The following is a 70813-nucleotide window of genomic DNA, read 5'->3' as shown; positions in this document are numbered from 1 at the left end:
ATATTGCTTTTAACATCTCCTCGTTTGAGGAGAGGTCTACTCTGATTCTATCATGAGCAATCATTTCCCTCTTCCATTCGAGGGGAATGTAGTTTAGGAACCTGGTGTTGAAGGACACCTGGTCTGGCGGCATCACCATCTGGGATGCTGCTTTTGTTCTAAGTAGAACTGTTTTAGGCCTTTTTCCGCTTCGTATTTGACGTTGCGGTATTTCTTTGTCGCATTCAACATGGCGGAGGCTTTGATGAAGGTTCTCATCAATATGTTGAGAACTTCGAGGAACATGCCCTCATCTCCTCTGAGGAGAGTTTCGTCTCGGAGTCTAATTCCGAGGTCAAACGTGGGCCCCCCTAATCCACGAATCAAGCAGTCCAGGTGGACTTCGTCAAATTGGGGACCTTTGCATCCTCACGAGGCGAGGAATCCCAGTAGTTCTGTGAACCACTGCTAGAATGATTCCATGTCGTTCTCCCCTGACCATTTCTTGTCAGGGAATGCTGGCCCATTCTTTAGGGCTTCTGGTTTCACTCCTTCTGGGTAGGGAGTGAGTATTCTCACTTCGGCCATTCTTATGGCCTTTTCGTACCATTTCTCCAGGTACTCTTCTTGCTCCCCTGCCTTCACGGGGTCGCTATCCAATGGAGATCTCTCCTTTGGGGGGGTTTTTGCTGGGGGAAATCTTCCTCACGGCGTTTCTTTGGTTTCAGGCGAATTCGCTTGAAGTTGTATTTGTATTCTCTCATTGTTTTAAGAGGGTGTGAATGAGTTACCTCTCTGTTCGAGAGGTCCATCATAAGTGGACGTTTGGCCGAACCTTTGGTACGTGCCAATTCTCCTCCTAATCTCTGAACGATGCCTTCTTTCGGCATCGTCTTCTCCTATCCTTGGGAGAAGGATCTCCTTAGCGTCTCTGTCGAGTCACTGATGATATTCCAGTGTGCTTTCACTGGTGGTTCTTTTCGTGAATTTTTCACAAGTTCTATTTATGTCCTGGACCGTGGTCCAGGGGTGTTTATTTGTTTCCTCACTTTTTTGTGAGAAATTTATTTCCTTCAGCAAGTCTGTTTGTTTGCTGATTTTTTCAGTCAACGTGTCTATTGCGTTGGCCATTCTTTCTAGAGTTATCTCTAGACGAGCCATACTATAATGGTTCGTTTTCTCGATCTTTTTTGGATTGAGTTTATCGCGTTTATTATGTGCGATTCCTGGTTTTCCAGGAGGGAGTTTGGTTGGGCGAGCAGAGACTCTCCCCAGTTGACATTTCCACTTCTGGGGGTTCCAGAATGGGTTCTTGGAGTGAACACTCCACGCTCGCTTTGTTTAGGCAAGGCCGTTGCGGAGGGTGCTTCCCTTTCACAGAGGGGTCTGTTCGCTGGTTTTTCCTTACTTTTACGTAAGGCTTCCTCAGCGAACTCCCTCATTTCAGTTCGCCTCCTCTTCATTATCTTGGAGACCTCCTCCAAGGTTGGCGACCTTGCCTTGTCTGGCATGGTGTGTGGGAGTGTAAACTGCAGAAGTTCTTTGGAGCTTCCGCGCTCTGGGAGATCCTGCTCTCAGGGCATATCTTCACACCTTCTCGGGCTTTTAGCCTGAGAAGAAGTTGGTCTTCACTTTCCATCCTCCATTCAGACGGAACCTGGAACAAGTCCAGTAGTTTTTCAGATAGCCAACGCGGGGGCTCTTCCCTTTGTTTCCCTTTGTCTGCCTTTGGGGCTTGACTTGGGGACGTGAGGGGGGACTCCAGGGGATAGTGGGGCCCTGGAGTTTCCTGCAACTCTATCTGATCAGCTTTTTGGGCTGATTGTTCGGCGCTTACGCATTTTTCGTGCAAGTCGATCACCTCGTGAGGAGGTGAGGGATCTTCCCCAGCTTGGGTTAGATCGGTATGTTGTGGAGTTCTGGGGGTATTTTGCCCCGCACTTACTCCACGTAAGTTTCTAAAACCTTGAGGGACCAGCCCTGAGGTGGTTGCTAATGCCGGATCATGTTGATCCTCGTCGTCGTCTGACGACGGCTTTTGGTTTGAATCTCCCATGATGGGAGATTGCGGTTTCTTTATAAACCGCTTGTTTCTTTTTAGTGTCGCTGCAGATGCGACCTTGCCCTTGCAGGCGTGTTTAGGCGCCATAGGCACTTCCGAGTCAGATGTTAAGATTGTAGAGTTGTGGGTTGTGTTGTAAAACACACCTCATGCACTTAAAAAAGTGTGAGGTCTTAGGGTGGCTCAGCACACAAGGCCGTAAGTGATACAAGATAGTGTATTTTACAGTGGTGTGTAAGCAGTTACCCAGAGGTTCCCGCTTGCCCACGTGACTATATGTATCTAATTTACATGTGACTCGGGGTTCGGGGCTATTGCCCTGACAAATACTCATCTCGGACCGAACATCACCCCTTCCATCACCTCCTCCTTGCTGACTTGCAAGAGGTTACCCCACCTCCGGCTCCAAACACCACCTTCAGTCCGACTCCGGAACATTCCGGGTCCGACCTCATCCTCGACACCTTCCAGATGAGCACGCAATACCTATGCTCCCAGCTCCGGACCTCCGCTCCGGAATCCCGTTCACGTCTCTGTCTCTGGAACCTCCGGTCTTAGTTCGACCTCGGACTTTGACCCCACCTCCGCTTATACCCATTGTATTGGTTAGCTCATCCCATTTAATTATGTTTGCCAATATTCCGGAGTTTAACTTCCAAGTTCAGACTTTCCGGACTTATGTCGGACCTTGCAACTATTGCATTGCTCCATTCAATTCCGCTATACTCCCTCATTCCTATTTGGGCTGCTGCTTCCTTTCTATTCAGTCAGCTAGCCATTCCGCACTCCCAACCTCCTTCCTTCCTCCTTGGGCCTTGGCCCTTCACTCCTCCTTTGGGAAACACCATTGAGTCAAACCCTTGACCCTCGGTGTTGTTCCTCTTTCCATCTCCCTTTGTCTCCTTTCGTCCTACCCTCGCTCCTTTTGATTCCGGACCCCTCCTTATATACAATGTACATAGTAACTTGTAACCTCAGTCCGAAATCGACTTGAATTCCCCCAAGAGACTTTCCCTCTGCTAGATCCGAAATTAGGGACCCCCAGGACAACCAGCAATGGCACAGCGCTCCGCCTGAGTCGCTGAGGCCGAGGTCCTTCCATGCTAAGTCTCCGATTCCACTCCGGAGTCGTCCGAATCCCCGCATTCTAACACCAACAGAGAGAGGTGCTCCCCAACAGACATGAAGTTCTAGCAGACGCTACCAGCACCCTGAGCGGCAAATACGAAGCCAAAGAGGCTCAAGACATAGTGCAGGGACAGAGTTCCCATCAGTTTGATTATCAGTGAGATTTACGAGTTTATCATTTTTTATCACATCGCACCCAGACCATTTCTCCTCCCCCCTCCTCATCATCTGAACCTCCCCTGAGCACTACCAACTCTGTGGCCCCCTCTCTTTCTCGTTAGGGTGGTAGATCCCCTGCCCCCTTACAGCATCCATTTCGGCTCCACTGTCAAATAGCATGTAGGCTTTTATGCCTGCTATTTTTATATGAGCTGTCAGCATTCTCTTTGTGGAGAGCAGTCTGTTTTCAGGGTATTTTCCTGCATCTTTTGAGATGCGGAATTTCGCATCAAACAGGGGGGTCTGGGTTTCGATGGACTTTTGGTCCTTCTTCCCTTTCTCCTTATTTTCCTTGGGTACTTTGGTGTATTTCCCCAAGGCATCTTTTCTTGGTGCTTCCACCAAGGCTTTGGTGACTTTCTTGTCTGCCGTGTTTTCTAACTGGCATGCTACAGCCAGTTTGATTTTATAATTTATGTCGTTGTGATTGACAACTGACATTGGGCCCATCCTTATGGTCCCGACATTGACTTCCTCACCCTCTGAGTCGGGTGAGTATTGAGGTCCTTCGTATGGGTCCTCTACTTTGAAGCTTGATGCTCTGGAGTTACCAGAGTTGTTCTCTGGTTTTTCGTCTGATGAGTCTTCCGACTCTTCTTCTGATGCGTTTGTGATCTCCATGGCAGCTATGTGCCTTGGTTTTTCATTGCTCGTTGCATTGTGTTTCAGGCAATCTTTTGTTTGCCCTATTTTGCCGCATTTGCCACAAATTGGAACTGACTTTTGGTTAGTTTTCCTCGAGTTTTTCGAGGATGTATCCTCTTTCCATCTGGATTTCGGCTCTTCAGCCTTCTTTCCTGGTGGGAGAGCTCTACCATGGCTCGTGGTTGCTGTGGTGGTTGGTCAGGTATAATATCCCGATTTGTAGGCTGAAGACATCTTCAGCCCATCGATTATCTCATCTACACAATATATTGCTTTCAACATCTCCTCATTTGAGGAGAAGTCTGCTCTGATGCTGTCATGAGCGATCATTTCCCTCTTCAATTCGAGGGGAATGCTGTTTAGGAACCTGGCGTTGAAGGATGCCTGGTCTGGTGGCATCTCCATCTGGGATGCTGCTTTAGACAGTTCTAAGTAGAACTGTTCTGTTTTAGGCCTTTTTCCACTTCGTACTTAACGTTGCGGTATTTCTTTGTCACGTTCAACACAGCAGAGGCTTTAATGAATGTTCTCATCAAGATGTTGAGAACTTCGAGGAACATACCCTTGTCTCCTCTGAGGAGAGTTTCGTCTCGGAGTCTTATTCCAAGGTCGAATATGGGTCCCCCTAATCCGCAAATCAAGCAGTCCAGATGGACTTCGTCCAATTGGGGACCTTTGCATCCTCATGAGGTGAGGAATCCCAGTAGTTCTGTGAACCACTGCCAGAACGATTCCATGTCATTCTCCCCTGACCATTTCTTGTCAGGAAAAGCTAGCCCATTTTTTAGAGCTTCATGCTTCACCCCCTCTGGGTAGGGAGTGAGTATTCTCACTTCGGCCATTCTTATGGCCTTTTCGTACCATTTCTCCAGGTACTCCTCTTGCTCCCCTGCCTTCACGGGGTCGCTATCCAATGGAGATCTCTCCTTTGGGGGGGTTTTTGCTGGGGGGAATCTTCCTTGCAGCGTTTCTTTGGTTTCAGGTGAATTCGCCTGAAGTTGTATTTGGATTCTCTCATTGTTTTGAGAGAGTGTGGTTGTGTTACCTCTCTGTTCGAGAGGTTTGTTGAAGGTGGATGTTTGGCCGAACCTTTGGTACATGCCGATTCTCCTCCTAATTTCTGAACGGTGCCTTCTTTCGGCATCGTCTTCTCCTATCCTTGGGAGAAGGATCTCTTTAGCATCTCTGTCGGGTTGCTGATGATACTCCAGTGTACTTTCACTGGTGGTTCTTTTCGTGAATTTTTCACGAGTTCTGGTTTTGTCCTGGCCCGTGGCCCAGGTGTATTTTTTTGTTTCCTCACTATTTTGTGAGAAGTTTATCTCCTTTAGCAAGTCCGTCTGCTTGCTGATTTTGTCAGTCAACGCGTCGATTGCGTTGGCCATTCTTTCTAGAGTTATCTCTAGACGAGCCATGCTATTGTGGTTCGTTTCCTCAATCTTTTTTTGGATTGAGTTTATCACGTTCATTATGTGCGATCCCTGGTTTTCCAGGAGGAAGTTTGGTTGGGGGTAAGTGGGAACTTCTGAAAACCGCTTACACACACCATAGAATGCATACCATTGTATCACTTACAGCCTTGTGTGCTGAGCAACCCCACTGAGACCTCACACTTCTTAAGTGTATGAGGTGTGTTTTACAAAAACACAACCCACACAACCCACACAACTTTATTGCAACGTTTCAACAATCTCACTTGGTAGCACCAATGGCACCAAAACACGCCTGCAAGGGCAAGGTTGCTTCTGCAGCGATGATAAAGAAGAATGAGCGGTTTATAAAGAAACCACAATCTCCCATTATGGGAGATTCAAAACAACAGCTGTCATCAGATGATGACAAGGATCAACATGATCCAGAAAAAACGGCCACTTCAGGGCTGGTCCCTGAGTGTCAGGGCAATAGCCCCGAACCCCGAGCCACATGTAAATTAAATACATATAGTCACATGGGTAAGTGGGAACCTCCAGGTAACTGCTTACACACCACCGTAAAATACACATACTTGTATCACTTACGGCCTTGTGTGCTGAGCTACCCAAAGACCTCACACTGAGGGTTTTAAAACCTTATGTGGAGTAAGTGCAGGCCCCAATACCCCTAGAATTCCGCATCATGTTGATCTCACCCAAGTTGGGGAGGATCTCTCACCTCCAGAGGAGGTGATCGGAGGTGATCGACTTGCACAATAAATGTGTAAGCACCAAACAATCAGCCCAAAGAGCTGATTGGATACAGTCACAGGGAACTCCGGTGCCCCACTATCCCCTGGAGTCTTCCCCTGTTTCCCCAAGTCAAGCCCCAAAGGCAGACAAAGGGAAACAGAGGGAAGAACCTCCGCATCAGCTATCCGACAAATTACTGGACTTGTTCCAGGTTCTGTCTGAATGGAGGATGGGAAATGAACAACTTCTTCTCAGGCTAAATGTCATATCCATACATACCCGATCCCAAACCGATTCCCAGCCCCCCTCCTCGTCACCTCCGGAGTCCTACCCTATCTCCGTCCATTCCGATACTCACCTCGGACCGAACATCACTCCTCTCACCACCCTCCTCCTCTTACTCCTCCTCTTTGTTAGAACGGGCAGATTTGGACGACTCCGGAGTGGAATCGGAGACTTAGCATGGAAGGACCTCGGCCTCAGCGACTCAGGCGGAGCGCTGTGCCATTGCTGGTTGTCCTGGGGGTCCCTAATTTCGGATCTAGCAGAGGGAAAGTCTCTTGGGGGAATTCAAGTCGATTTCGGACTGAGGTTACAAGTTACTAGGTACATTGTATATAAGGAGGGGTCCGGAATCAAAAGGAACAAGGGTAGGACAAAAGGAGACAAAGGGAGATGGAAAGAGGAACAACACCGAGGGTCAAGTGTTTGACTCAATGGTGTTTCCCAAAGGAGGAATGAAGGGCCAAGGCCCAAGAAGGAAGGAAGGAGGATGGGAGTCGGGAATGGCTAGCTGACTGAATAGAAGGAAGCAGCAGCCCAAATAGGAATGAGGGAGAATAGCGGAATTGAAATGGACAATGCAATAGTTGCAAGGTCCGGAGTAAGTCCGGAAAGTCCGAACTCGGAGGTTAAACTCCGGAATATTGGCAAACATAATTAAATGGAATGAGCTAACCAATACAATGGGTATAAGCGGAGGTGGGGTCAAAGTCCGAGGTCGGAGCTAAGACCGGAGGTTCCGGAGATGGAGATGCGAACAGGATTCCGGAGCAGAGGTCCGGAGTCGGGAGCATAGGTTTTGCGTACTCGTCTGGAAGGTGTTGAGGTTGGGGTCGGACCTGGAATGTTCTGGAGTCGGACCGAAGGTGGTGTCCGAGCCGGAGGTGGGATAACCTCTTGGGAGTCGGCAAGGAGAAAGTGACGGAAGGGAAGTAGGGCTCCAGAAGTCGGAGTTCGGAGTTCCAGGAGCCCGGAGCGGAGGTCGGGATTGTATGGATATGACAGTTGGGGGAGTCCTTGTTTTGTAAATACAGGAAAGAGGGTAACTATAAATATGAAAGAAATACGTGGAAATCCGAATGATCCGACGGGTTTAGGACGGAAACAGATCCACAAGGAACACTTAAGAAAAAAGCAATATCAAAGAAATATTGATGTTGTTACGGAAATAAAGAACCATGGCGATCGCCTCAACCGCTGAACCAAATCCGTCGCTCGTAGCATCGTTCGACTCGTGTTGACCCGGGCTTTCCAACGATATTAAATTCATCCGGATCGGTGGAGAATTGATGGAGATATGGAGGAAGCGGTGGAATATGCAGGTGACAGTTGCCCAATTTGGAAACTGATGGTTGTCCGTGGTCAGGAATGGTTTGAAAAAATCGGAAAGAAATATGGGAAATGTGGAAGGAATATGTGGGACAGTGGTAGATGTGTTTCGGGAGTGGGGTACTTGACGTGGGTGGTAGAATCGTGATAATCGGCTCATTTGCATGGTACCGGTTGTGCCTGCGTACAACGCTATATCGCTGGACTTCGTCCATGCATCCTCCAACTGGAGGACCCAGTCGTCCTTCAAATGGGGACAAAAGGAACAAGACCACAGATCCTGTTTGGAACAAATGTGGACATTGAGATCAACAGCCATGTAGAAAAACACTACTTCTATGTGATTAACATCGATAGATATGATGCCATATTTGGTGCCCCCTGGTTAAACGAAAACCAGGTAAGTTTAGACTTCCGGTCCCACAAAGTGAGAACGGTGAACAAGGGCAACATAGATACCCTTGGAGTCAGTGAAGACCGTCTGACAAGATCACATGGATGGAAAACTCGAGCAAGAGCTCGAGAACAACCAACAAAGAAGCCCCCCTGACAAGGAGGTGGGATTAAAACACACCTCAGGGTAATCGAAAGAAAGTACCCTGAAGGTTGGCCCAATCCTAGTCTGGAAGGTCTCTCCATGAACAACCCCGAGTTCAAAATACTCAGGGAGTGGTGGAGAGGGAAATTCGAAACTGTAATGGCACCAGTGCCATTAGAAATGCCTCCCTTGAGGGAGGTGAACCATTGAATCCCGTTAAAGGATCCGAACAAGAAATTTTGGGAAAACACCCCAAGATGTCCTGCAGCACTGCAGGAAGCACTAGCAACCAAAATAGATCACTATGTAAAAGCAGGATGGTGGTATCCCGCAAACAGCAAACGATATGCCTGCTACTGTGTATCTGCAAAGCAGATGGATCTGTGCGTGTTAGAACCGGGCAGGAACAGACGACTCCGGAGTGGAATCGGAGACTTAGCGTGGAGGGACCTTGGCCTCAGCGACTCAAGCGGAGCGCTGTGCCATTGCTGTTTGTCCATTTGGTCCTTAATTTCACAGTAGGTGAGCAGGAAGTCTCTAGGGGGCATTTCAGGTCGATTTCGGACTAAACCAAAACGAGTATGTACAAGCGCCGATATATATAATGGAAGGGGCAAAAGCACAAGGAAAACAAAGGGTAACCGAATCGGAACGAAGACGTCTGAACGGGAACAAAGGGTAGAAGGAGCGGATAGGTACCGAAGGTCATAAGGCAGGACCTGTGATACATCCGAAAGGAGGTAGGGAGGGCGAGGCCCAGAGGGACAGGAGGATGAGGGGAAGTGGGGATGATGACTAACTGGCTAGAATAGAAAGAAGCAGTAGTCCAAATAGGGATGAAGGGAAAACGCGAGAAATACATTACAGGCGGCGAGAGTGCCGAAGGCGGTCTGCGAAGCTCGGGGGTTGCAGAGCTTACGGGGGTTACGGAGGCGGGGTTGAAAGTCCGAGGAATATTGGCAATGGTGTTTACGTAGTATGAGGTCACCAATGCAATGGACTAAGACCGAGGTGGAGTCAAAGTCCGAGGTAGGGACTATGACGGAGGCTCGGAGTAAGGTACGAGCGGTGTCTGAGTGCGAAGTACGGAACAGCGGTGGAAGGTCGTAACTTGGCAGAAGGGTGGTGGAGGAGTAATAGAGGGAGGAGAGAGGGGACAGGTGAGGGGAGAAGGAGTGGCAGAAAGGAGAGTAGTCAGGTCCGAAGGTGAGTATCGGAGCGGACAGGGGAAGTGTAGGAGGATAACGGGAGGGTGGAGGTGTTGTGAAGGGGGAGCGGAGTAGTAGGAGGGTGGCGAGAGGTAAGGAGGAGGTGTGTTGCCAGGACCAAAGGTGAGTACCGGAACGGCAGCGGTAGGTTATGACTCCGGAGGTGAAGAGGGTGGAGGTCCGGAAGTCGGGTCGGGGTCGGGTATGCATGGATATGACAGTGCGCATGGTAATAGACATGAGGAATCATAACTCAAACACAATCCTCAATGTCACACCAATGCCAGACATGCGACTGATCCAAGAATCAGTCGCCAGAGCAACATACCGATCCAAGATCGATATGTCGGACATGTACGAACACATACACATGGATCCAGAAGACATCCATAGGACGACATTCTCCACGCCCCACGGGACGTACAACTCGAACACGATGCAGCAAGGAGACTGCAACGCTCCCTGCACCTTCCAGCGTGCACTGACCTGGGAACTACGAGGAGAAGTAGGCAGATGCCTACACATCTGGTTCGACGATATATTCACCAGCACAAGCTCGGTGGAGAACCACAATAAAGCATTATTGTGGTTGTTCACTTGCCGAAGTTCTACATAAGCCAGAAAAAATTCCAGCCATTTTGTCAGGGCCCGGCCTCGGACTCGGAGGCTCCCTGACCTCAACCCCCATCTGGCCTGTCCTCACACTATGCGGGGCATGAGATGAGAAGAAGGGTAAAGGTCTCATCTCCCCGCATGGTTGCTATATAAAGGAATGGGTCACATGCCCACAACTATACAGCTCCTAGAGTTGTGTAGTGTGACCCGGAGGGAACATCCAGGTGGCAGTGCCCAGTAAGTGTGGGAACGTTCTGGGCGAGTTGCTCGCCCAGAACTGGCTGTGACCCGTGGGAACATTCTGGGCGAGCTGCTCGCTCAGAAAGTTCCCACGCTATCCCGTGCGCGTGCGTGTACACAACACAGAAAGGCAACAACAAGGCAACAATGAAGGAATGGAAGGAAGGGATTGGTTGGGGAGTCTGGGGCACCCTAGGGCAGGGTGCTGAACCCTGACATCACCCTCCCTCTATGCCACTTCGCCCCGAAGTGGCCCTAGTCCCCAGGTAACCCATCCCTCAGGTGGTTAGAATAAAACCAAAACGAAAGAAAGCGGAGGCGGAAGCGGGAGCAGGGAATAATGTAAGGATGGAGGTGTGAAACTATTCTAAGTTAAGAAAAGCGGCGAAAAAGTAAGGTTAAGTTAAAAAAAATTAAAGTAGTCGTCCATCGCCGCATATGCGGCGCTCCCCTAAGGCTTGCCCGAAAAAAAAAATTCAGGTCCCTCAGCACCCTCCATTGTCTGCTCGCGACTCGGCAACCTCCAGCCTGCATCTCTCATCCCATGATGCCCCAGCTGCAGTCGTGTCGTCCCCGTGATCGCGTCCGGCCTCAGGGCTGCGCCCGCTTCGGGTATGGAGGGTGGTCGTGCAGCACTTGACCTCTGGGCCATCGTCTGCATGCCTGCACTCTGACCTCTGGGCTGCACTCCTCCGGGTATGCGGGGTCGGGGGTGTGGTAGCGCCGAGGTAGCGGCAATAGTGGGAGAGTCCCAGGGGATCCGGCAGGGTCTACACCCCGCTCCCCACCCTCCCTCTAATGCCACTTCGCCCCGAAGTGGCTAAACCTCAAAAAACCCCCTCTCCCCCCTCCTCTGCGCATGGTGGTCCGTTGCCTGGGATGCTGGGCTCCTCCTCAGGGGTGGATGGGGAGAATGTGGAAAGGGGAAAAATTTTTTCGGGGTGGGTGGCAGGTATGCAGTATAGTCGGGCCCGGGACTGGGCAGTGTGGGGTTCGCGTGTGAAAAACAACTCTCCCCCAAGTGCATCTTGCGCACTGGGGAGTCTGGGTGCATGGACAGTGGGGCTACCTGATGTGGGCTGAGCACCACCCTCCCTCTGTGCCGCATTCCCAAGCGGTCACAGCAGGGGACCTTGGGCTCCTTCGTCAGCTCCTATCCTTCCCCTCTCATGTCCATCCTCCATCGAAATCCAAATGTAAAACTCTCTCCTGGGTGCCCGGCACCGCAGGGAGTCGGGTCCGTGAGCCATAGCGGGTCCGTGATGCGGCTGGGATACACAACCCTCCCTCTATGCCGCATGCCTAAGCGGCCATAGCAGGGATCCTGGGCACCCTCACCAGCGGCATCCATTCCCTCTTGTGCTCATTCTCCGTCGTGAATCCAAAAAAGGCAGCGCTTGCGCGCGCGCGCGACTCTCAGTCGCAAGTGGAAGTGGGGGTGGGTGGTCTCATCCAGGTTATCTTGGGCATCTGCGGTTACGAGGCTGGCAGCGGGTGGGTGACCCCGTTTCCAGAGTGCCTTTCGGCCAGTTCGTTGGCAGCAGTCGGGCGGCTTTGTCTCCCTAGCGCGTTCAGCGAGGTGTCCGGGTAGCGGTGGGATAATGTGGGGGACCGGGTGGGTAGTCTCTAGTGGGTCATCGTTCTTGCATCTGCAGTTGTGAGGCTGGCAGCGGGTGGGTGACCCCGTTTCCAGAGTGCCTTTCGGCCGGTACGTCGGCAGCAGTCGGGCGGCTATGTCTCCTTAGCGCGTTCAGCAAGGTGTCTGGGAAGCGGTGGGATGACCCTCAACTCAACCTCACAGATTGGAACACAATCTGTGGGACAGCGTTGCAAGGGGCTGGGATAGGGAATGGGAGTGTGAATGAAAACAAAAACGGTTGGGTGTGCGGGTTTTGAAAGCGCAGCAATGCAACCTAGGTGTTACCCTCCTTCTATGCCGCTTCGGGCGATAGCCAAGGACCTGGGCTCACTAGATGCCATCCATTGCTTCGGTGTCCGTCCTCCGTCAGAAATGTGTGAAATGAAGAGTTCCCTGAGTGTACCCAACGTCTCAGAGAGTCGGATGAGTGAGCCAGCGAAGGTGCAGCGATGTGTCTTGGGCAACTACCCTCCCTCTATGCCGCTTTATCCTAAAGGGCCATAGCCAGGGATCTGGGCTCTTGTCAGGGCACACCCGCCTGACCCGGGCCCACCCGGGCCCACCCGGCCACACCACTCCCGCTCCCCGCTGTCTATCCCCCTCCCCCCTCCTTCCTCCCTCTCCTCCCCCTTCTTTTCCCTTTTCTTTCCCCTTTCTTTATTTCATTCTTCTCATCTTCTTCTTCCTGTTTATTTCTTTCTATCTACACGGACCACCTTCCCTTGTATCGATGTACGATTGGCCCGTCTGGCCCACACACCCCAGACGGCTTCCCACCGTGCCCAGCACGCACGCATGTAGCGGACGCTCTCGGGATCCCCCACGGGGACACCCGGATGCCTGCGGCTGCCTCCGAGGATGACGTGGCACCTGTCATGTGACTCAAGCCGCATGTACATAAATGTACCTGAAGTGGGAACCGAAGAAGTAACCTTCTTCTCACATTCTCCACTTCAGGTAAGTAGTATAGTTTTCCTCTTTAATAATAATAACACATTCTCCACTTCAGTCTGAGTGGCCAGGGACCACTGTCCCGGACCGGGCCCGCCAGTACGCACGCCCGCTCCACACCCCGCGACGGCCTCAGTGCCGGGCATTACCCCCGGGCCCTCTCGACCCCGGACGCGTCCCTGACAGCTCTTCCTCCAATCGGCATCCATTGCCTCCGGTGCTCACCATCCATCCAAAGAGAATGAAGGGTGAGCAACCTTCGGTTGCGGAACTCAAAGTCGGTGTCGCGAGGAAAAGAGTGTGTAACGGTTGGGTGAGGGAAAACAATGGTGTGGCGTAACTCGGCCACCGGAACTCTATGCACCATGCATAGAAGCGCAGCCTGCACCCAGCTCTGAGACGGTCCGAGCCTACCTTGGCTTTCTGGGACAACAGAGGCTGGTGGAGGCGTGAGGTTAAACCCTTCTTCTACTGTCAGGGCCCGGCCTCGGACTCGGAGGCTCCCTGACCTCAACCCCCATCTGGCCTGTCCTCACACTATGCGGGGCATGAGATGTATAGTAAAAGAAAGGGAATATATACACTTGCCTATGCGGGGCATGAGATGAGAAGAAGGGTAAAGGTCTCATCTCCCCGCATGGTTGCTATATAAAGGAATGGGTCACATGCCCACAACTATACAGCTCCTAGAGTTGTGTAGTGTGACCCGGAGGGAACATTGTCAGGGGACGACTCCCGGGTCCCCATGACCCTCCCCTATGGTCCACAGTCCCAGGTGTAACCAGCCCTGTCCAGGGCACAACCTACTGTGGGTCAGAGATGGTATATAGAAGAGAGGCAAGTATATACAACTTGCCTACTGTGGGTCAGAGATGAGAAGGAAGTTAACTTCTCATCTTCCCACAGTGGCCACAATACATCGAAAACTTCCAGAGATATCCGGAAGTCACATGAGACCCGAGACCCGAGGTCCGGGCCATCCGGCTGCACTGAGCGTCCGGCACAGGGTGCGCGCGGGGAGTGCAACAGCCGGGTGCAGTTGCAGGTGCGGGTGTGGATGCGGGTATGGGCTAGGTCAGGGTGTATGCCCTGACAAACATCCAGGTGGCAGTGCCCAGTAAGTGTGGGAACGTTCTGGGCGAGTTGCTCGCCCAGAACTGTGGCTGTGACCTGTGGGAACATTCTGGGCGAGCTGCTCGCCGGATGGGTCTCTCTTGAAGGGCTCGGACGATACTTCGGCTGCCTTGAGACCTGGGCAGTCCCATCTGTGTTCGTCCGTGATCGCAACAGAGTTGCGTGGGCTGGGCCTGCAGCTCATACTTGCCAGTCCGAGAGACATTGTCAGTTAGGTTCATTGATGGGATCGCGAAGGGAAAACGATGGAGATGGGAGGTGATCGAAGTGTATCCTGTTCACGTGCCATTAATCGACTTCGTGTGAATACCTGATCAGGAAGTGGGCACTTATTCACATCTGCTCAGGCCCGCCTTCGATCTATACCTTCCGAGGATCTCGGGGGCGTTTCGGAGGTCTCTTTCGGTTGCCCAGGTGTCTTCTTGCACCCCATATCCTTTTCATCTCACTCTGTACAGGAGTTTCCCTTTCCGCTTCCTGTGCCCCACCACCTCTTCTACCTCAAACTCTTCCGAGGCTTTCATATCGTCCCTGGGGTTGGACAGTAACGGTCTCGAGACGTTACCGGGTGAACGATAAGGCCTCAGGTGCGCTACATTCACCACATTATGCATAGGGTAGGAGTTGGGAAGTTTTAATCGGTAGGCGTTTTCGTTTATCACCTCTGTCACCTCGAATGGTCCAATGCGTCTCTGCATTAGCTTCCTCCCTGTGCCCTTTACTTCCAGGAGGTTGAGTTTATGAGGATCGATCAGTACCAAGTCTCCCACTTTGTACGTTACTCTCCTATGTTTGGCATTGTGCACTCTAACTTGACGCAGTTGTGCCAGATGGATCGCTTCCCGTGCCCATCCTCTGCATACGTTCAACGCGTCTACTCTTTCCTCCACTTTGATGTTGAGGGATTCCTTGGGAACTAGGAATGAGCTGGGCAGACGGGGTCGGAAACCCATCAGTAGTGTAGCAGGAGCTTCTCCCGTAGTAGAGTGGGGACTATTATTGTACGCTAACATCAGAACGTCCAAAAATTCATGCCAGTCGTCCCTGTCCTTATTGACATAAGCTCGTAACATGACGTCCAATTGCTGGTTCATTATTTCCGTCTGTCCGTCCGTTTGCAGGTGTGCGGCCAAAGACATTGCCAGCTTAGTGTTAAAGTGATGCGCTAAGGAGGACCAGAACATCGAGAGAAAACAAGGATCCCGGTCGCTGACTATTACTGCAGGCAACCCCACATGTTTAATCACATGGTGCCATAATAAGTCTGCAGCACCCATCGCATCTGTGGTGGAAGAGCATGGGATAAAATGCCCATATCTCGTGAACTTGTCTACCACTACTAAGATGGCGTCTGGCTGCATGGTTCCTTTAGGAGGGGGTAATCCTGTCACGAAATCCAAGGTTATCGTGTGGTATGGCAAGTCAGGGACAGGCAAGGGCTTCAGCAGACCCGGCGTTTTGCCTCTGTCATGCTTGATCTTCTGGCAGATGTCGCAAGTTTCCACATACTGTCGAGCATCCTTTCCTAGGTCCTTCCAATAACACTTAGATTTCAGGCGCTTGAGCGTTCTTCCTATACCCGCGTGGGCAGCCTCGTGAGGGGTGTCATGAATTTCCTTGAGGATCGTGGTTCTCAGACTTCTCGGGACACATAGACATCGGCTGGCTTGTGGGTTGTCCCAAAGTAGCAACCCTTCCTCCGACACTTGGTAGGCACCTCCTGATACACCGCCATCAAGAGTTTTACGGTATATGTCCCCGAATTCTTCGTCCATGTAGTAGGCCAGACGGAATTCCTCAGCTGTTCTCAGGGCTAAACCCAACCATAAACTTGTCATGCTCTTTTCCACTTGATCTTCGTCCACTATGTCCATGCTATGCGATAGGTCTAACTTATCTACAACGTTAGACCATGCCCTGGTAACCACAAAGGCTCCTTTCGCTGGGTCCTTGCACAGATACGTGCTCCAACTTTGGATAAGGTCCTCCTGAGCCAGGCTGAGTAGCTTCTCCATGTTCAGGGATATCGTCTCCGGGGTCCGGGCCAAGCGAGATAAGGGGTCTACATTAGAATGTGCAAGGCCTGGGCGATGGACTATGGTCATCTTCGGGAATGCTGCGAAGACTAGACCCCATGCCGCTAGGCGACGATTGTAGTTTTCGAAGGTCCTCGCCCTTTGCAGTGCTGTGTGGTCCGTGATCAGGAGTAGGTCCTCGCCTTCGATGAACGGCGTGAACCTGACCAATGATTCCTTAGCTGCTAAGGCTTCCCTCTTGGTTGCCGAGTATCGGGTCTCCGGACCCTTGCACATTCGACTCCAATACGCGATAACTCTTTCCACCTGGACGGTAGATTCTTCGAAAGCGGACGCCCACTGTGCAGGTAGGGGGCAATCATCTCGCCTGGCGTTCAGCTTCTTTACCAACTCAGAGATCTGCTCCTGCTGATCATATGCAAGTTTCAACTTCTCATAGGCACATGTCCCCTTGAGGTCCTTAATAGTCATCGGCTGTATCTGCTGTAGCGTACCTGCCAAAGCTACATCTGACGCATCGGTATAGAGCCTATAACCCAACCCTTTCATGGGGTGTCCCCTGACCGGAGCCGTGGCTAGGGCGTATTTCAGCAATGAGAAGGCTTGTTTGCATGGCTCATGGCAGATCCAGGGAGCCCCATCTTTCAACAAGTCGAAGAGGGGTCTGGCAATGAGTGAATACTGAGGTATGAACGAGGAGAAGTAAACCGCTATTCCAAGGAAGGTACGCAGCGCCTTCCTGTTTTGGGGTTCTTCGATCTCCAGTAAGGCTTGCACCTTTTCCCTGTGAGTGGAGAGTCCCAGGCGAGATACCTTTTGACCCAGTAGCAACAAACTCTGGTATCTGGCACTTGGGCAGTGAAAGCGTGAGGTTAGCCCTTTTTATAGCATCGAGAACTCGATCTATATGTGCCAAGTGTTGGGCGAAGGACGTGGAGTATACTATGATGTCGTCGATGTACACTAGGGCGAATTGCCACAGGAAAGGAGCTAGGACTTCCTGCATGACTCTTTGGAACATGGGTGGGCCGTTTCGCCACCCGAAGGGCATCCTCATAAATTGAAACAATCCGCGATGGGTACGAAAAGCCGTCTTATCTCTCGATTCTTGATTGAACTCAAGTTGTGTAAACCCTGATAGCGCGTCGAAGGTTGACATATACTGGGAGCTGGAAAGGGCCTGTAGAATATCCATTTGCCTTGGAATGGGGAACTCGTCCGGGATAGTGACCTCATTCAGTTTTCGCCAATCCACACAGAGCCTATTCTTCCCTCTTTGGCTGACAATTATAACCGGGGCGCCCCAGGGACTCTGGGACGGCTCGATCACTCCCATCTCTAGCCAGGCATCTAACTGTTTATCGATGATCTCTCTTTTCAGAGGGGAGGCGTGGTACGGTGGAAGCGAGATGGGCCTTGTGCCTTCTTTTAATGATATATGCACGCGGGCATCATATCGTCCCAGGTTCCCAGCCGTAGCGAAAGCCCTCTCGTGCTTCTGCACCAAGGCTTGGAGCTGTTCCTTTTCTTCGGACAATAACTCTGGGTTTACGTCTACCACATCCGCCAAAGTTTCAGGAGGGACTTCGTCTCCAGGTATCGTCTCTGCTGTCTTTGGTCCGACCAAAGCTCCGTCAATCTCTTGGACTTCCTCAGGTTGTCCCAGGACGTTGGCTTCCGCTGCGACAGCCTGTATCAATAGTCCTTTACTCTGGAATTCACGGATCTGAGGGTGGCCCCAATGAGTCTCTCATCAGGCTGGATCTCCTTCCACGTACAGGCCGCAATGTAAGAAAAGGAAGAATCTTCGGCATTATCTATGTCAGGTACATCCGACGACTCGGAATCAGACAGGGTACAAAACTCTGTGTAGGCCACTGCGAATTCTGCTTCCTGACCTTCCACTAAGCCCGTCGATAGGTACTTTCCAACTTGGATGAGTTGTCACGCTCCTTACAGTCGTTCCTGGCTCTATCAGCCTTCCCGGGGGGACAGTCATTGTCCCAATGGTTCGCACTTCCACAGTGTCGACACAGTCTGGGCGGTTTCTTCCGCAACTTAAAGTCGCTTGTAGGGTAGGTCTGGCTCCCGGACGTGACGGCGATGCTTCTGGTCTCGACACGGTCTCCTCTGCGTTTATTCCTCTCCAAATTAATGCAGGCGACTTGGTTCGCTAAAGCGTCGATACTGAACTCGTCGCTGGCTACCAATTCGTCATGCTTAAGTTTAGTCAGCCATAAGAGTTCTTTGGCTGTGTTGACCTGATCGATGTTGAGGTGGGCCCACCATCTTTGGGATGTCTTCTAGAAGTCTTTGGGCCTCGCCCCTCAAGACCTCTGGTCTGGGAACATCGGCAAGTGGATATAGGATGCGCAAGAGTCGTAGTTTGCGAGTCACGAAGTCGTGTGGGGACTCCTTAGAGTACCTCTCACCCTTACAGTATCTGCAAGCGTGGAATCGATCTTGAATCTTGTCGAGGAAGGCAGGCATTAGGAAGAAATGTAGCACATATCCGTGTAAATCTTCCCAGTTGGTGGTAAAATACAACTTGTCGGCGACCGGTACAGTCGACCACCAGTCTGCCAGAGCACCCTTGAAACGATCAGGAAGTACGTGGGTCATTTGTTGGGTGAAAGCAGGTGAGTGCCTGGCCAGGTTCCGACATAGGCTGCACCACGTTATATAGCTGTCGATCGAACCATCAAACTCCGGGAAGTCTGACGTTGTATATTTACGATCCACATAAGGTTGCGTACAGTCGAGAGGAGGTCTGTATCCAGGATTCTGCTGAGGCGCTGCCAACGCTCCAGGTCCAGGAGGCAGGGGAGGGGGCGGTGCCCCAGCGTATCTGACAGGTAGAATGTACCCCAGGTATGGAGCCCCACCAGGCGGAGGAGGTGGTCCAGGTGGAGGCGGTGGTCCTGATGTGGGTGGTGGACCCGTACCTCGTGGTGGCAGCTGCCAGGGGTCGAGAGGCGGTTGTCTTGGATCATGATCTGGATCTCCGGATCCAATGGGTCCTTCATTTACCGGATGGAGAGGAACACGAGGGGGTTCGGGTCCACGATTGTCAGGATTGAGTCTATCCTCGACAGGTCCCAGCTCTGTCTTCCTTCCGACCTTCAAACCTCTCACAAATTCTGTGTAACCCACATTTTCCTTGGGGTTCTCGAAGGCGTTGGTCTCTCGACGAATCGTGACAAATGGCCTCGAGGGTTCGTCTCTGGGCAGCATCCCTGCAGCGACATTAATACTTGGACTGGGCACCAGGAAGGCCCTGGACGGTAGGGTGCGTTTACGAATGAAAGTGGTCTCTTCAGTGGGAGATATGAGATCCTCAAAAGTGGTCCATCCCGATGGGAGGGCTTCAGGTTGATGAGTGGGTCGCATTTCGGTCAACCACGCCTCCTCGACTTGCCCAGGATCCGTAAACTTGGTGGGCAAGACATTCGCCAATCTGAGTCCACTCATGCACGACTCATCAAATTTACATGAAGGACGAGCAGCTTTCTTGATGGCGTCGAAATGTTTTCCGAAGGAGTTGAAACGTTGGTCTAGGAAGTTCCAAGCAATGCTGAACTCCTTGGGCGATGACCATCCTCTTATGGTGAATATCAGGGCGAGGTTGCCTTGGGGATCCACTACGAAATCACCTGCGGCTAAGTTGGCCTTGGTGGCTAGCTGGGTGAACTCGGTAATTTTCATGAGCAGGTTGGTTAGCTCGACCCGCCAGACAGTCCCTAGTCGATATCTCAAAGGCTCTCCTTCGAGACCGGCTCCAACAGACTCTTTCTCAAGATCAGCGGGAGCGAGATGGTGCCAATTTCGTATACATTTCATGTAGTTATTCGAATCCTCAAATTCCACCTTCAAACTCTCCAAGAGCTTCAATGACTTGCCTGAGAGCTTGTTGTCTTAGGAATGCGCCAGGCGAGGAATGCACATCTTCGCCTACTGGCGAGGTATCTCTCGAGTTGGATCTACAGTCCGACTGACTGATCCTCGTGGGGCAGGAAGGAGGATACAATTCATGCATCACTTGGACCGGGGTGACTGGTTCATCTCCCAACAGGGATACCATCTTTGGTGGCATGGTGCGAGTTTCTCGCACCAGGGTTGGGGCACCAATGTTACGGGGATGGGGGAAATTCCCCATTCCTTGATCCGTTCTTATAGTGGGAAGACGAAGGTCATGTCTAGTCTGTACCATAACGGGATAAGTAATCGATGAGTGGTCCCAGTCTTGTCTGGGAGGGGACGATCGAATTCCCATCAATCACGATTGGTGATGTAGTGAGCTATTAAGGGATTGATGGTAGGTGACGGGTCAGCCACGGGTACTTGGCGCTCCTCAATGGAGCGTACCGTGTGCGAGGTCACGACTTGTGAGATGGGTGAGAACTTTGTATAGCTGCCATCGGGTACTTGGCGTTTGCAGTGCGAACATACCGGTAGCAGGTTGATATCATAAGCGTGCAATGAGGATTGACTAACAGGGCCTTCGGTGACTTGGCGTTCCCAAAGGGAACATACCGTTGGTGGGGAAACATGATGACTGACAAAGGAAGAAACAGACGGTGGATGGGCAGCTACTTGGCATTCGCGTAGCGAACGTGCCGGCATCATGGGAAAGTGGGCCTCAGATTGTTCACGATCTCTATGATCGTGAAGTGACGTCGTGTGTCGAGTACTGGGGGAGAGCGGAGTGATGAGGACCCATAGGGTACAGATTCCATAGGACGAAATACATGTCGAGAGTCTTCGACTCGTGACCTCAAGTTCTCACGGCGAGGGCCGTTAGAGGACTCGATATAACCAGACATATAAGACATGTTGAGAGTTGTACAATCACACGGGTTCAGTTGAGTCACAGGGAGGGTTGTTACAGAAGACGACACACAAGACAGTTGTAGAGCAGTTGTTAGTTAGCAGGAACCGCCTTCGGCAGTTTCTGTACAAGACACGTGACTATCTACAAATGGTAAGGTCATGGGAAATCCCGCGAAACACAAGTAACCTCGGCCAGCACCAAAACCCCAATGGGGAAAGCTTTGCATGAGGGGGGGAGGAAAGGGTAGAATGAATAAGGAGGGTAGGGTATTGGGATAGAGGATGAAAGAGAGAAAGAGGGGGAGCGATAGGGAGGAGAAGTCCGTGACCATGCGACGGATATGGTCGTTGGAGACTCCGTATCTGTAACACTGTGGGTAAGAAAGTGAGAAGAAGGTTAACTTCTCACTTTCCCACAGTGGCCCCAATATGGTGAAAACTTCCGGGGATACCCGGAAGTCACATGAAGGGTAGGAACCGGGCCCGGAGCATGCGGCACGCAGAGCGTGCAGGGCGGAGGTGCACATGCGGGTCCAGGTCCGGGCTAGTCAGGGTGTGTGCCCTGACATCACCCTCCCTCTAAGCCACTTCGCCCCGAAGTGGCCCTAGTCCCCAGGCAGCCCATCCCTCAGGTGGTTAGAATAAAAACAAAACAAAATAAAGCGGAGGCAGAAGCGGGAGTGGGGAATAATGTAAGGATGGAAGTGTGAAACTATTTTAAGTTAAAAAAAAAGCAGCGAAAAATAAAGTTAAGTTAAAAAAAATTAAAGTAGTCATCCATCACCACATATGTGGCACTCCCCTAAGACTTGCCCACTGGTCCCTCAGCACCCTCCATTGTCTGCTCGTGACTCGGTGACCTCCAGCCTGCATCCCTCATCCCATGATGCCCCAGCTGCAGTCGTGTCATCCCTGTGATTGCGTCCGGCCTCGGGGCTGCACCCGCTTCGGGTATGGAGGGTGGTCGTGCAGCACTTGACCTCTGGGCCATCGTCTGCGTGCCTGCACTCTGACCTCCGGGCTGCGCTCCTCCAGGTATGCGGGGTCGGGGGTGTGGTAGCGCTGAGGTAGCGGCAATAGTGGGAGAGTCCCAGGGGATCCAGCAGGGTCTACACCCCACTCCCCACCCTCCCCCTAATGCCACTTCACCCCAAGTGGCTAAACCTCAAAAAGGCCCCCCTCCCCCCTCCTCTGCACATGGTGGTCCGTTGCCTGGGATGCTGGGCTCCTCCTCAGGGGTGGATGGGGAGAATGTGGAAAGGGGAAAAATTTTTTCGGGGTGGGTGGCAGGTATGCAGTATAGTCGGGCCCGGGACTGGGCAGTGTGGGGTTCGCGTGTGAAAAACAACTCTCCCCCAAGTGCATCTTGCGCACTGGGGAGTCTGGGTGCATGGACAGTGGGGTTACTTAATGTGGGCTGAGCACCACCCTCCCTCTGTGCCATGTTCCCAAGCAGTCACAGCAGGGGACCTCGGGCTCCTTCGTCAGCTCCTATCCTCCCCCTCTCATGTCCATCCTCCATCGAAATCCTAAGGTTAAACTCTCTCCTGGGTGCCCAGCACCACAGGGAGTCAGGTCTGTGAGCCATAGCGGGTCCGTGATGCGGCTGGGATACACAACCCTCCCTCTATGCCACATGCCTAAGCGGCCATAGCAGGGATCCTGGGCACCCTCACCAGCGGCATCCATTCCCTCTCATGCTCATTCTCCATCATGAATCCAAAAAATGCGCTTGCGTGGGTGCGTGACTCTCAGTCGCAAGTGAAAGCGGTGGTGGGTGGTCTCATCCAGGTTATCTTGGGCATCTGCGGTTACAAGGCTGGCAGCAGGTGGGTGACCCCCTTTCCAGAGTGCTTTTCGGCCAGTTCGTTGGCAGCAGTCGGGCAGCTTTGTCTCCCTAGCGCATTCAACGAGGTGTCCAGGTAGCGGTGGGATAATGTGGGGGGCCGGGTGGGTAGTCTCTAGCAGGTCATCGTTCTTGCATCTGCAGTTACGAGGCTGGCAGCGGGTGGGTGACCCCATTTCCAGAGTGCCTTTTGGCCGGTACATCGGCAGCAGTCGGGTGGCTATGTCTCCTTAGCGCGTTCAGCAAGGTGTCTGGGAAGTGGTGGGATGACCCTCAACTCAACCTCACAGATTGGAACACAATCTGTGGGACAGCGTTGCAAGGGGCTGGGATAGGGAATGGGAGTGTGGTTGTATCGTGGGTAATGAGTGTGCAATGGTCCGGGGGAAGTGATGATGTGGCATGCCTGCCACTCGAAAATTGCGGGTTCAGCCTGTGCCCAGCTCCGACTCAGTCCGGGCTCTCACGGCCCATGCAGGACATCCTAGGTGGGCAGGGGCAAAGGTTGAAACCTTCTTCTGCTGTCAGGGGACGGACCCTGGGTCCCCATGACCCCTCTCTATGGCCCACGGGCTAACCTGTAACAGCAGCCCATCTCAGGGCATAACACTACTGTGGGTAAGAAAGTGTATAGATGAATAGAAAGTAGGCTACACTTGCCTACTGTGGGTAAGAAAGTGAGAAGAAGGTTAACTTCTCACTTTCCCACAGTGGCCCCAATATGGCGAAAACTTCCGGGGATACCCGGAAGTCACATGAAGGGTAGGAACCGGGCCCGGAGCATGCGGCGTGCGGAGCATGCAGGGCGGAGGCGCACATGCGGGTCCAGGTCTGGCTCCGGCTCCGGGCTAGTCAGGGTGTGTGCCCTGACAAGAGACAATGGTAAAACCGGATAGGTCGACAGGTTGTTCTTAGTCATGAACTTTTTGTCAATGAAACAATCTGATGATCCTGAATCAACGAGAGCTTGGTATTGCTCATTGGGGGTGTTTTTATTATTGGGGAGAACAGAAGTAACAGGCAAAGGAGAAAGAGGAAGTGAGGACAGGGGAATTGGAGCAACAGAAGATGAAGGAGGTAGACAATTTGGAGAAAACAGTTTTCCTGAATCAACAACAGAAGGGAGAGAAGGAGGAGGAGAAAATAGACCATTTTCAGACAAGAGAAGAAGAGAAAGGAGCAAAAGAAACGGGAATGATGAGGGTGGATGTTTTGGAAATTGAGGTGGCACTTAAGCAAACCTCTTTGATAGCATGTGAGGGAGTAATGTAACCCCAGGTTCATGCTGAGTCCACAGAGTCGCGAACTAATTTTGTGGCTCTACAGGAGGAGCCGTAGAGTGCACAGTTTGGGCAATTCGTGCCTTGGAAGCACGAGAGGATGATTTCGGGCAGTCCTTGACCATATGGCCAGACAAGCCACAAAACATACAGAGATTCCTGTCATATCCATCCACAGCCATCAACTTCCACTACCTCCGATCTCTCTGGACTACCTCCGCTCCTTCTTCACTAACCTCAGAGCTCCCGTATTCTTGGTATCCCTCGATGGTCACCACCCCCTCTTTTCAATTTATTACCTATGCCTCCCTAAGTACAGAGCCCCAAAGGCTTCCGGACAGCTCCGATGTCCGCTAGCACACTCCCGCCTCCGCTGGGCAATACACTCGCTTGCCCTGCAAGCCCACCTTCAGGCCTATCCCTCCTTTCCATTTCTGGGTTATTGCCTACCAATCCGCTAACCCCATAACCCAACTTGTCGATAATATTCAATCGGCTAATGTTTAACTCCATTAGCTCCACTCCACTCGGCCCCACCATTTACAGGCCCACCCTCGTTGTAACTATATATACTCAACTTGTACATAGGTTACACCTCAGTAATAAAATCGACTAGAGTTTACCCCCTTTAGTTCTGGTTGCCAGTTAGTAAGTTAGGGCACGGACGTGTTACTTGGCACAGTGCTCCTGGCATAAGTCGCTGAGGCCGAAGCCCTCCACCATGGAGACATTCCTTCATCTCGATCTGGTCTCTGACAATTCCCATCAAAATGGCACTTACGCTCTTCTGGCATTAGCTTGCCATTTTCACCGAGTTTTGAAGAGAGGTCCGGTTTGGCCGTGGGGCATCCTTCAGACTTTGGTCTTTAGGAGGCTTCGCAACCACAGTGGAGAAGGAGTAGAAGAAGGGTGGAAGGAAGTACTTGCTGTTTGGGAGGCAGCAGCCTTGTCAAAGGTAGTGGCAAAGGAGGGCAGAGGTCTAACATGTCATCCAGCTTCAGCCTTACATGTCCAATATCGCGGGTCAAATGTCTGCACGAGGTTTCAGAGGGCAGAAAGTGAAGTAGGCTCAGCAACATGTGAGAAATCGTCCTTGAGACGCTCTGGCAGTCTGTCGTAAAAGAACCAACGAAGTGCAGGCTCACCATAACCATGCAACTGCATAGCATATCGATTAAACTCGACAATGTACCTGTCATATCCATACAATCCTGACCTCCGCTCCGGGCTCCTGGAACTCCGAACTCCGACTTCTGGAGCCCTACTTCCCTTCCGTCACCTTCCCCTTGCCGACTCCCAAGAGGTTATCCCACCTCCAGCTCGGACACCACCTTCGGTCCGACTCCAGAACATTCCGGGTCCGACCCCAACCTCAACACCTTCCAGACGAGTACGCAAAACCTATGCTCCCGACTCCGGGCCTCCACTCCGGAATCCCGTTCGCGTCTCTGTCTCCGGAACCTCCGGTCTTAGTTCCGACCTCGGACTTTGACCCCACCTCCGCTTATACCCATTGTATTGGTTAGCTCATTCCATTTAATTATGTTTGCCAATATTCCGGAGTTTAACTTCCGAGTTCGGACTTTCCGGACTTATGTCGGACCTTGCAACTATTGCATTGCTCCATTCAATCCCGCTATTCTCCCTCATTCCTATTTGGGCTGCTGCTTCCTTTCTATTCAGTCAGCTAGCCATTCCCCACTCCCAACCTCCTTCCTTCCTCCTTGGGCCTTGGCCCTTCACTCCTCCTTTGGGAAACACCATTGAGTCAAACCCTTGACCCTCAGTGTTGTTCCTCTTTCCATCTCCCTTTGTCTCCTTTTGTCCTACCCTTGTTCCTTTTGATTCCGGACCCCTCTTTATATACAATGTACCTAGTAACTTGTAACCTCAGTCCGAAATCGACATGAATTCCCCCAAGAGACTTTCCCTCTGCTAGATCCGAAATTAGGGACCCCTAGGACAACCAGCAATGGCACAGCACTCTGCCTGAGTCGCTGAGGCCGAGGTCCTTCCACGCTAAGTCTCTGATTCCATTCTGGAGTCGTCCGAATCCGCCACGTTCTAACAGTACCTATTGATGTGATGTCCGTCTTTCATACTCAACTGGAGGATCTCGTCTTCAGCATCGCCCATTGGATCATGGGGACTGAAGTTCTCCTTAAGCTCTAAAATGAATTCCTGAAAATTATCCATCCACAAAGGTCGAGCGCCCTCAGGCAGCCCTTCCAGAAGATCTGGTTTGAAGCGATCAAGTGCCATCCCCATCAGGAATGACTGCGTGTAGATAATCTTCAACCAGTCACTCACAAAAGCCAGGGGGCAGTCCTGAAAGTTCAACTCACACTGGACCAAGAAGGTGTGGAGTTTGCAAGGATCAACCCCATCAAACTGGTTGGGTTCTCGGACATTGTACAAGAGCGTTTCTGGGAGCAGGGATTGGAGTGGGATGGGCGGTGGAGTGAGCAAGGCTGGTTATTGCCTGTGCTAACTGGGTGAGTACCGGAACAGGGACTTGCTCAACTTCGTCGTCGTCTCCAACAAGATTAGGAATTGGTGGGATAGGGAGGTTGAGGTCAACAAGAGGAACGGGTTCATGAGGAACCAGCCCATCTTCATTAACAGCCTTGACAAAAACGGCTGAGTTGTGCATGCTACTGGCAACAACATGATCAAAATTGGAACCTATAAAAGAATGATTTGTAACTCGAGAGCAGGAACGTGAATGTCTAGGTCATGAACGTAAGGAACATGAACGTGAATGTCTTTCGGATGAGGATCGTGAGCTAGTGGTAGATGGAACAGTTTGAGAAGTAAGACTAGGAGACTCAGCTCCAGCACGTCTGTTTGAAACAGGACGAACAAAACTGGTGCCTGCTCTCGGCGTCGCATCTATAACCAAGCCACAAGTCTGTGAACATGTACGAATTACTCTGGACATAGTCAGTGTTTTAAAAGAATGTAATCAATGCAAAATACTGTCAGATACATGGTGAGGAGGGCAGTGTTCCTGGACCTTTCCCTGGAAGGAGGCTGGAGGTAGAGAACAGGCGGAAGGACCATGGCCTCAGCGACTCAGAGAGGAGTGCTGTGCCTATGTTTGGTAACACTTTAGGAGTCTGGTCCTTAACTTCAGAACAAGAGGGCACAAACTCTGGGGGGAGTCCAGTCGTCGATTTTGCACTGAGGTGCCATCAACTACAGTACAGGACTCATATACATAATAGAAGACAAATGGGAACAAAGGGGAAAACCCAAGGGGGACTTACCCACTTGCCAGGTCAGTGAGCTCGTGAGAGAATCGCCTTATCGAGCATTGTGGAGTGGGTAGGTGAAGGGTGGAATTAGCAACAGCTACTAGAGAGTGGGAAAACCTTTGTGGAGTGGGTGGAGGCCCTAGGAGGTCCGTAGTAATATTGGGTAGATAGAAATGGATGAGGATAAGAGGTACCAGAGAAGGTACCAGAGATCAGAGGCAGAGGTGAACCAGAGGTGAACCAGAGGGTATAGTGGAGGTGCAAGGGGAGGATGGACTGGAGGTGGACCGGAGTGGTGGCAGAGTGGAGCGGAGGTGAGGCAGAGTTGGTATGGATATGACAGTCATCCCACGATGCCCCCTGGCTGCAGTCATGTCTTCTCCATGATCGCATCCAGCCTCAGGGCTGTGCCCACTTCGGGTATGGAGGGTGGTGGTGCAGCACTTGACCTCTGGGCCATTGTCTGCATGCCTGCACTCTGACCTCTGGGCTGCACTCCTCCCGGTATGTGGGGTTGGGGGTGTGGTAGTGCCAAGGTAGCAGCGATAGTGGGAGAGTCCCAGGGGATCCAGCAGGGTCTACACCCCACTCCCCACCCTCCCTCTAATGCCACTTCGCCCCAAAGTGGCTAAACCTCAAAAAACCCCCCCTCCTCCCTCCTCTGTGTGTGGTGGTCTGTTGCCTAGGATGCTGGGCCCCTCTTCAGGGGTAGATGGGGAAGATGTGGAAAGGAAAAAAATTTCGGGGTGGGTAGTGGGTATGCAGTAATGTTAGTCAGGCCTAGGACCGGGCCATGTGGGGTCATGTTTAAAAAACAACTCTCCTCCAAGTGCATCTTGCACCTTGGGGAGTCCGGGTGCATGGACAGCAGGGTTGCTATGATGTGGGCTGGGTGCCACCCTCCCTCTGTGCCACATGCCTAAGTGGCCACAGCAGGGGACCTTGGGCTCCTTGGTCAGCTCTTATCCATCACCTCTCATATCCATCCTCCATTGAAATCCAAATGTTAAACTCTCTCCTGTGTGCCCAGCACTGCAGGGAGTCGGGTCCGTGAGCCATAGCAGGTCTGTGATGTGGCTGGGATACACAACCCTCCCTCTATGCTGCATGCCTAAGCAGCCATAGTAGGGATCCTGGGCACCCTCTCCAGCGGCATCCATTCCCTCTCATGCTCATCCTCCATTGTGAATCCAAAAAGGTGCTTGCATGTGCCCGTGACTCAGTCACAGGTGAAAGTGGGAGCAGGTGGTCTCATCCAGGTTATCTTGGGCATCTGTGGCTACATGGTTGGCCACATTCAGGCAACCTTGTTCCCTATGCTCCTTGGCCAGTTCGTCAGCGCAGTTATAGCAATAGGGCAATCTTGTCCCTGCATGCATTCAGCCAGGTGTCCAGGTAGCAGTGAGGGAACTTGGGGGGCCAGGTGGGTGGTCTCTAGCAGGTCATCGTTCTTGCATCTGCGGTTACGAAGCTGGCAGTGGGTGGGTGACCCTGTGTCCAGAGTGCCTTTCAGCCAGTACCTTGGCAGCAGTCAGGCAGCTATGTCTCCTTAGTGCATTCAGTGAGGTGTTCAGGTAGCAGTGGGATGACTGAAAGGTTGCTTACTATTTTGGGGACGGTAACGTTCCGTTCCCCCATTCGCCTCAGGCCTCAGTAGGTCTGTCTAAACATAAGCTTGATGAGCTGTATATTCAATGGGGTAGAGGTAAAGGCTACTGGGCCTTTACAACTACTCCGAGGTATATATATGTAAATTACATATCTCGGCACAAATAAATAAAGAAATAACCACATCACTATAATGGGAATTATAGCGATGCAACATAATATAAATATCACTATAATCAGAATTATAGTGAAGTAAGGTTAATCCCTTACAATGACCCTCAACTCAACCTCACAGATTGGAGCACAATCTGTGGGACAGCGTTGCAAGGGCCCAGGATAGGGAATGTGGGTGTGGTTGTGTCACAGGTAATGAGTGTGTAATGGTCTGGGGGAAATGATGATGTGGCACAGCTGCCACTCAAAAATCGCAGGCTCGGCCCATGCCCAGCTCCAACTCAGTCTGGGCTCTGGCAGCCCATGTGGGACATCCTAGGTGGGCAGGGGCAAAGGTTGAAACCTTCTTCTGCTGTCAGGGGACAGACCCCAGGTCCCCATGACCCCTCTCTATGGCCCACAGCCTACCCTGTAAACACAGCCCATCTCAGGGCATAACTGCTGTGGGTGAGGAAGTGGTATAAGATAGAAGGCAAGTAAGATACACTTGCCTACTGTGGGTAAGAAAGTGAGAAGAAGGTTAACTTCTCACTTTCCCACAGTGGCCCAATATGGCGAAAACTTCCAGGGATACCCAGAAGTCACATGAGAAGTGGGAACTGGGCCCAGAGCATGCGGGGCATGCAGCATGCAGCACACAGAGCATGCGGGGCAGAGCATGCATGCAGGTCCAGGTCCAGGCTAGTCAGGGTGTGTGCCCTGATACAGTCCTCAATTATTCATGCCCAGTTTTCCTTCAGCTTGAATCCCTGGTGTCATATCCATACATACCCGATCCCAAACCAACTCCCGGAACCCCCATCTTCGCCACCTCCAGAGTCCTACCCTACCGCCGTCTGTTCCGATATTCACCTTCAGACCTGACACCACACCTCCCCTCACCCCTTATGCCACCTCCACCCTTCTGTCCTTCTCCTACCTTATCCTCGTCCACTCCGATACTCACCTCGGACTGAACACCACTCCTCTTGCCACCCTCCTCCTACTCCTCTTCTTACTCCTCTGCTTACTCCTCATGACACCTCCACCCTTCCGTCATTCTCCTACCCCTCTCCCGTCTGCTCCGATACTCACCTTCGGACCTGACACCTTTCCTCTCCTCCACTCCTCACCCCGCTCCTCTCTTCTCTCTCTTCCCTCTGACCCTCTCCTGCTGAACCTCCGCCAAGTTACAACCTTCCACCGCTGTCCCGTACCCTGTACTCGGACACTGCTTGTACCTTCACTCCGAGATTCCATCATAGTTCCAACCTCGGACTTTGACTCCACCTCAGCTTAAGTCCATTGCATTGGTGACCTCATACTACGTAAACACCATTGCCAATATTCCTCGGACTTTCAACCCTGCCTCCATAACCTCCACAAGCTCCATAACCCCCAAGCTCCGGGGATCATACTCAGCACTTTCACTGTCTGTAATGTATCTTTCACGTTTCCCCCTCATCCTTATTTGGACTGCTGCTTCTCTCTATTCTAGCCAGTTAGTCATCATCCCCACTTCCCCTCATCCTCCTGCCCCTCTGGGCTTTGCCCTCCCTATCTCCTTTTGGATGTACCACAGGTTCTGACCTATGACCTTCGGTACTGCTCTGCTTCCATCATCCCTTTGTTCCCGTTCAGACACCTTCATTCCGATTCAGACCCCCTTTGTTTCCCTTGTGCTTTCGCCCTCTCCATTATATACCGGCGCTTGTACATAGTCGTTTTAGGCCCTTAATCTAAAATCGACCTGAAATGCCCCCTAGAGACTTCCTGCTTGCCACCTATGAAATTAAGGACCAAATGGACAAACAGCAATGGCACAGCGCTCCGCTTGAGTCGCTGAGGCCAAGGTCCCTCCTTGCTAAGTCTCCGGTTCCCCTCTGGAATCGTCTGCCCTTGCCCAGTTCTAACACCTGGACTCTTGGGGAGAATAGCCTGAATGGAGCACATAGTGAAGATGTTGAAAACAAGGTTATGCCAGCGAGGGGAGATTATGGAAGTAGACTGCTCAGTCTATTAACCTGATGTAAATAACTGTAAATACGAGATTTGAGCTTGACTTCCAACACACCCTCTCAAGCGAAGAAACATGTAACAATGACAAAATGAAGTGGAAAAACAATTAGAGCATTTCAACCTTTGAACTCGACTTGGGTTCTGAATTACCAGCCAAAGCCGCTTCCTCTCCAGCTGCCCAATTGGCCTGTTCTAGCACTCACCTTGGAGACAAACTTCATGGGGGCTCAGGTTACAATCCATCTTGAAATGACCTGGCTTGCCACAGTTGAAACAGTTTGCAGCACCCTTCTGTGGTTCCTTTGTGCAAGCAACAAATGCAGCTGGCCCATCCCATGTCTGATATTCTGTCTGTCTGGTTTCCTCATTCAGGAGTCACATGATGACATATTGAACGGGATCGGAATTTGATGTTGGACCAGAGCCTTGAAGTTCAGTGTCAAAATGAACAATGAGTGGGGCATAAGCCTCAGGGAGTTGACGGGTCAGGGTATTGATGACATTGACAGGGATCATGGGTGAACCAATTGTTGCTAAACATCGGGCCAAATCTTCGACCTTTGTGATCCATTGGCACATTGTCAAATCGGGTTTGTATATCATAGAGTTAGATTGACAATGGAGAGAAGAGATAGTGCTACGGCCTTCAGACTGGAACATTAACTTGAGCTTGTTCCACGTCCCTGGTGTGTCCACATTATCACAGTGCACCATATATTTGGTGGACACATTTAGAAGGATTTCTGCCACAGCTAAGTGGTGCTTCTTCTCCCAAGCCAGAACAGTCCTCGAATTTGGACTACCAGTTGGCTTCTGACTGTGCCCAGATACGATATCCCACAAATCTTGCTTGGTCAAGTGGGCCTCCATGTACATGGCCCAACCGGGGTAGTTATTATATCATCAACTTTGTCAAATGTAACTGTAGGCAAGGTGAGGGAAGGGGGAATGATGGGTAGCAGTGAAAGGGACTATTATATGTGAGCAAGCAGATATCACCCTCTGATCCGGGGAAGATCTGACAATATTGGGAAAAAACCAATGGCAACAGTGATAGCGATAGTGATGGTGACAGTGACAGTGACAGTGAAAGTGCCTCCACTGAGGGCTTGGGGGATGGGTTCCTAATCCAAGGACCCTAAGAATGTTGCATGCCTCATCCAAGGGCTTTCTGGGTACCTGCCTCATCCAAGGACTCTCAATTGTGTGTGTGCCTCATCTGAGGGCTCTCATAGGGGGTGTGCCTCATCTGAGGACTCTAATGGGGTTGCCTACTTCATGGATGTGAGAGGTGCCTCAGCCAGAGGACTTCCGGATAGCCAATTAGAAATCAGCTAAGGTGCCACAAGGGTCAAGTGGAGTTTCACTGATACTTCAATGAGCCGGCTGGGCTCATAACCTGTTGAAAACGAGGTTATGCCAGCAAGGGGAGATTATGGAAGTAGACCGCTCAGTCTATTAACCTGATCTAAATAACCATAAATACAAGATTCAAGCTTGACTTCCAACAGAAGATGTGTTGATTCACCAACGCTTTGCACAAGAAGCTCTTGCAAGATCTGCCCAAAATCTGAACCTGCAAAGTGACCAGTTCATGGTTGAGCCCCTGATGATTACTACAGTATGTTGAATTAGTTGTATATAAAGTCGTAAATATCCTCTGTTTCAACCCCTCATACACCTTGTGAAAATTGTGTCCAACTTCCGAAATAGATTCCGGAATGCTGCTGTTCAAGCTGTTAATGAATACTATAACTTTTCAGCGATGGATGACTCAGAGCACATCGAAAGTGTCACAGACCTAATGGAGAAGTCCAGGTACATCTGGCAAAATCACCGCTTAGTTATGATTTTGCTCCAATGTCAATATGGCTAACTGACTTCTTACATACAGAAAGATGGTCCATTCGAAAACCTGATCATTTTGACTGTGCTGAAGGTGTTCATCACCTTCAAACAGCAGTTTATTTCTCATCAGTTGGGGGAGACTTGTCTTGATGATTTCAAGAACCTCAATGAACATCACAAGCTTATTGCCCTTGCCCTATCAGTGGTACTTCATCCATTTACTCATAACACCAGTTTGCTGATATGCACTTTGTTTAGATTCACTGTGCACTTGAGAGTGTTATTAATCTAGTTGAATTTTCTGCTGAATGCTTTGCAGAAATACATGAACATCATCTATTCAACATTGCCGAGTTTTCATCAAAAAGACAAGACGATGTAAGCATATTTGCTGTGCCATGTTTTGGTCTGTAGTGTACATTGCCAACACTCACTAACCTAACTACTGACTCATATTCCATCAACCTCTATAGGCAAGAACTCAAAAGGGATCATATGTCTGAGTTATATAAAAATCGATTTTTCTTCCTTTAATTACATGAGTCGCGAGAGTCAAGAACGCTGAGAATCCTGGAGTCTGAGAGCCAGCGCTGCACCGTTAGAAGGAGAGGAGCCGCAGAGCTCAAGAGGCCCAAGAGAGCGTGCCTCCTGGTTCTTTGAGAGGGGGTAAGGACCTTTTGGGCTCCCCAAGCTCCGTGGGATATGTCGGCTCCAGGAGGTCCCTCCGAGTTTCCTGATCTATCGATTTATCAGTGCATTGCCGAGTGAAGGTGTCTACGTAAGTAATTTCTATTCTTTTGCCTCGGTGGTCTCACTCAAGAACATGTCCAGCAATCAGTCCAGCGTACGGATTTGTTCCGGATGTCTGCGGAACAAACATAGTTTGGCTTGTCGCCAGTCTTCCCCTAGCAACAAAGGTATATATCAAGTTCCCTTTCCACTAGCTTGCCGACAACTCCGGGCCTAGCAATCTTTTGAGGAGGACCTGACTAAGAGCAAACAAATGCCGAGCGTTTACAAATTTGGCGCGACGGCTATGAATTCCACCCCGAAGCCCTCCGGTGGATCCGACCTCTCGGCTCGTTGAGTTGCAGCATCTAAAGTATGACGATGTTGAGATTCCTGGCCACCACCTTGAGGTAAGCCTTGAGATTGTCTTTTTCCTTACTCTAACACTTCCCTCCTATCATTAGCATAAAGATTCGTACCCGGACTTCATCACGATAGCGCGATTTTCCCCAACAGTTCATCTTTGCTGTGGAAACTCTTTTTGCTTTCGGCAAATCACCTTCATTGGCCACGACCACGACGGCTTCAAACGGCCGCTCTTTCGGTTTGTGAGCCATGCCTTGAGTTCTGATGGATATTCGGATGAAGGAAAGTCGGAGAAGGATTCTAACATTCCACATGATTGCACTGCCCATGACGCCCTCGCTAAGACCGCTCGAGGATGATCCCTCCTATGTCACGCTGCGGGACGTTTAAGACCAGCACTGCCAAACAGTCGGTATGTCGCGAGAGGAGTCCATCACAACCTCGAGCCGTCCACAACTATTCCTGTCAATCAGGATGAATATGCGCGGAAGTCAATGAGCGACGGAGGTTTGACGGTGACGCAGTAGTTCTGGAAGGAGCAATGGGTGTCGATTGGCACTTATAACACTCGGTACGGATTGGAGAATCAGAGCTCGTTCAGTTATCAGCGGACGAAAGCCGTGTCCGCAATGCGGAATTGTGTACTGGCAATAGGCACCGCGGCACCAGTGCATCGCGATGAGGGAAATGATGTAGCCTAAGGGGTCCCTGACACATGGAAACAAGTTGGTGCACGCTCAACCCAGAAGGGGAGTCCTATTCCGATATGAATGACAATGACTTGAAGCGGACTTCTGGATACTTTCGAATCGCTCTGTCGCACCACTAAAAGCACACTTGTCAACGACAGACCCTTGAAAATAGGGCCCGTGCACGGTCACCATCACCTATGATCGAATATCCATTACGGAAAGTACAATTTTTATGATAGCTTGAGGTGATTCATCACACAGATGATGATTATGTAAATAGAAGTGATTAAATTGCTTTCTATCATTTCAATCAACTTGGGGAGTTTGCTGATGTTTGGGTGGATTTAGGTTTGCTTTCAACTCATCGGGCAATTCGAAAGCTCACCTCGAACTTACACATGTTAAGTACCGGTATTTCACTTGAAGTTATTACAACCTCACATTCCTAACGCTGACATCCTATTCCCAAGTAATAAGCGATTATTTGGATGGGCCTAAGGCACGATGATTTTTCCGCTTTGAATTTCACGGATGATTTAAGAGGGCTGACACTTGGAGCTACCTAATTACCCAGAGAAATCCCCTCTCAGATCGCCACGTTCAAATGACGAGTACCCACGCACTCATCCGCACACCACCAGGCCGGGAATGGACGCAAAGGCATGCCTGCCGTCTGTAAACACCCTGCGCGCATTGAGGCGGGCTCTTCAGAGCCCGGTCCTGAACCTCCCATTCGGCTGAATGGGTCGCTCTAAGTAGCCTCTGACGTGCAATTAGGCACATGCCCTGTATGCGCCATTCGCAGGGCCCGATAATTCCAGGCAGCGAACTGACGTACTCGTCCCCCTCCGAGATCTCGCAACCCCCCCACCGGTACTTCGAGGAACATTTCATGTGGTGCCAACCGTTTCAGTTACTTAGCAGAGACGCCCTCAGGCGGGCCTGTGAACGTCACATCAAAATATGAGTCAGAGCTGCTCTTATCGACGATTATTTGCCTTTACCCTCATGACGCGATCTCAGCCCTAATTTTTCATCGCGTTCATTGCTTCAACCCTCATAACTGCTATCTTAACACGCTTATAACGATCTTTCGTTCACACCGTCGCTTCCTCTCCTGATTCGACACGTCTACCCACCGTCCGACGGTCTTCTTGGTTTGCCCTTCCGATTCCCTATCCTAATCCATATTCGATGAACCGCCAAGCTAATGACACTACTATCAGATAGTCTGTCCTCACCAATCCCTTTGTATTACAGTTCGATCGCCCAACCTTCGCGCATCATCAGTCACAAAATCTGCTTCGTGGATTCGTTCACCCACATAACGACAGCTGCCTAACTTCCTGTCCCTCTTCCTCATGCCAACATGTCCAGTCGATCGTCCTCCATCTTCACTTACTATGTCAACCCCTTTTTGGACAACAACTTTTTATTCGGGTTGCCGGCCCATTGACAATTCTGCCACTTAGTTTTGTGTGTGTTTTTTTTTTGACCGCGCTGTTGCGTCCGTTGTAAGCGCGGAAAAAATGGAAATGTATTAAAAGTCGGAAGAAACAATGATTCGGAAATGAAGTAATCAGAACAAGGGATTGAAACTTTGAAGCTGCAACATGTTGGTATTGTACTGGCACAGCAAACAAACGCTGTCGGAATGAAACACTCAACCGCAATTCCAGCTGGAATTGCCCTCACAGCCGCTGTGGGAAGAAAGGGAGAATTCCGGTGTCGGAAGCAAATCATCACCAACTGCGCACTTTTTACTCACCAACTGCTTTCCACCACACAACCCAGGCAGCTCAACAAACTTGGTAGGGATGATATGCTCCTTTTACTTGTGCTGGCAATTTTTAGCTTACTCTTACACCCTTACAGCCTTTGCCACTTTCACTCCCATCAAGTTTAACATTAGCTCTTTTCAGCAATGCCTGCACTCAACAAGTCCACTTCCAGGGTCATTAAGGGAGATAAAATGTAAGGTTCATTGCATCACCAGGTGGCATCTGATTTTGAATTGCCCTTCAGCAAATGTGGACAGTGTGACCAGGACTTTCTTGATGATAATGCAAGAAGGTCTCATGTGCGAATTGTGCACCAAGCCAAGCTTACTATCGGTGACATTCAACTAACTCGCCAGGAGGATGGCAGTTTCCACTGCCCTACGCCTGGATGCCACTATTTTGACCATGACCCTGCCAATTTTCGTCGTCACAAGCATGTAAAAGGAGGGAATGAGTCCAACCTCATCCCCACCAGGCCTCTGCAAGGAGAGCCCTCTTCTAACCCTCATGCTGTGGCCATTTCCAGTACCCCTACTGCAACTTTAGCTCCCTCTATTCCTGAGGTTAGGCCACAACCTGAGGATTCTGAGGATCAAGATGACAATGAGGATCCTGACTATCTACCATCTTCCCCACATCAAGAGGAAATTCACTTTCCTCCACAACAGCTTATGTTCATCGAGGAACTCTGTCCCCTGCAGATTGGGATTGATCCCACACATCGTCTCATTGTGTGTGAAGGATGTCAATGTGGTGTACCACGCCAGTCTCTGGAGAACCACATCACCCAGTCTCATGGTGGTAGATCCCAAGTCCCTACCAACTTGGACACAATTCTTAATAAATGTCAAGTCCCACAAGATGTTATGCCACCCACATCAAAAGCAATCCCAGTTGCATCACTTCCCATCAGGCCTGGCTTCATGTGTGGTGTCCCAGGGTGTGGCTATGCTTCTATCTCCCATGAAACCATCCATCGACATATTCGACGAGTGCACAAAGGTTTTTTGGCCCAGGAGAACACCCTACAAGCCCAAGTGCAGCTTATCTTCTCAGCTAGGCCAGTGTATCAAGTCTGGGCAGTGGATTCAAATTATTCCATGCTGGCCCCAGGTTATGAGCATAGGTCAGCATTGGACATGATCAAGGCTCATGATGAGTCTGGATGGGATGATGGAACAATCCGAGCACCTTGTGATTCTGTCCATGTTAATGGCTTCTTGAGGGAGTATGGATGGCTCAGGATTATAAAGGGGAAAAACTATAAGGAGTTGTGTGGAATGGTGGAGACTCCCAGCCAAAGGAACTCAGCACTTCTTCCACTTAAGGACAAGCTCACAGCCTACATTAATGGGATAAGGGAGGTGGTGGAGGAAATGGCCCCATTACTTTTAAGATGGATCAATACACCTGAGGGGCAAGTCTACATTGCCTTTCTGTGTCATCTAATCTAACAGTCCCCCAATATAGTGATATAAATCATAGGCCATTTGCATACCCCCAGAATGAAACAACTATGCAAAGGAATCAAGCCTTTGTGTTGAAGCTAGTCTGTTTTGTTCTTCGCTATCTTTCCCTTAACACACCTCCCATTCTAGTCACATTCACCCCCCATCAAAGGCTGTGTGCATCCAAAATCCAGTATGCTCTTGACAATCCTGAGTCATGCTCAGATAATGTGTGGGATGATCTCATCCATTCTCTGCTTGTATCCCTCTTCTTCCCTCAAGATGATGGTGATACTCACAATGCCACAAAGGATCCCATCCGAATGGGTTTGATCCTGATAAACCTTAACCCCAATGGGGGAGGGTTCCATTCCTGTGGTGATATTGCTTCCAAAATGTCTGGGTTGGTACGCATGATGCGCCTGGTGGCTGTGAAGGAGATCAGGAGGAAGGCTAATGAGGATACAAATACAGACTTTGAGTGTGTCCCTTCTCAATTCTTCTGCTACCCCATCTGATATCTCCACATTAGAGTGTGTAAGGAATTTTGTCATCAATGGCTCCAGGAAGGTGAACCAACCCCCTTTGACACCATCCAAGCCATGAACAAATACTGCAGTAGTGTGGCACTTAATGAGAGGCACCCACCTTCAACTACCTGGGACCCTGATCACAAGGGAATCAGAGTGAAGGGCCTGTATGTATCTCTGGCTGACATTCCAAAAGCATACTGTCAAGTCATGGAGAAGGCCAAGTCACTCTTCAGTTACCTCACAAGTGGCATTGATACAAATCTCCATTTCCCTTTTTCTGCAATTGTTGATGACTTGGAGAATAAGATCCCTTCCTATTCTTTCCTCTCTACCCCAATCCTTCAGTCCTACCGCTTTCACTCCATTGCCCACCTACTCCAGAATCCCCAGTATGTTGTGAGGATAGTTGAGGGGCAAGTAGAGTGGAATAAGGTGATGGTGAAACAATGGATGGAAAAGGCACAAAAGCTCAATGAGTGCATTCTCTTCCTACTCCACCTGGGATGTGGACAACCTGCTAGAGGCACAGAGATTCTCAGCTTGTTGTTTCGTAACATGCAGAACACACACAGAGGCCTCTTTGCCATGTCAGGTGGACTTGCCACTATCCTCAATTATAATAAGGTATAGAATGCTTGTTTCTCTGTGTTTCACCCACCTTCTCAATCAATTGTTCATAGACAAACTCAGCCTCTGGAAAGGAAAAGCTTATCCCCCGCTTCCCTCACTCTGCATTGAGTGATTTGCTTCTCAAATACCTCCTATTCATCAGGCAAACAGAAGAAGTATTGGGAACATATCTTTGGGGAGCTGATGCATCCAGGGTTCTCCACTACAACCTCTTCTATCAGCGCAATGGAAAAGCTGCAACTACCCCTGACCTAAGTAGGGTGATGGGTGAATATACCCTTGAATATTTGAAGGTGAATCTTAATGTGTCCACCTATCGCCACCTCGCTGCTGCCATTGGGAGGCATCTTATGGTGGGAATTATTGATCCAGAAGAGGACATTACAACTGGGATGGATGCTATGGCTGGAAGGACAACAACGACTTCTGAGGCCATCTATGGACTTGAGCCTGGAGAGGTGGGGAGAATTAATGATAGGATCATTTCATTGTTCCAGGCAATGGCTCGTCTATGGCATGCAAAAGTACTGGGGCTCAGACTGGAAGGAAAGGTAGCCACCCTTCACCAGATTCTGAATCCAGCCACCACAACAGGGGAATTGAGTGGCAGTCCCCCAGCCAATTCTTCACACCTTGGTTCCAGTGATCTTGACACCCTCATCACTCTCCTCACAAATGCATTTGATGACTCTGTGGCAAATAAGATTGTCCCTTCCCTCATCCAGGCCCTTAAAGACATGTTAGCAGACAAGGTCTTTAGGCAGGAGATTCTAGGCAGTCAGCAGCAGCAACAGCAACAACATGAGGATGAGGATGACATGCAGGACCTGTACTTTCCAAATCCTGACCCTGTGGATTCAACTCCAGACCATCAGGTGAGACAGTTTCTGCATTGATTCAAGCATTATATTCACTATAATTCTAGGAACAAACACTCTTGAATCCTTCCACCAATCATCCTGACCCCACCCCCCCTAACCCTACCTCCCTTCATGATTCCATTTCAGCCCATGATACCCCACCCACTGAGATTCTTGCCAACACCCTTAGCAATGATTATGACAGTGACTCGCTGTCCAGACTGCAACACATGCTAAGGGACAGGAATGCCACCTTCACCTCTCCAGCCCAGTATCATGTATACAAGAAGCTATTGGAGCGGCAGACCCATTTGGTTAGTATCTCTGGCACTGGCTCTGGAAAAACTCTTCCCTTCCAACTTGCAATCTTAAGTTGGCCACCAGAAACCAGAGCAGTGATGGTGCTCCCTTACCAGGTCCTTCACAATGATATGAAAAGGAGGTTCAATGGGATTGGCATTTCTTGTGGCAAATGGCACTCAGGTAATCATAATCCCACAGAGAGGGTAATCACACTGTCGATTGAGTCATTCTCCTCACAAGCTTGTATTGGGTGGCTCAATGATCTGGCCAACTCTGGGAAGCTTGGTGCCATCATGTATGATGAGGCTCATGGGTTGGTGGAAGATTCCACATTCAGGGATGCTTATGACTGTAGCATCACCAAGCTTATGCAGCTTCAGAACTGTCCCATCTTATTCTGCTCTGCCACCCTACCTCCTCAATACATGCATGCCTTCTGGAATGTACTCAAGGCAGAGTTTAGGCCCCAAGACACTGTGCAGGTCATTAGGTCTCCCACCCAACGTCACAACATTTGCTATCAAGTTCTGGATTGCAAAGTGGGTCATCCACCACCCAGGACAGCTTACAAATTTGATGAGTGGCAGGAGAAGTGGGTTACTGTGACCATCAAATTTATCAGGGTAATTGCTAGCTTTTTGAATGTTGGTAAGGGTGAGAGGGGAGTAGTGTTCTTTGGGAGTGATGAGGATTGCAGGCTGTGGGCAGGTCACCTGCAGTGCCCCTACATTATTGGAGATGTGGATGTAGAGCAGAGGGTGGAGGGTTTTAGAAAGTGGAGGGAAGGACAAACAGCTCTCATCTGTCTTAACAAGGCAGGATTTTATGGGTTTGACTATCCTTCAATTCGCTTTGCTATCATGGTAGGGGCACCATGGTCCATGACAGAATTCATGCAGAGTTCTGGAAGGATAGGCAGGGATGGCGAATTTTCTTCATGCATCACACTCCTCCCCTCAGCAGCAAAGAAGCCATTTCCCCAAGCTGAGGAGTCATTTAGTGGAAAGAAGGCCATTGGACTCATGTTGCATGCATCAGGAGAGTGTCTCAGGTACTTCCAATCACATCACATGGATGGAAATCCAGTCACTTGCTCAGACTTGCAGAGGACCATGGAGAGGAGGGTTGCACCATGTTCTGCTTGCTTCCCCAAGCTCCATCTGAATGAGGATGAGGATGAGGATGGGGACTTGGAATTCTGGGCAGAGCCTTGGGGTAAGTTTGCATATCCTTCATATGGCTATCTCACTTAAAACTTGCAGATTTCGATGAGGAGGAACGTACAGAAGGACGCTCCTCTGCTCCACACTCTCCTATCCCTAATTTCAATTCAGTCAATCCAGTTTCCCCACCACTCACACATGTTTCACTCCAGCACACATCAACATCCATGGATATCAACTCTAAACTGCAGCAGAAGAGAGCACTTGAGATCAAGAAAATACCTCAAAAATTGGAGAAAATCCTTCCTCAGTTGAAGGATCTCTGTCTGTGCTGCCTTGTAAAGGGGACAAGGGATGGAAGCCATCACACACATCAGTGTAAACACTGGGTGAAACACAAACGGGGTGGGACTGAGGCATTTGCTTTTAAAAAGGCACATTTTTGTAACCAGGGTGATACTGGATACTGCTACACATGTCTTCTGAACCCAGATGCACCCCTACATGGTGTCAAGGTTCCTGGTCAGCCATGTTTATATGCAGGGATTGTTTTTGAGATTGTTTGGCTCACTGTTAGTGACACAGAGATGATGACCAGCATAGCAGATTATTTGAAGGACAGCAGGCTTAAGGAGGAGAAGTATTATGCCCCATGGCTGAAGAAGGGGTATGATGGAATGGACAAGAAGTGGAGAAATTGTGCTACTCAGCTAGTCCTATGGTTCCATGATACATATCTCAAATAATGTAGTATTTACATGACATAGGTGTACACTCCAAAAATACTGGACTTACTCCCAATCATTAATGTACAGTTCCACAGTCTTCCATATTTATTATACAGACCCTATGTTTTCATCAGAATATCTTGGCCCTGAGCAAGTGCCTGAGATGTAATGTTATAGGAACAGAGTCTCCCACAACCATGTTGACCAAAGATCCACTATAGCTGTCACAGATCCACCAGGAAGGCTGTCCATACACTTCCCAGTCAAGTTGTTGTGTGGAGCTTGAGCTTCTGGGTCATCTGTGTCAGAGACATACTGGAGGTGGAGCAGAGTTCCAGGGGTGTTGAAGGGACTCGGCTTCAGCAACTTGGAACAGAGCACTGCACCTGTTATGTTACTCATGTCCCTGGTGATGAAGGAACTGAGGCTACCAGGAGAGGGGGCCTGAAGGCCACCCCCTTACTACTTATGTAATGATGAAGGCATTAGCAAGGTTCAATCGCTCATCATGCAATTCTACTGGGTTTTTTACCAAAGCACCTTGTGCACATCTGTTGCTCAAGACTAATGGGACTGTAAGGAATGGATGGTAGAGCAGTGGTTACTTGTTTATTTCATATCCATCCACTTCCATCACCTCTGGCCATCCTGGACTGCCCCTGCTCCTTCATCTCCAACCTTGGAGCCACTGAATCCTGCAATCTCCTCCAACTTCCCCAATGGTCACCACCCACCCATTTCAATATATTACCTACACCAACCTAAGTATGGAACCCTGAAGGACTCCAGACAGCTCTGATGTCTGCAAGCACACCCCCACCTCCACTGGGTCATTTAGTTGCCTACCCTGCAAGTCCACCTTCAGACCGATCCCTCCATTCCACTTCTGGGTTATAACCCATTAACCCTGTAACCCAAGTCATCAGTAGTACTCAGTCAGCTAACCCTTGACCCTGTTAGGTCAGCTCCATCCAGCCCCTGCCATTTATGGGCCCACCATCTAGACTCCCTCTGTATCTATAAATACATAACTTGTAGTTACCATACACCTTAGTGAACAAATCAACTAGAGTTAATCCCCCTCTTCTAGAAGTCCCCTCAGTCCATAAATTAGGGCACCAATGTGATACTGGGCACAGTGCTCCTGGTAGAGTCACTGAGGCTGTAGCCCTCTGAACAAAGAGAGGTTTTCATTTGTCCTGAATCCAGTCTCTGACACAGACTGTACCTTCAACATTTACACGTGACACCACCTCGAAAAGAGAGGGCTAACATCTAGAGATCAAAACTGTCATATCCCAGATCTTCCGCCTCCTTCCATCCTATCACTACACGACTCCTATGACCTCCACCAGTCCTCCCAATCTCTCCGCTGCCTCTGGTCAACACCAATGACCCTAGGTGTCAAAAACCCTGAACAAGGGTAAAGTGCATGAGTCTGAATGCAGGTGGGGTTCAACTAGGGGATCTGAGAGTTCCGGTAGTGGACCAAAGCTTCTCCAGGAAGCCCAGGTCTGCTGGGTGGTACAAGAGGCTCTAAGAAGGACATGGCCTCAGCGACTTGGAGGGAGCGCTGTGCCTCCATTACGTCTCAGTTAGTCCTTTTATTTCATGTGTCTGAGGTATCTTGTAGGAAGGGGTTGGGATTCACTCATAAAGGGACTTTTAGTTGAGATTAGAACTGAGGTACAAAGGGTTCTAATCTACAGGTATATATAGAGGGAGGAAGAGAAGGACTTTAGTCAAAGTCTGTTAGATCGGGTGGATTCAGACGACTCCGGAATGGAATCAGAGACTTAGCATGGAAGTGTCAGGGCACACCCACCTGACCTGGGTCCACCCGGACCCACCCGGCCACACCACACCTGCTCCCCACTGTCCATCCCTCTCCCTCCTCCTTCCTCCCTCTCTTCCCCTTTCTTTTCCCTCTTCCTTCTCCTTTCTTTATTTCATTCTTCTCATCTTCCTCTCCCTGTTTATTTCCTTCTATCTACATGGACCATCTTCCTTTGTATCGATGTACTATTGACCCGTCCGGCCCACACACCCTGGATGGCTTCCCGCTGTGCCCAGCATGCGTGCATGCAGCGGATGCTCTCGGGATCCCCCACGGGGACACCTGGATGCCTGTGGCTGTCTCCGAGGATGACATGGCACTTGTCATGTGACTCAAGCCGCATGTACATAAATGTACTTGAAGTGGGAATCAAAGAAGTAACCTTCTTCTCACATTCTCCACTTCAGTCTGAGTGGCCAGGGACCATCGTCCTGGATCGGGCCCGCCAGTATGCATGCCCGCTCCACACCCCGTGACGGCCTCAGTGCCAGGCATTACCCCTGGGCCCTCTCTACCCTGGACACATCCCTGACAGGAAGGACCTTGGCCTCAGCGACTCATGTGGAGTGCTGTGCCATTGCTGGTTGTCCTAGGGGTCCCTAATTTCGGATCTAGCAAAGGAAAGTCTCTTGGGGGGAAATCAAGTCGATTTCGGACTGAGGTTACAAGTTACTATGTACATTGTATATAAGGAGGGGTCCAGAATCAAAAGGAGCAAGGGTACTCTGAAAGGAGACAAAGGGAGCTGGAAAGAGGAACAACACCGAGGGTCAAGGGTTTGACTCAATGGTGTTTCCCAAAGGAGGAGTGAAGGGCCAAGGCCCAAGGAGGAAGGAAGGAGGATGGGAGTGGGGAATGGCCAGCTGACTGAATAGAAAGGAAGCAGCAGCCCAAATAGGAATGAGGGAGAATAGTGGAACTGAATGGAGCAATGCAATAGTTGCAAGGTCTGATGTAAGTCCAGAAAGTCCGAACTTGGAAGTTAAACTCTGGAAGATTGGCAAACATAATTAAATGGAATGAGCTAACCAATACAATGGGTATAAGCGGAGGTGGGGTCAAACTCCGAGGTCGGAGCTAAGACTGAAGGTTCCAGAGACAGAGACACAAACAGGATTCTGGAGTGGAGGTCCAGAGTCAGGAGCATAGGCATTGCATACTTGTCTGGAAGGTTTCGAGGTTGGGGTCAGGCCCAGAATGTTCCAGAGTCGGACCGAAGGTGGTGTTGGAGCTGGAGGTGGGATAACCTCTTGGGAGTCGGCAAGGAGAAGGAGACGGAAGGGAAGTAGGGCTCCAGAGTCAGTTTCGGAGTTCTGGGAGCCTGGAGTGGAGGTTGGGATTGTATGGATATGACAAAGTCTGAGTGATACTGACAAACACCAAAAGGTGCCAAATGATACCGAATGGTACTGAATGGTCCTGAACGATATCCTTAATGGGTAACCAAGGTGTCAGGTTGAGGGCGGAGTAGGAGGCCAGAGGATGAATGGGAACAAGAAATGGTGGAAAGAAGACAACAGTCGTACTACAAATGGATGGTGACTAATTTATGAGGACGTGAGCAGGATCACCAGAGGATGTGGGTAGCTCTGAAGCCGGAGTTACATATCCAAAGGATGTTGGGTGACTCCACTAAATGAAATGAGAGGAGGAATGGTTTAGAGGTATGTTACAAGATGTCGGAGATCCGTCGGGAGATTGGAGCAGATCCAGAGTCTCTGAATGTTCTGACTTGGGGCCAATGTCAGGGTTCAGCACCCTGCCTTAGGGTGCCCCGGACTCCCCACCTACTTTACCCCCTTTTATTCTTTGACTGTTGCCTTGTTGTTGCCTTTGTGTGTTGTGTACATGCGCACACACGGGATAGCGTGGGAACTTTCTGAGCAAGCAGCTTGCCCAGAATGTTCCCACGGGTCACAGCCACAGTTCTGGGCGAGCAACTCACCCAGAACGTTCCCACGCTTACTGGGCACTGCCACCTGGATGTTCCCTCCGGGTCACACTACACAACTCTAGGAGCTGTATAGTTGTGGGCATGTGACCCATTCCTTTATATAGCAACCATGCGGGGAGATGAGACCTTTACCCTTCTTCTCATCTCATGCCCCACATAGTGTGAGGACAGGTTAGATGGGGGTTGAGGTCAGGGAGCCTCCAAGTCCGAGGCTGGGCCCTGACAGCCAAGCTTCCAGGATGGGAGTGGCCAAGGTCAAGTGTGCCAGGATCCAGGCTGGAGCTGAGACAGTTGGGAAGGAAGGTGACATTGGGAAGTGGGGGGATATGGTGTAGGGGATGGTGAGGTTGTTAGGAAGGTGTACTGAGGTGGGAGAGTGTGGGGTCAGGATTCTGGGATATGACACTAGGACTACCTCCTCCTCCAACTCTCTCCCACTTTGCTACCCATCTATGTCTGCATCACCACCATACCTCCACCTCCTCGGACACCTTGTTCAAAGGAGTTGGGCTTGCTTGTTGTTGATAAATCTCAACTTGCCTATCCACCCTCCTTCCTGCTTCCAGTCTCCACACCTCCGGTACCTCCTCACCTCCAGTACCTCCTTACTTCCTATCTTACCTCCAGTCTTGATATTATTGTTTTATCATTTGATATTTTCTATAACCCCAATCTTCTGGACTACAACTTCCGGGTTCCGGACCTTTCCAGACGTCTTTTTCTGTAGTTCCCTGCTTGTTCATAGATGCTTCCAGACCTTACCATTCAGTTGGCTTTTAATTCTCTCACTCCACAAACCTCAGACGTAATTCGTGCTTTTTGCCTATTCTTATTTGTCTTGTGGATTCTTCTCTATTTACTTCTGCTTCCCCTTGGTAACCTTTGTTTACCTTCAGATCCAATTGTTTCTACTATATGTACCCACGTACCCTTCTAGTAAATAATCCCCCCAGTTATAATATAAACAGTCTTCAGCCCTCCAAAACCTCCTCCAGGATGTCTATCGCATTCCGCTTGTCTGCTGCTCCAAAGAACTGAGTAACATGCGCTCCTAGAGATGCCTTGGTATAGCACCCAAAATGAATTGCATGACGAACGATTGACCCTTGCTGATGTCTCCTTCGTTAAGTAGTGAGGGGGGGGGGCTTCCGCCCCCCTTCTGCTGGCGGCCTTGGTTCCTCCATTGCCAGCTCCCCTGGCAAATTGGGGACAACAAGAACGTTGAAAGAGGGCTCGTGGCTCTCTATGCCGACTAAGCTCATGGGGCCAAACTCTCCCTAAACTCCTACTTCTTGACTAGACTTTGCTATGCTCTCGATCCTTAAACTCCATGTGGGTTCTCTGGGATTCCACAAGGTCTGGGCTCAGTGTCCACTACTCACTTGTTGTGAGCTAGATCACTGCCCTTATTCCTACTGTTGGAATTCCACACACTCACACCCTCTCTAGCGCATCCTAGCACCTTAGAGAAATTGGGGGAGGGGAGAACTTCTTTTCCAAAATCCGGTATGTACAGAATATAAGGAACAATTATTTTTAGAATAATTGATGGGAAATATTGGTACCATATGGCACCTGCATACCTTATTAGGCGAAATAATAAAAAAAGGGTAACAGTAACAATAAAAGAATATCAATCAATATCTGAAATGATGGCAAAATATGAAAATATAAGGAAATAAGCGATTTCTCAGCGGATTTACGGAATTAAGGGCCGAAATTGGAAATGAAGCCAGAGATAAATCTCACACAGCCGATAAGCATTTTTACCAATTTATTAGATGCCGTGGGAACGAGTGAGGCAGGAATTCTGGGTTGCTGCTTGAGATTCCCACGCCTGCACATGCCTGTGCCTAACTTGCCCAACATGGAACTCCATCAAATCTCCACCATGTGGGATGTTCTTGGTACCGTCAGAATCGTACGAATTAGCACTATTTTTAGATATCAATTCCATACTGAGTCGTTGCATGAATGAAAGGTGGTTTTCTAATCGTGGAAGCGGGTGTCCGAGCCAGCGCTGCGTGGGGCGATTATCCCATCTACAACATACCACGCACAGCGCTCCATTCCAAGTCACTGAAGCCGAGTCCCTTCAACACCCTGTCACCCTTGGAGCTCCGCCCCACCTCTGGTCTGTCTCCGACCCACTGTTGGGTGACCTGGAACATCAAGCTCCACCTGACAGCGTCACCTGGATAGCGATCAGACCTATCCTAAAGAACAACCACCATTCTGACAAAAACACACCACAACCCACCATAAAAAACCCTATCCTCACCCACTCACCTGATCTCCTATCAATGGACGATCACAAAAAGCCTGACCCCGGTGGGATGGATGGCACCAAAAAGACTACTAGCTCAAACAACACATGACATGCCATCAACCAATGAGCATTATACGACACACAATCAGGCACTCCTCACCAGCACCACCAGTTTAACTCATGTGGCAACAGTACAAACTTGCAGTCCGAACCAGATCAACAAGATCCCTGGGACACCACAGTGAAAAAGACCCATGTGACCAAAACTAGATTCGACAATAGGTACACCAGCCCCCTCCCTAGCCTGACCACCTCAAGCAGCCATCTGGTGGTCGAAAGTATCCAGACTGGCAGACCAACAACCCCGGACTCGGACTCACCAGCAGACCGATGGGAAGTCGACACACCCCCACTGGCTGAACATCATCACCTCACACCCACACCCCAGTTGCAACTTGGGACAGAGGACGATGTCATGAGGTATGCCAATGAAAGCCCTGTAGCAGAGAAAGGAGACCAGACACATAGGACTGTCTACAACATGTTTGAGGCAATGCACGACCTAACTGACAGATTTAATGGCATTAGACTCGCAGGCTTGTGGGAGAACTTCCTGGATGAGTACACGCTATGGTATAGTAAGCTACCAAGGCTGGCAACCCTGGATACCTTCCCCACCCCTTCACATGACAGTGAACTGGAAGAACAACTGAAAACAGTCGAATCTAACATAAGCCACCTGACTGAAGCTAATGCATATTTGGCAGATAGACTACTAACTACAGAGACACCCACCATGGCTGCCCAGCCACCCTCCCCCATAACTGTGACACATGCGACCTGAACACGATGGTGGCACCAATGGAAAACCCACCCCCAACCAAAACCAACTGGGTCAAGACATCCTGGGTGAGCGTAGTGGCAAGCCCACCTCCAGCTGTGCCAGCACACACAGCATGACCCGGACCCCACATGACAACCACGGACATGCAGGCACCCACCACAAACCCTCACATCCTTATCATATGCATCAATCCACCAATCCCACCAGACCAATGACCAAATGGCCTAGCGACCTGCAAGAAAATCAACAACATGCTTGACACAAAGAACCTTCCACACTACCTGAGAGTCATGGCAGTCGGATACTCCCTAGCAGGCAACATCAAAATTACAACAGCCCCCACTTGCTGTGCCACGGACTTGGAAAAATATGGCAAAGATAAACAAGATCCCCATGCATTGCGACAACATCCTGATTCCAATCAGCATGATCCACAAAGAGATGATGACCTACATCCCCCAATACAGGGAGCTAAAACAATGGGGCCTGCTCAAATGGCTTGGGTTGGATGAAATCATATACGCTAAGAATTTCACTTCAATCATACTAGACCTAGCTAACAAGAAAGACAGAGACGCTATCTTAGCGCTGTAGGAGAAATAATATTCAAAGAATAAAACAATGATCTATCAGAATAGTCAACAATCAGGTGACAAGTTCAGATGTTTAACAGATCTCATGATCTTTATGAGACTGGACAGACATTAGAAGATCATTATAAATTATCTACACCCATGTAGCATGAGATTTAATCTACTACAAGCATGCCTAGAACCTGGCATAGGTGTAATATTCAAAGAATATATCCCTACAACAAGAAAGCACATAGACAGCAGAATAAGAAGGAACATTGGAAAAGAAATGTGAATATCACGGGAACCAGTCAACTTTTGACTGTAATCTTTTTACCATATGAAAGAACTGTTTCTAAACTTTATCCACGGTTTTGTTTCATTCTAAAAGCTTCAAAACTGACGGAGATATCGCTCAAACGGCGAAACACCTTATAATTCATATATATTTATTTGCTAATTCTTTCAAAAAGTAATGTGACTCAAGGAAAACATATTGGCGCCCAGAAGTCTGGCGGACCAAACAACATATGACAGAGTATTTCCCGGCGCGGGCGGACAGTTTTTGATCGCATCAGAAGAGGAGGAGATGCTAAAAAACTGGATCATGTATATTTTCCCATGATTCATCAAAACCTTTTGACTTTAAGCTCAAATAAATCGGAACAAAGGAATGATTGATAATCTGGATCTCGGATCATAAGCATAAAGTGATTCAGAAGTCCGTGGATTAGTTAATTTATTGGGAAAGCTCTAGAACATTAGTAATGATGCGGCTTCACAAAAAGGGGTGAATTAGAGAACAGTCTAGAAAGTTCCATTATAGCCGAGTCATTTCTAAAGATAACCGTTCGTAATTAAGGCGGTGTAGAGCATAGCTTTAGCGCTACAAGACCCTGCTAAGATCGGCCCAAAAGACAAAGAACTGAATTACTTATTGCTGAGTCATGTCCTACATCCATTATTAAGCTTACACAGCCCAAGCCCCTATATCATTCTAGAACTATCTATAATACAAATGTAGCACATGTAACTAGTGCGAGGCATGGGAGTAGAGAGGCCTCTGAAAAGCATAAAAGGCCGCCGCTTCTGCCCCCTCTCAAACCTCAGGTAGAAATATAAGTTTAATTCTCCTCACCGTTTGTTTGCTCCAAAAGATAAAAGCAAATATTAGTTGTTAGCTAATATAGGTGGAGGGACTTCTTAATTGAATAATCTCTCAGCAATACTTGGTTATCACACCACAGGAGAAAAGTGAGCAATCCTGAACCTGCTAGATAACTAGCACGCACTCTAAGCGATAGAAAAAGCAGTTTGGTTACTCCTGTATTGAGTAACATTTATTGTGGAATTATTTTATTAGTAGTTTTCTTTCAATAAATTATCAGGAAAATCATGTCCTACTGAAAAGTGGTATATCTAGGTGTAATATTGACTAGAAATCATAGTAAAGTCAATATAGAAATTCCACCTGTAGATGATCTATATGTCAGGTGAGATCGTTGGGGGGTGTTTATTGTTGTTTAGACAGTGAACAATTATATATTTGGCAACCAAAACATGGTCAGTATGCAAATCAGCACAAACTCTAATATTGTTATTGGACGTAGGAAACTGGTTACATAAGGTGATCCAGCTCCGCTCCTTCAGCACTCCAAGCCAGCTTTTTATTTAACTACAGATGCACCATCACCCTGTATGAGGAATGCATCCAAGTCCACACTTGCAGTAAATGTGGCATGTTCTTGCATTGCATGCAAAACTGCAGACAATCATGATGCTTCGAATGCAGTTTGAAAGACCACACCACAGGGGAACACCCACCTGATGCACAACTACAATGCATCAACTGCAAAGAAGTGCACACGTGTGACCACAAGGAATGCAATGCCAGGAGGAACAGGATGGGCCTCAAACCCATCCAAAAGAACCTCATGCCCACACCTATGCCTGCCACATCAACCCTGCAACCACTGCAACCCAGGCAGAAAAATAAGAGAAAAGGTAAGGAGAAGCACCCAAACCTGACTGAACGAGAGGGTGAAGCCTCAGTTAACATCAGCCTAATGGGTGATGATGTGAGCCGCATCCTAACCCACAACTAGTCATGGGAAGCCCAAAGGGCATCCACAGCGAGACTGGTGAACTCAAATCTAAAGCCCACCCACTATGTCCACCCCTCCATGCCATCAAAATCAGGGGAAGAACAGATGGATATTAAAGAGACGCCCTCCCCCCAATCCCACCTCAATGACCTATAAGCCCAAACTACCAACTGCCCTTACAGTTTGTAGCATAAATGTGAACCGTTCCAATGCAGCCATGCAAGCTGTAATGCAAACAATAGTAAAATGCAGGAACCCAAGAATGGACATCCTGCTGATACAGGAACCGTGGTGGGAAAAGATCAACAGGACGTATGCATCAGTCACCCTAAAGGGATGGCAAACAGTACTGCCCAAACTCCCAATCAACACTGGCAAATGGCCAAGGTGCCTGGCATATATCTGCCAGAGCTCACAAATTGACCTTACACTCAGAAGTGACCTAGCATCGGACCTTGACTACATGATATTAGAGGTCAAGAGATGCGGTACAAACCACCCCCCAACCAGACTAGTTAATATTTACAACCAGAAGTCACTAGCTGCCCTGCAAAGCTGGGAATTCACAATGAACAGGCTAGCCAACTCCAACCTGGATATCAACATCCCCACCATCCTGATGGGAGACTGGAATATGCGACACCCAGACTGGGGTGACCAAATACCCTACCCATGCAACTGCACAACTGAAACACTAGAATGGCTTGAAGGGAATACATTTGCACTATGTAGTGAACCAAATGTCCCAACACACACAGACAGCCAGGGTCACTCATCAGTCATTGACCTCACCTTTGCTAATGCAACAGCAATTGAGGCAGGTGTCCTAACAGGACACCATGTGGACACAGAAATTGGTTGTCTCTCGGACCACCATGCACTAGTTTTCCAAATAGGCCCACCCAGAGAAACGGTAGAGAACCTGTGTGAGGGGAGTGTCATATCCCAGAATCCCGACCCCGCACTCCCCCACCACACCATACCTTCCTAACAACTTCACCATCCCCTACACCATGACTCCCCACTCCCCAAGTCACCTTCCTTCCTAACTGTCTCAGCCCCGGCCTGGTTGCAGTACACCGAACCTTGGCCACTCCCATCCCGGAAGCTTGGTCCCAAGTCGGAACATTCGGAGACTCCGGATTTGCTCCGATATCCTGATGGATCTCCAACATCCTGTGACATACCCCTAAACCATTCCCCCACCCATTTCATTTATTGGAATCACTGTCAGGGGACGCCTGGTTATCCAGCCCCCCTTTACTCTAAGCAATATCAATGAGGTAATTGTTAGCTGAGATTGCATGAGATAATTACGTAGTTAGAACACAGATATAACTCATTGCGCTATATTCGCTATCACGTCACCCCTTACCCGATATTCCCTCATTTCCCGCATCTTCTATCTTCCTATTTGATGTCATGTTTCTATTAGTTACCATCTTCCCAATGTAACTGCGCTCTCGTGAGTTAGCAGAACTCATGTACACAAGGCTACTATGCCAGCTGGGCTAGCCCCCCAGCTTTGATATCGACTAGTTTCCTGGGGATACTCTTACGCTGCAAATAGATGCGCGGACTCTGACAATCACCCAACATCCCTCAAATACATAACTCTGCCTTCAGAGCTACCTGCATCCTTCGGTGACCCCACTCACGTCATCACTTACTAGTCACCTTCCATTTATAGCACGACTGTCTTCTTCTTTCCATTCAGTCGGCTAACCCCCTCTTACCCATTTCTCATTCCCATTCACCCTCCGGCCTCTTACCCCACCCTCCTTGACCCGACACCTCGGTTCCCCATTAAAAGGTTATTGTTCAGGACCTTTCAGTACCTCTCGGTATCATTCGGCATCATTCAGTGTTTTCTATTATCATCCGGACTTTGACTAAAGTCCTTTCCATTCCTCCATATAAATACCTGTAGATTAGAACCTGTAGTTTTCCCTAGTTCTAATCTCAACTAAAATGTTACCCCAAGTCCCTCTGAGTGAATCCCGACCCCTTTCTACAAGATACCTCAGACACAAGAAATACAAGGACTAACTGAGACGTAATGGAGGCACAGCGCTCCCTCCGAGTCACTGAGGCCGCGTCCTTCTTAGAGCCTCTTGTACCATCCAGCAGAACTGGGCTTCCTGGAGAAGCTTCGGTTCACTACCGGAGCTCTTGGATCCCCTCTAGTTGAGCCCCGCCTGCATTTGGACTCACGCATTTTCCCCTATGTTTGGGGTTTTTGACAGGGAGTCTCAACTGGAAGCATGCATCAGAGGAGAAGTTCTCTGAAGCTCTAACAGCAACTGTTGAATCCAACAGAGATGCACACAATGTCCTAGTCTCCACACTACTCAATGGAAACTGCACCTCTGCATCCAATGGGGAACTGGATGAAGCCATGGCAACCATCCACAGCTACTTAGAGAAAGCAGCTGGCATTGCAGTCCCAGTCAGACGCCCCAGCAAAGCAGCAAAACCATGGTGGATGGAGGAGCTCATGACTGCATACCATGAGCTTTGCAAAGCAAAAGAAGCACTCAAAGCATGGAGCTGGGACTTCCACCACCCTGCAACATACCTGACAGACCAAGTCAAGTCACTCCAGAAAGAGGTACTTTCCCACATAAGGAAGACCAAACAGGAGTACTTCTGCAAAAACATGGAAGACACTACCCCCCAGAACATATGGCAACTGAAGAAGTGGACGAAGTGCCACAGAACATATGTATCCCCACCAATATCCTGTGGGGAGAACAGGGCCCCAGCTTTAAGCCATGAGGAGGAATGCCAGACACTATGGGAAAGCCTCCTACCACCCCCACCGGACCTAAGAGATGCACCTCCAATAGATCTGGACTGTCAGAGACCAGATTCGAGACGAGGGGATGTCTCCGTAACGGAGGGCTTCGGCCTCAGCAACTTCTGCCAAGAGCGCTGTGCCTAGTGACACGTCCATGCCCTAACTTACTGACTGGCAATTAGAACCTAGGGGGGGTAACTCTAGTTGATTTTTCTACTGGGGCGTAACCTATGTACAAGTGGGATATATATATGGTTACAGCGGAGACGGTTCCGCAATTGGCGGAGCCGAACGGAGTGGAGCTAACAGGGTTTAAACATTAGCCGACTGAATATTACCGATGAGTCGGTTCACGGGGTTAGCGGAAAGGCAGGCGGTAACCCAGAAACGGAAAGGAGGGATAGGCCTGAAGGTGGGCTCTGCAGGGCAGGCGAGTGTATTGCCCAGCGGAGGCGGGGGTGCACTAGCGGACGTCGGAGCTGTCCGGAAGTCTTCGGGGCTCCGTACTTAGGGAGGCGTAGGTAATAAATTGAAATGAGGGGGTGGTGACCATCGAGGGGCGCCAAGAGGATTGCGGAATACGGGGGCTCCGAGGTTAGTGAGGGAGGAGCGGAGTTGGAACAGAGGGAACGGAGGGACCAGAAGTCGATGGCCAGGGATGGATATGACATGGACCCAAGGAATGAAGAAGACCTGGAGTACCCATGCATAACCAAAAGAGAGGTGCAGGACTCAATCTTCACCGCTGCTCAGCTAAATGCCCCAGGCATATCTGGCCTCACTGGCCATGCATGGCACTGGGCATGGAAAACCTTGGACGAAGAGATATTCCTCCTGCTCAGACTCTGTGCAGACTCAGGTTATCACCTGAAACTATGGAAGACATCCATAGCAGTAGCCTTACAGAAACCCAACAGGGACTACTCACTCCCATGTTCACACTGACTAATCCAGCTACTGGAAGTCTCAGGCAAAGTGCTAGAGAGAATCCAAGCAAGGAGACTAGCATACCTGGCAGCCAAATATGGCCTATTCCCATCAACCCATTATGGGGGTACCCCAGGCCGGTCTGCACAAAATGCCCTCATGACAATAGTCCATGACATCGAAGCCACCTGGAATCACAAAAAAGTAGTCTCAACTCTCACCTTCAACATCACAGGCTTCTTCTTCACATGCCCATCTGATCAACACACTCAGAGCATACCACATACCACTACCAATGGTAAAGTGGGTCCATAGCTTCCTAAAAGACAGAAAAACAGCCATTAGCGTAGATGGGAAAAGAGACCAACTGAGACCCACATCCATGGGTGTCCCACAAGGCTCATGTGTCTCCCACATCCTAGCAGCATACTTCACGTCTCCCATGGACAAAGCTATTAGAGAAAGTGTCAGACAAACAGCCTTGGCAGATGCAGAGCTAAATACCAAATTCAACAATGGTCTAACTGTCAGGGTTGTGCGTGCTCGCGATGAAGGATGCCCCAGAAACCTAATTGATATCAAAGCTGGGGGACATGCCTGTGCCAGCACATGGTCATATATACACGGTAGAGGTGGTAACTAGTCAACTAGCTAATAACTGGTAGTATCGGATCAAGAAAGATAGAAGATCATGTGGCATCATAACCGACAGCCACAGATCGGATCGGATCAGGGATGAAGAAGAAAAGAAGTAGAAGCTCTCCGCTCTCCCCCTAGTACTCGACTTACGATGTCACATCACGATCATGGAGATCGTGAACACTCTGAGGCCCACTTTCCCGTGATGCCGGCACGTTCGCTACGTGAACGCCAAGTCGCCGCCCATCCACCGTCTGTTCCCTCCTTCGTCAGTCATCATGTTCCCCCACCAACGGTACGTTCCCTTTGGGAATGCCAAGTCACCGAAGGCCCTATTAGTCAGTCCTCATTGCACGCTTATGATATCAACCCGCTACCGGTATGTTTGCACTGTGAACGCCAAGTACCTGATGGCAACTATACGAAGTTCTCACCCATCTCACAAGTCACATCCTCACACACGGTACACTCCATTGAGGAGCGCCAAGTACCCGTGGCTGACCCGTCCGTCCTGGCATCTCCGACTACCTACCATCAATCCCTTAATAGCTCACTACATCACCAATCGCAATCGATGGGAATTCGATCGTCCGCTCCCAGGCAAGACTGGGATCACTCATCGATTACATATCCCGTTATGGTACAGACTAGACATGACCCTTGTCATCCCACTATAAGAACGGATCGAGGAATGGGGAATTTTCCCCATCCCCATAACATCCAATGTGATCGTGATGAACGGCTACGATGGCAAAAGGTCTGTATCATAGACAATGTTGTAAGGAAATGAATGGCGTTCACGACCAAGTAGACGCTTATTGTACGCGCAATGGACATCAGGACGAATACGTGGTACGCTGGTGGTAGTTTTGGGATGGGAGATGGTTCAATGCTGGTGACAATCCAGGTGTTGATGATGATGGCATGTTTGCGTGAGTGGGATTATTTTTTTCTTCCTCCAACCTCGTTTTAAGGATGAGGATGTACTAATGAGAACATTTTCCCTTTGGATTAGCGGAGGTTCCTTACGATAACGGTGGATGCCAGTAGGATAATCCTTGCATTGCGATGAGGTGGTATCTGTAAGCCTGTCAAGTTCGCCTGGTCTTGCTTTTGCGTTCACTCAAACTTTCATTCCTAATCTTTCTGTTCATCAACAGTGGTCGTTCGGCCCTCCAGTGAGCTAATGGAGGTGTGATTGGAACCAAGTTTGGTGATTTTGTCAACGGTCAGTGACTCAACTTCTTAATTTGTTGCTTAGTTTGTGATTGCATGTCTCGATCGGACACCTTTGTTGGTATCAATGAATTCATTGCATCCCTGTCATCGACATCCATCAGGCTTTGCATGGGGATGTGCCGGGTGAGTTAATATTTTTGCTGGGCGGTAAGATTTTGGCTGGGGAACCGAGCTAAGACTGGTGAGTTTTGATGGCCTCCTTATTGGTTTCTCCCTCTGGGGAGTGTGGAATGTCGTTTGATTATTTTTTTCTTAGGAGTGGCTGGATATGGGACAGGACACGTGGGTTCCCTCTCCACTTCACGAGGCTGGTTTTCTGATCGATGACTCCTTCCCTCGGATTGGGCTTCAGAAAGGCCATTTTGGTGCGCACCTTTGATTTCCATAGATTCATCAGTCATTTATAAGACACGCTCATTCTCCATCGTTCCCGCAGTGTTTGCTCCATTTTGTTCTTTTTCAATTTCCCTTTCCTTTATTCCCCTACACTTCCGATGCTCCCTGGAGGTCCCGACGCCTCGGTTCAAGGGGATGAGAGCACATCCCTCGAGGTGTTCAAAGGCTCCGGGTGGAAGTGCCATTCCATTTTTCTTTATTTTCTTTTCTCTTTTCCTCTCTGGCCACGACTTGAATGAAGGATGGTGTCCAAGGAGAACATGGGGTGGGTTGGGGGGTGGAACAGGGAGAGAATGGCGACAATATCGGATGCAAAGATGGACGCATGCAGGGAAAGGGGCAGGCCCGATGGGAATTTGGTAACAGTCGCCAAACAGAATATGCGCAAGTAGGCGATCACGAATATGCGACACAAACGGTGGAGGAACTGGAAGGTAGTGGCGGTCTGGAAAGCATGAGAGAAGCAGCACAGTGGGACGATAGTGCAAAGAGCAGGGGGGAAGGCAGAGTAAACGGCATGAGAGTGGTGCGGTATAAGAGAAATTGGTTAGTGAGTTGGGAGGACCCCGGGTTATCTAGAATTGGCAATAATAGAGGACAAGGTCCTCCAACAGACGAAAGAGCAAACGCTAGCTGCTGAACTGAGGCAGCACAAGTGCCGCAGTAAGACTCCACAAGGAGTATGCACGGGTGAGGTGAACTCACTAGGATGCACAGCGCAACAAAAGGTTGAGGGAAACTTCAATGCAGACGGCTTGTCTGAAGCGCACATGTAAGTTTCCGGCCCCGTTGCAACCGAGGACTTACCAGTCCCGATGGAGCAAATGCAAAGGCAGCGCTGAGGGAGTGGGGAGAAGGGAAAATGCACGTTGAAAGACACGTGAAGACATTGAAACACGAGGACCAGTAAAGTCCCATCAGCGCTGCAAAAACGCAGGACCATGCGGCACCATTCAGTGCTAGTTACCGTCATGATTAGTCGTGTGAAATAAGAATATTACTGCGTTTTTGAGGGAATAACTGATGGATGCCACCTGTAGCGGCATTACCCACTACTCTTATCGGTTCTCTTATCTGACAGCCATGGAGGCAAGGTTGAATTTAACATTGTGATTTACAGTGCTGTCCCAAATCCCCCTGCCAAATCCCCCAGTCTTTCTTCTCTTTCAGCAGTGGGCCACCCACATGTGAACATCCGTAGAAGTGGGAATGAACCATTGTCTAAGGATCGAATAGCTAAACTTGTGTCACTGTGTGCTGTGGGCCTGTGGTACATTGGTATCTGCTCTACCAGCATATGCTGTGGTGATCAAATTCGCTTTCACAGCCTTATCCAACGTTTCCCTAATGTTTGTCGCCAATGTTGTCATCACCCATTACATGGTCATTTGCGGTTGCGGAAAATGACTCAGTGCTACTCAGTGCCACAAGGTTTTGAGCTGTAAGACAGATGAACTTATGTGAGCCTCCTGTTCTTTCGCGCAAACTTGTGCTAGTAGGATTTACAGATGGATTAATGCACGGATGTTATGTTCGCTGGGCGCTGATGTTACTCACCCGGCAAGACAACTCCCAAAGTCCTAGCTTGATTTGAAACAACAAGAGTGGCGTTCAGGATGCGGGTTGCAATGCATCAAAATTGAGTGTTAAGTTGCGCAGTGAGCTGTCCATAGCGACTGCATGAGTGAGTCCGTTCAGGGCTGGGCCCTGATTGGTTTAACGCGAGGTGGGTTTGAATGTGCAACAAGATGCTTTTTTCATGAGGATTGTTTAAAGGTTCGCATTCTGGCCAAGATGTGGCCTGTGTTCGAAGGCTATGGTCCTCCCAGATTGGGACCTACACCGACAGGTAGGGTACTAGGCTTTGCTTGTGGACTTAGGTAGACAGTCACCACCCGGGTGCGTAACATCAGGGCCCAGCAAACATAACATCTGTGCATTAATCCGTCTGTAAATCCTACTAGCACAAGTTTGCGTGAAAGAACAGGAGGCTCACATAAGTTCATCTGTCTTACAGCTCAAAACCTTGTGGCACTGAGTAGCACTGAGTCATTTTCCGCAACCGCAAATGACCGTGTAATGGGTGATGACAACATTGGTGACAAACATTAGGGAAACGTTGGATAAGGCTGTGAAAGCGAAAATGGGTAGTGAAGCATGGAGCATGGCATGAAGGGCGAGCTTTTAAAATGAGGATATGGAACTTGGCTTACAAATCAAGATAAGGACCCTGGATAGCAAGGGAATTTGCAATAATAGAGGACCTCTTGCACGGGCATTCAGTTTAAGCATTCAAGACCCGCTACAGAGTAGCGGGAATTTGTCAATTTCCAAGTGAATGGGGTATCAATACTGACCAACAACCGGTCACGCATCGTCCAGTTTGGAGCGTGACACCGGACATCCGACCGGCAAGCTTGAGTGATGCGTGACAGCCAACAGGCCGAGGCCAGAACTGCATGACACAACCCCTCGGACAACAGGTTTTCTGTCTTATATCCAAGAGAATTTGATAATATTTGAATTTTGAAATGGAAATTCTCATGGAAAATTTTCTGCCCGTGGCTTGTGCTGAGGAAACTATCACATACAACAACACCCCTATATTTCTCATTGGTTGCTACAGGCTGTTCTCGATATGCAAGCATCCTACTGGTGACAGTGAGATTCATCCTAACTCTACTACGGTAGTACATGAAGGACAATTCTCAGAAGCCATAGAGGATGATGTGGAGGTGATGTTGGAGGAGGTTTATGAACATCTCGACACCGGAACCCTTGCCGACGTGAATGGTGGCCTTCAGTTGATGCTGACAATCCATTGGAGAATTCACTGTGGTAGTTGGGTCTGAAGTTGGTAGTGGTGAGTTGGGATGGGGTAAGCGGCTTAAACAGGCGAGAAATCTGGAGACAGACATGCTTTTAACGATGTGGTTGGAAAATTTGAATTGAAAGCTTGCACAGCCACTGGATTCTACTCAACGCCGGACATTGGGCTGGCAGGCCTGCGTGAAAAAATGCCGACCAGCAGGGTCAGCGTGATGCGTGACTGGTTGTTGGTCATGCCAGTACAGTATGTTTGTCAGAAATCAGGCCCAAAAATGAGCAAATTTCGGGGACCTTTTATTTTCAATACAGTTAGGATTGTATTGCAATATAGTATGTTAGCGCTGCACTGCCATTCTGCATTCCCCATTGGTAATCATTGATGACGACTGCAGCACTGATGAACCGCATAAACACACTGTTTGGCTCTGGACCTCCATGCATCAACGCATTACCAAACGTACTACTCCAGAGGTGAAGCGCCTTATCACCCTAATGTCCCAAATCCTCTACCAAAGGGCTGCCCAACTCAGTAAGCGCATGGTTTACTGTGTCATCTTAGCTCATAGTCAAGGAATCCCCTTTGAGAAAGCTGGAAACCGCGGGGGTGCTCAAAAATTTAACAACTGGGATCTGGATGTGAGCAGGATAAATCACAGCCATCAGTTGATTTCGCTGAATCTCCCAAGTAGGTCACCTTGAGCTTGAGGCAGACCCGTGCATCCACGAACTACAAAGAGACATGGCACCGCATCTCTGTCTTCCAGAGTACAATCTGGACCAGCCTGAAGCAGCGAGGTTTCATGTATAAAAAGGTCAACATTCTGAAGAGTTTGTTCCTTACGAGCAAAAGCCGGCTTTTGAACCCGAATGAAGAACTATGTGCCGCATTTAGGCAGTATATGGGTCAGCATTATCAGGTGGATCAGCTTGTTTTTGTTGTTGAAACTGGTTGCAACCACAACACTTCTTCGCACTTGCATGGCTGGGGCACCACCTGGTACCCAAGTGTCAGGGCACACCCGCCTGACCCGGCCCCACCTAACCCGGTGCCCCACCATCCGCTCCTCCCGACCTCCCCCTCTTTTCCCTTGCCTTTCTTCTTCCCCTTCTTTTCTATTCTCTCTCCTCTTTATTCCTTTCTTATCACACGGACGACTTCCTTTGTATCAATGTACCATTGACCCGGCTGCAGTGTAATGCGCCCGAACCCGGACACACCGGATGACCCCCCGCATACCAGACGCTCCTAGGACCTCTTACGGAGGTACCCGGACGGAGGTGGCTGTGTGCTTGGATGATGTGGCGCTTCCCACGTGGCCTTCAACCACATGTATATAAACACAGCCTAAGTGGGAACTGAGAAGCAACCTTCTTCTCACATTTCCCACTTTAGGCAAGTAGCTTACACTTCCCCTGATAATAACAATAACACATTTCCCACTTTAGTCTCAGTGGCCAGGGACCCTTGTCTGCTTCGGGCCCGTTGTTACGCGCGCCCGCATCATACCTACCGGACCCTCAGCCTCGGGCGATACACCCGGGCGCTCTCGACCCCGGGTCGGTCCCTGACACCAAGCATGTGTTGAAATCCTTGTTTTTCTTGGTACGCTGTGGACCATCCATTGAGTCCGTCGGACTATACATCTTGCGCATGGGCATTTCCATGAAGGATTGCCCGATGCTTCTACTTTTGGCATCCATGTTGATGAACGCAGTCGAGGATGACTTAAAAGCCACCTTGCGCGATTTTTCTCTTTCCTCTCTCCTCAGTTCACATCTTTGGAACTGAGGTGAGACTCCCTTTTCATCACTTGGAATATTGTCTAATGTTGTGTATATTTCCTAGCGCTAATTCGCGACTAGGTAATGATTAATAACAATAGTTCACATCTTTGGAACTGAGCGCTAATTTGCGACTAGTTCATAATTCCAATAGCATGTTGTTGGGACTTCTTTGTCCAAGGCACTAAGTATGTAACATGCTCTGGATCTATTTTTCAATCCCAATGTCTCTTTCTCAGGTACTCTATATCCCCGCTCTCAGCGTCGAAGGAATATTCAAGAGCGAGCATACACAACAGCCACATCCAACGACTTCATCTGTTCTATCCGAACCCCTGGCTGACTTAACCATTTGGCTCAGATGATTGTTAGAATAATGATGTTATTTTCTGTCCTAAAAGTGCTCAAGCATGGCAGCTTAGAATGGCAGTGCAGCGCTAACGTACTATATTACAATACAATCCTAACTGTATTGAAAATAAAAAATCCCCAAAATTTGATTGTTGTTTACTGCGTTTTTCAGAGAATCTGTCCGATGAAAAATGAATGGGGTATGACCCCATTCGTGAGAAATCAACCAAGAAATGACCAAATTTCTGGAATTTCCACCTTTCAATACAGTCCGAATTATATTTCAATATAGTAATTAGTGCTGCACAACCATTCCAGCTGTGAACCCGTTGAGACCTTCGGGCCTCGCTAGATAGTCGATTGGCCAACAGAGACATCATGGTAGATCTCTAATATTCGTTGTACTTCATGAAGGTGGTAAGCTCGATATGACCGGGTTGATAGATTGAGCACTAGCGCCAACTGATTGTTGTACTCACATGCAGATCCTAGTTGTTCAGAGCCCTGACTTGTTATGCAATGAGCCAATGAGACATGGATAGCTGCCAGCCACCACTGTTCTCGAACAACTCTCGTGATGGCAATTGTGTTTAGACATGAGATGCATCAAAACCAACCACGGAAAAGATGGCCAGACGTTAGTTTTATCATGGCCAACGTGAGGACAGGAATTGAAAGCTAGGTTGCTGGATCTTCATCGATGTAGCTGCCATCCAACAAGGAATGTGGAATGGCTGTGCAGCGCTAATTACTATATCAATAATATTGAAATATAAATCGAATTGTATTGAGAAGTGGAAATTCCAGAAATTCAGTCATTTCTTGGTTGATTTCTCACGAATGGGGTCATACCCCATTCACTTTTCATCGGACAGATTCTCTGAAAAACGCAGTAATGACCTCATTTCACGAGATTAATCATGGGTCAATGACCAGAATCAGCCCAGCTGACACTGCAACCTCTCTTGCTCAATCGGACCCCGCTGCGCCTGTCTCAGCACCGCACTCACCCCTTTGCTGCCCTATCTTTCACGAGTCGCTGCGCAAACCTGACCATTTGATGGACCCAGGAACCATGCCTCAGTTGTACGCTGGGTTTTCTGGCGCGGATGCACGAAGCAGATTATACCAGTAGAGGTACGTACTGAACTTCACTCCTCACGAGAATGCTTACGATAATTCAGGCCATGTTTATAAAAAGGGCTTCCATGATGCCCCCTTTCCTCTCCTTATCGGCTGAATCTCCTCGCATCTCTCGTGGTGAGTCAAACACCAACTTGCTGCCGCTCATCAAAACTCACTCGTGAACTGCCGCTGCTGCCTCTCCCACTTCCCTGGCTGCCGCTATCATCTTAACCCGCTCATATCCGCTGCTATAGTCTGACTAGTTTTGTCTCTCCCAACCCCAACCCCTTTCGCCACCATTAGAACGATCTTGAGCTTTTGTCTTGCGAATTGTTTTTCCGAATTTGCGTGTATTATCAGTATCTGCTTGTGTTTGTCTTTGGTTGTTTCCCTTTGTTCCGTCTTGTGCATGGGCGAAGGCGTAACGGATAGCGTGGCGACGGCCCCGACAGGAAGTCGAAGCCTCTTGATTTGAAGCGAGCCGGTAGATACAAAAAACCCCCCCCAAAAAAGGAGGCGATGGGGCAGGTGGAGGGTAACAACGAAGACAAGTGAGAGTAGCAGCAGAGAAGCGCCAACAAAAGAGAAGAAGTGAAGTTACAAAAACAAGGCATGAGCCGAAAAGAGAAAGACACCGTAAACATCCAGGATCCAACTCGCAAAGGGTAACCAAGGCTAACTGCCTTATCCAATGCAAGACCGAATATTCAACGCCAACCAACCACCCTAACCAAAACTAATAAGAGAATTAGTTAGAAATATATGTCAGAGTCATAGAAAAAGGAAATAAACTCCAGCGTGCATGGACGCAAGAGAGATAAAAGACTGTAGAGCAACAGCGTGCAGCGGACGCAAGAGGTGGTGGCTGAGAAGCCAAAGCATACCGCGGACGCAGAAGAGAAGGCACGGAGGCCGAAGCACTCAGCGGGCACGCATAAAAGAAAGAAGGCACGGAGGCCGAAGCGTACAGCGGATGTGTGTAAAGAGAAAGAAAATAAACCTACGTTGTAGGAGAAATAACGGCCACACTATGGAAACCCATTATGGAAATATGCCAGATAAATCACAAAAACCTCATACGACAAGTAGATATGAGAAAATAGAAGGACCTGAATTTTAACGAATTTTACGAATTTTTACGAATTATTATGACTATACACGATAAATCGAAAGAAAGAAAAATAGCAAAAATACTTCAAACTTACTATCAACGAGACGGAATTCTCGGGGGAATTTATAGCAAATATTAAACCAAGAATTAGGACAATCGACCAAGATTTGACTATAAAAATAATCAGAGAACCTCCACGGAAACTACTTTCCCACGTCCGAACACGTAGCCAAGGATGGAAGTACCACGGAACGAAGATTCCTCAGGAACTAATGCAAAAGTCAGAGTCGTGTTTACAATAGGAAATGTAGATGTCCTCCAAACGGAACCAATGAGAGTAATTACAGGGGAAACTACCTATAAACGATGGAGATATGACTAAAACTCCTGCAAAACGAGGACAATGCCTAAAAGGGAAGCGCGAAGATTAACCAGTAACGACCGAGACAAGCTTGATAGCCCATTAGAAAGGAAGGGATCCAATCTTAATCCTCCCAAATTTTCATAATAAAAGGATCATGCGTGAATGAGATATCCAATAACGGGAATAGTGACATCAAAAGTCCGAGCTTAGGGAAAAGACGATGTTTGCATAGGATCCATAATTAAAACATACAACGAAATTTACACGGAAATTATTAAAAATGGGGAACTATAGTTATGCAAATTTTCAGCCCAAACAGTCCAGCCGTTGTGAAGTTATACCCATGATGGGAATATAGAAATCCGCATCATGTGTAATGACACGTGAGGGTGGCGATGCGCAGGGAACCAGCCGTCGGAACCGAGATCCGCACTTCGGCAGATCGCGAAGACCAATTTCCGTCCAAATAAGGAAGAGCCCGGTCAAAACAAAGCACGGAAAGTGCAAAACAACCTTAAATCATGAGGGAAAAATCTGAAATAAATCACAGAAGCCCATATGAAAGAAATCAACACCCACGCATATCATAAATCCCGAACAATTAAACGGAAACGGCGCCCGCATACGAACGACTATGGGAATGACGCACGTGATTACCGAATGTGCGCACGAACTTTTGCTAACTCAACGAATACCAGGAAATAGGACACAACCTTGGTACCATTGGAAAGGTGGGAATAAATGAAAATTTATGATACCAAGAACGTGAGAAAACATCCAGAAATGAATGAGATATAAGGACATGAAGTTAGAAACCTGAAAACGCGCGGGAAAACAGCTTCAAGAGGTCCAGAGTCCTAAATAAAATACATAAAAATATGAAATCTTCAAGGACGACCTACTATAACAACGAACAATACATATGGAGGATTAGGATGTGATAATACAAAAGGGAATCAGGGAATATGAACGAAATTCACGAAAACCACTAAACTACGACGGACCATGGCGGGAATTTTAGGGAACGATATTCTAATGAGGTGGAGAGCTATAACACATTCGTTTGAGTAATTCTTGATTACTAGCAACTTTTTCTTTCAGTTTTAAACCTGAATACTTCACTCATTTACCATTTCAGTCTCATTTTAACTAAATGTCACTAAATAAAAATGGAATAAATCAGCTGAAGGTCTCAGCACAGCCGTATGCATAGTAATGCGAAGTTTGAATTCAGAATCATCGAGTCATAGCAAATTTAATGGTATATATAGGGAATTTGAAATAGGTAACTGCGGCAAATGCAGCGCAGCCAAGTTCCAATTAACCATTAAAATAGCTTAGGCGAGGGAGGAAAATAAGAATTCTAGGCGCAGTCTGACCGCAGTAGAACCGCAGTTCAGCGCAGCAAAAGCGCAGTAGAACTATAGCATGAAATTTTCATTTTTATTCAGTTTGAGAAAAATACACTGTAAATAAATCCTGTAAATAGAAGGTAGAGCGTGAAAAAGGAAGGCGACCCAAGGAGTATAAAAGGGAGACCCTTTCTGCGACTTTTCGCCCCCCTTAGAGAAGTAAGAAAATAGAGTATTATTTTTCTCAAGCATTTCTGGTTGTCACTCCAGTGCGAAAAAGTGATATACAGTTAAGATTGCCACTGTAGTAAAAGGCAGCAATAAAGGAGAGAAATATTAAGTAGATATTTCAACAGGAGAGCTGGTTAACACTCCAGATTTCAAAGTGTAAACACAAAACAGTTATTTTGCTACTGTTAAAACAAGCAATAAAATAAGACAAAAATAGAACAAACTCAAGGGACACTCCAGACACAATCCAAATCCATTAACTGATTAGAATCTTTGAAACTTCACCAAGTAGAAGATTAAATCCAAATTAAAACAATGCTACACAGAATTACACCTAGACAAATTAAGAAATTTCAATAAAGAAACAGCTCCGCAGGGCTCGGTTTATCTGTAAGTCAATTCCCAGGAACTTTAAAACTAACCCATAAAAATAGAATTAGCCAAAACACTCGGATTGGTACTATATTTACAATAAATAACACTAGTACACTTCCCCATCCTGTCATATCCATACAATCCCAACCTCCGCTCCGGGCTCCTGGAACTCCGAACTCCGACTTCCGGAGCCCTACTTCCCTTCCATCACTTTCTCCTTGCCGACTCCCAAGAGGTTATCCCACCTCCGGCTTGGACACCACCTTCGGTCCGACTCCGGAACATTCCGGGTCCGACCCCAACCTCGACACCTTCCAGACGAGTACACAAAACCTATGCTCCCGACTCCGGACCTCCGCTCCGGTATCCTGTTCACGTCTCGTCTCGGGAACCTCCGGTCTTAGCTCCGACCTCGGACTTTGACCCCACCTCCGCTTATACCCATTGTATTGGTTAGCTCATTCCATTTAATTACCTTTGCCAATATTCCGGAGTTTAACCTCCGAGTTCGGACTTTCCGGACTTACTCTGGACCTTGCAACTATTGCATTGTCCATTTCAATTCTGCTATTCTCCCTCATTCCTATTTGGGCTGCTGCTTCCTTTCTATTCAGTCAGCTAGCCATTCCCGACTCCCATCCTCCTTCCTTCCTCCTTGGGCCTTGGCCCTTCATTCCTCCTTTGGGAAACACCATTGAGTCAAACACTTGACCCTCGGTGTTGTTCCTCTTTCCATCTCCCTTTGTCTCCTTTCGTCTTACCCTTGTTCCTTTTGATTCCGGACCCCTCCTTATATACAATGTACCTAGTAACTTGTAACCTCAGTCCGAAATCGACTGGAATTCCCCCCCAAGAGACTTTCCCTCTGCTAGATCCGAAATTAGGGACCCCCAGGACAACCAGCAATGGCACAGCGCTCCGCCTGAGTCGCTGAGGCCGAGGTCCTTCCATGATAAGTCTCCGATTCCATTCCGGAGTCGTCCGTTTCCGCCCCATTCTAACACATCCTAACTAAAGAACCAGGGAACAGCTTGGTGGTGGTCTCGTTTGAACCTCCCAACTGACCTTCCTTCGTTCTCTCCTTCAACGTACCGATCAAGCAGCAGAAATCAGAAATATGGACACAATTGCATACCAGACAACTAAGAAAAACTGAACATCACGGATGAACAGTCTAAAGACATAAAGCAATGAATATTGCGTACAGATGAGGACTTGACCTAGCAAAGGGCACAGCGGATACCCAGAAGAAAACTGAGGCGCTGAGGCCAGCGCACACAAGTCATATTTAATCTCGTGCATCCATTAAATTTAAATGTATGGTTTCTTCTTATTGCCTGAAATTCCCTTGTACTTGTAGCGGATCACGTGTGTCTAGTTATTTCTCTGAACTTTCTCATTTGTTGTCTCGCTTGTTTTTATTGTTTGGTTTCCCTTGTACTAGTAACGGATTACATGTGTCTTGCCATGCCTGCTGCCAATCCATTCTGGTGTCAGGGACTCGTCCGGGGTCGAGGGGGTCCGGGTATAGCGTCCGGGACCGAGAGCCTGGCGGGGGCGGATCGGGCGTGCGTACTGACAGGCCCGATGTGGGACAGTAGTCCCTGGCCACTTAGACTGAAGTGGAAAGTTGTTATTATTATTAAAGGAGAAATATTGTACTACTTACCTGAAGTGGAAAGTTGAGAAGAAGGCTACTTCTTCGGTTCCCACTTCAGGTTCGTTTATATACATGCGGCTTGGATCACATGACGGATGCCACGTCACCCTCGCACACAGCCGTAACCACCCGGGTGTCTCCGTGGGAGATCCCGAGGGTATCCGGTGCAGGCGCGCGTGCTGGGCACAGCGGGAAGTCGCCCGAGGTGCCCGGGCCGGGTACATGGTGGGCGCGCTGCAGATGGGTCAGTTGTACATTGATACAGAGAAAGTCATCCATGTAGAATAAAGAGAGAATAAAGGGGAAGTAAGATAAGGAGAAACTGAGGAGGGGAGGATGAGGGGGAAGAAGGGAAAGGGGGAGGGGGTAAGGAAGGGTGGACTGGCGGGGTACCGGGTCAGGTTGGGCCGGGTGGAGCCGGGTCAGGCAGGTGTGCCCTGACATCACCCCCCCCTTAAGCCGCTTCGCCTCGAAGCGGCCAGGTGGTTCTCCCTTTCTCTCCCTGGGGCTTGGGGGTGCGTCCTGTGAAATTCTTCGATTCGGTCGGGGGCATGGGTTAGGTGGTCCCGCTGGAGCCATTGGTTTTCAGAGTTCGGCCAGCCAGTGAACTTTACCAGATACCAGAGTTTCCGGCGTAGCCACTTAGAGTTCAGTATCTTCTCGACCTCATACTCTTCCTCTCCTTCTACCAGTTCTGGGCCTGGGCGTAGGTCAGCGGGTCTTTCTGCGATACCGTCCGGGAGGTGTGGCCTGACGTTCGTCACGGACACAACTGGGTGGATTCCCTTCTGTCGGGCAGTGAGCTGGAGCTTAACGGTGGCCGGGGAGATGACTTGGGTGATCTTAAAGGGGCCAAGCCACTTGTGGTCCAGTTTCTTAGTCGGACGGTCGGTCGTGTAGTTGTAGGCATTGAGCCAGACTTGGTCACCCTCTCGATACTTAGGGGCCGGGTCACGGTCCCGGTCGTAATATCGTGCCATCTCGTCCGCTGCGTGCTCTAGGGCTGCCTTTGCCTCCTCTTGCATTTTCATCATCCTTGACGAGAATGCATCGGCGGCTTCCACCTCGGATGTGCGCGTGGGTTCTGTCCCCATCCTGGGGTGTTGGCCGGTGTCGAGTTCAAAGGGGGTTCGGTGAGTGGAGGAGTGAACGCGGTTGTTGTAGGAGAATTCTGCTAGCGGGAGCCAGTCCGCCCAGTCGTCTTGGCGGTGGTTGACGAACACCCGGAGGTAGGCCTCGATCTCTTGGTTGACCCGCTCCATCTGTCCATCCATCTGGGGGTGGTAGGGCGTTGAAGGGGTCAGCTTGACACCTAGGAGGTCTGCGAGCTCCCTCGAGAAGCGGGAGACAAAGGCGCTCCCTCTATCGCTGAGGATCTCTTCCGGGAGCCCATGGTGTCTCCAGACATGCTCCAAGAAGAGTCGTGCGATACCCTCCGAGTCCACAGTCGTCACGGTGGGGACTGCATGGATGCGTTTGGACAGCCGGTCCACTACGACCAGGATGGCATTATATCCTCTGGACTCTGGGAGTTCTCCTATCATGTCCACTGAGATGACCTGCCAACGATGGGTGGGGATCTTATTCGGGGTAAGTTTCCCAACCTTTCGTGAGGGGAAGGGTTTGACGCGATTGCAGGTGTCGCATCTGCGTACATATCGTCCGACATACTCAGCCATCTGGGGCCACCAGTAGTCACGGGAGACGAGTTCCAGGGTTTTCCATCGCCCTGGGTGCCCCGTCGCCTGTGAGTCGTGGTGTAGCCATACCAGATCATGGCGGAGCTGGGGATCTTTTGGGACATACA

General features: G+C 49.3%; 8 protein-coding genes across 8 annotated transcripts; 7 read left to right on the top strand and 1 right to left on the bottom strand.

Annotated features, from left to right (window-relative positions):
• Positions 1-26190: 26190 nt before the first annotated feature.
• EI90DRAFT_3132219 (uncharacterized protein) lies at positions 26191-27189 on the bottom strand (the record flags this gene model as incomplete). The annotated part of the gene is made up of 5 exons (XM_039064463.1): positions 26191-26403; positions 26472-26552; positions 26630-26811; positions 26884-27037; positions 27106-27189. 5 exons carry the CDS (start codon positions 27187-27189, stop codon positions 26191-26193), a joined length of 714 nt encoding a protein of 237 aa, XP_038910235.1.
• Positions 27190-32928: 5739 nt separating this feature from the next.
• EI90DRAFT_3132217 (uncharacterized protein) lies at positions 32929-33514 on the top strand (the record flags this gene model as incomplete). Its single annotated transcript, XM_039064462.1, has 4 exons — positions 32929-33006; positions 33058-33216; positions 33270-33389; positions 33485-33514. 4 exons carry the CDS (start codon positions 32929-32931, stop codon positions 33512-33514), a joined length of 387 nt encoding a protein of 128 aa, XP_038910234.1.
• A 3208-nt stretch (positions 33515-36722) lies between these two features.
• EI90DRAFT_3158184 (uncharacterized protein) lies at positions 36723-38033 on the top strand (the record flags this gene model as incomplete). Its single annotated transcript, XM_039066164.1, has 2 exons — positions 36723-36772; positions 36824-38033. 2 exons carry the CDS (start codon positions 36723-36725, stop codon positions 38031-38033), a joined length of 1260 nt encoding a protein of 419 aa, XP_038910233.1.
• A 2247-nt stretch (positions 38034-40280) lies between these two features.
• Positions 40281-41606, top strand: EI90DRAFT_2939767 (P-loop containing nucleoside triphosphate hydrolase protein; the record flags this gene model as incomplete). The annotated part of the gene is made up of 1 exon (XM_039055230.1): positions 40281-41606. The coding sequence occupies one exon, from the start codon at positions 40281-40283 to the stop codon at positions 41604-41606; it is 1326 nt and encodes a 441-aa protein (XP_038910232.1).
• Positions 41607-48414: 6808 nt separating this feature from the next.
• On the top strand, positions 48415-49148 carry EI90DRAFT_3132214 (uncharacterized protein; the record flags this gene model as incomplete). Its single annotated transcript, XM_039064461.1, has 2 exons — positions 48415-48545; positions 48608-49148. 2 exons carry the CDS (start codon positions 48415-48417, stop codon positions 49146-49148), a joined length of 672 nt encoding a protein of 223 aa, XP_038910231.1.
• Positions 49149-56342: 7194 nt separating this feature from the next.
• EI90DRAFT_3132213 (uncharacterized protein) lies at positions 56343-56842 on the top strand (the record flags this gene model as incomplete). Its single annotated transcript, XM_039064460.1, has 3 exons — positions 56343-56486; positions 56535-56678; positions 56741-56842. The coding sequence occupies 3 exons, from the start codon at positions 56343-56345 to the stop codon at positions 56840-56842; spliced, it is 390 nt and encodes a 129-aa protein (XP_038910230.1).
• A 178-nt stretch (positions 56843-57020) lies between these two features.
• Positions 57021-58736, top strand: EI90DRAFT_3020611 (uncharacterized protein; the record flags this gene model as incomplete). Its single annotated transcript, XM_039057534.1, has 9 exons — positions 57021-57123; positions 57352-57383; positions 57532-57553; positions 57583-57611; positions 57687-57712; positions 57783-57795; positions 58068-58376; positions 58441-58598; positions 58637-58736. The coding sequence occupies 9 exons, from the start codon at positions 57021-57023 to the stop codon at positions 58734-58736; spliced, it is 792 nt and encodes a 263-aa protein (XP_038910229.1).
• Positions 58737-60357: 1621 nt separating this feature from the next.
• EI90DRAFT_3292946 (uncharacterized protein) lies at positions 60358-61295 on the top strand (the record flags this gene model as incomplete). Its single annotated transcript, XM_039067360.1, has 5 exons — positions 60358-60619; positions 60654-60689; positions 60791-60899; positions 61048-61184; positions 61222-61295. The coding sequence occupies 5 exons, from the start codon at positions 60358-60360 to the stop codon at positions 61293-61295; spliced, it is 618 nt and encodes a 205-aa protein (XP_038910228.1).
• Between the last annotated feature and the right edge of the window lie 9518 nt (positions 61296-70813).

The sequence above is a fragment of the Cantharellus anzutake genome, assembly GCF_015039405.1.
Source record: "Cantharellus anzutake strain C23 chromosome Unknown EI90scaffold_85, whole genome shotgun sequence".
NCBI classification, from domain to species: Eukaryota; Fungi; Basidiomycota; class Agaricomycetes; order Cantharellales; family Hydnaceae; genus Cantharellus; species Cantharellus anzutake.
The sequence above is the reverse complement of the archived record's forward strand: the minus strand, read 5'-3'. Positions and strand labels throughout refer to the sequence as shown.